A 72,089-nucleotide genomic window follows, 5' to 3' on the forward strand; every position below is an offset into this window, starting at 1 on the left:
ATCTGGGAGGGGCACTGTGTGCCCCTCGCCAGGTCGAAACCTAAAAAGTGATATGTGTGCAGGCTACAAAAGCATACAAAGTACAAGTAGAGGTATAATACTGCAATAAATGGCAGACACTCCAGCACAAGAACAAACGTTACTTAGGCAATGGTGGCACTTGTGCAAGTATCTAAAGCAAACAAAATGTGAGAGGTAGCAAACAGTGTGTTACAAGAGAAAAGTGACATGTGCAAGTTACAAAAGGGTACCATACACCGGTACAAGGATAATACTGGAAAAAATGGTAAACATTCAAACTACCAGAACACACTCGGAAGGAACTTCCATAGTCCAGGACAATAGACTTTTCGATAATGGGAGGTCTTCCTTCAGAAGATAGCGAGGGTGTGAATTAGATTTGGAGGTGTCTTTGGAGGAGCAGTCAGTCTTAAGTCAAAATCAAAATCAAATTAAGATCAAAATACGGCGGTCTATCCTCAACGCGGGTGGCCTTATTAGACTTAGTTTTTATACCCGTTTTACACCCCTTTTACAATAAAGGCCTGACGGATCTCTGTTATATGTGTTCATATGTATTTCCACCTGTAATAGAAGGGACCTTGCAGCTTTTCTGTGTTATTTACTGTCCCTTGGTTTCTCACGCTTACTAAGTGTTCCCGACAGGAATTGTTTTCGCCCACGGGCGGGATACTTGAAATGTTCCTTGACCGGTGGAGTTTTACCAATGTGCGCTTCTAGTTGCAATGCCTGTGCAATTTGCATTATAAGCTTCATGCCTCAACTGCCTAGACGATGTCTTTGTGTCATAACACGAAATGGTTAACACTTCCAGTCACGCAGCCTTAAGACGCTCACGTTGGTGTGGAGATGGCGTGCTCTCATGTTATAGATTGACTCTACATACGATGGCCCAACTGGACGCTAAATCCAGACGGGGCTGGGAGAGCTTGGCCCCGCTCTGGGGTTCCAGCGTTACTACTACACCACTGTCGGGTGATGGTAAGGTATCTTACTAATGCCAAGGGTTACGTATTCAGTGCAGGTAGGTACTATATATTGTCCCAAACTAGTACCTTCACAATGTACTTCCATGAGTACATCGGGGACTACTTCCTATCATGGCGCAGTTTCTCGCGTATCCGCGACAGGCCTTCCCAAGTGGCTGAGTGCGGATTAGAGACGATTACGAGCCGGGGGGCGTAACCCAATCAGGTTCCACTTATACCAGTTTGGATTACGCCCTTCGCTCGTGTTCCCAAATTGCTCCTAGGCTCCTAATGCTTCAAGTTCAGACGGAGCAATTTTTTGACTTACGCCTTACCGGCTGTAACAACAGGAGGGCCCTCGGAGTGCGCACACGCTCCTTATAACTAGACATGGCTCTTACGCCCTTGTGGGCTGCAATGATTTCGACTACAGCTCTGCTGAGGAGCCGGTTATATTATTAATTTCACTTCTGGTGTGCAAAGGGTTGGCTCCCCCTCTTACTCCTCCGTGATTGGTGCCTTGCACTACAATATTACATTCTGACACCCTTACACGGGCGTGATTGGTGCTTGGCACTACAATATTACATTCGGACACCCTTACAAGGCTGGGTGAGTTACAAGGAGGATGAAACGTACATTAAAGGAGCATTCGCCCCAGAATGCACTTGGTGCCAATCGGGATTTTTCCATCCCAGTGTCGGTCACCAGGGCCCCAGGTATACAGTCCTCAACACGGTGTGGTAAGCCCTATGACCGCCCATCATTATTATTTACGCATATCCTTTGGGCGTTGTTGTTTTGTCTTGTTTCTTATCCTTTTTCTTTTTTCCTATTTCATTTCTCCTACCGCCAAGGTCGGTCTTCTTCCTACCATTGACATCCACTCCCGCCTGATTCTAGATCTTAAATACGATGGATTTATCCAGCACTGTCGTACTAGATAGTTCGGTCTCTCTGGGGACTCCGCGGGTTGCAGGGTCCACGATACGGTTTTGGGTACATTTTTCACCCCTTCTCCTCCAAGAGATGTAAATCCCTTTTCTGGGAAATGGATGATTTATCCATGCCACATGGGGGGTCGTTCACCATTAACTTTGTGGCAAGGTATCTGGAGTTTTTGGGGCAAGTTTAGCCTTCCCCTAGACCCCCGGGGATACGTCATAATAACGGTCCTTTACGTTTGCACCTTCTTATCGCCATTTTCGCCTATAACCCCTTATGCTTCAGGGTTTCTGCTTCCGGTCCCTTTTCAGGAATACACAATATCAGGGCCGGTTCCAGCTGCACTTCCGTTCCCCTATGCCTCAGGGGGTTCATCCATTATCTCGTTCTCTGGCATTGTCTGAGGGTGCAATTTTTCACATACTTCCCCTTGAAGCTCACTCTGGAGCTCTCCGTGCAAGGGTTCCTTCAGGCGCTTTGGTGTGCTGGTATTATTACCTTCGTTCCCATTAGCCTCTTTGGCTCTTTCCAATATATTGTAAACGGAGCTACCGCCAACTTAGGAGGTTCCTGTTCCTCCTACTAAAGGAGGGGTTGACTCCTTTTCCCTTAGACACCCTTCTAAGGCCTTATATTGGAAAGGGGTGTGGCGTTAAGGCGACTGACGCTGGAATCTGGGGATCACGGTTCGATCCTCGGCGCCAGATTAGCCTGGCACCATGTGACTCTGGCAATAGCTTGCTTAATCTCCACTACGGCCCCTCGCGGCGGGATGCCTGGCTTTCACCTTGTGGATACCCGGCCGGGGTATCTCACAGGGGAATACCAGGACGGGTTCCCTAAGCAAGCGCCTTGAGGCCCCTGGGTTAAAGTGCGCTATATAAATCGAAACACATTTACATTTACATTTACAGCTCGAGACCCTTACGGGTGATCGTTTGTGCTTTGCCAATGTGAATTATTATTACACCTTCACTGTCAGCAGAAACAGATCCTATAATTTCTGATGTATGAAGACCTCCATGCCGACTTCAACACCCATGGCCAAGGGTTGTGTCCTGATTACCAAGGTTTCTTGCATGTCCGCCGTCAAGTAAGCAATCACCTTTTTTGGGTTCAGGGTTTCCGATAAAAACTGAAAATTGTCAGGCGCTTAACTGCGTGCTGGCGCTCCCCTATAACTCCAGGTTCTTCAGTCCCTTGCGATTCATTCAACGTGGGAGTGCCAGGTTAGCTGGTGGATATATGACACAGGACTCTGCTGTGGGGTTAATTTTCCCCACATGGCGGGCGCTCTTATACCAAATGTGTGCATATTGATTTTTCGCTCGGTTTTTCCAATGGACCGGGTTTTAGACTATTATTTTCCAACAGAGGGTGAATGGATAGGCTTGAGCCAATATTTCTCGTTAGGTATTCCGTTCACTCCCTCCCAAATCAGAATATTCCTCAGGGGAAGGGTTTTTCTCTACTTTCCCTTATTGATAATGGCCTTTTCATACATACTATCCAGTGATGATAGGCCTAATCTACTTTGCCAGTGTGCGTTGTGTACGGTTTGGCTGGTGTGGATGGGGAGCAGGTAGTATTTCTGCTCCCCGTGGTTTTGTGTACCCCCTAACTCAAAAGGGAGCTTATACAGGCCTAATCTACTTTGCCAGTGTGTGTTGTCTAGGGTTTGGCTGGCGTAGTATTTCTGCTCACTGTTGTTTCCTGTACCCCCTAACTCAAAAGGGAGCTTATACAGGCCTGTTCTAGTTTGCCAGTGTGCGTTGACTAGGGTTTTGCTGGCGTTGATGGGTAGCAGGTAGTATTTCTGCTCCCCGTTGTTTTGTGTACTCCCTAAGTCAAAAGGGAACTTATACAGGCCTAATCTTGGTTGACAGTGTGTTTTGACTAGGGTGATGGTGTTTGTATACCCTCTTTGCAGCTCCTTAATCATTCTAACATATAATTTCTGCACTATCTTTTCAGTTTTGGACAGAAGAGTGTTACCCCAGTGTCTTCTCATCAGGTACGATATCTTTTTCACCTTTTTAGGGCTTGCAAGCGAAGCGAGCGAAAAGCACTTTTACTAGGGTTTCAAAAATGGACCTTGAAATTCCACATAGGTCGTGCATGTGCATTTCAAGGTCCATTGTGATTGGGCTTTGCATGCGTGCTGTTATATAACAAAACACGCAATAGGCCATAGGCGGTCGCTTAACTCCGCCTACGGCCTATTGGTGTTTGTTATGCGCACCAAAGCCCATGTGTCTTCAATTATGGCAGCCAGACACGGCGCCACTCAGGAGCTTATTTTTTTTGTTTGGGATCCATTTCACTGTCGAAGCAACTAAACGCTGGATGGTGCCTGGTTGCCCAGGGTGGTCACTCCTTGGCCACAAGGGAGATTCTTCAGTCTTCAGCTCAGGTGAATGTCGAAGGGCAAGGGACTGTGGGAAGTAGTGCTGTCAGAACCATTCGGGAACATGAAATGCCCCGTGTAGATAATCCAACCCTCTACAGTGCGTGGGCACAAGATAACATTTTACCTGGTAGTACTCATGCCCACGCTCTGATACCCACAGATCAGCCTGATCCGTTTTCAATATCTTCTGCCTCACATAATCAGGAACTAACACAATCACAAGGCTCCTCTGTTGCGCAAGTGGTCACTCATCACGCTAAAATTAGGTCATTGGCCTCCAAATCTAAAACTCTACTCGTAATTTTGAAGGTTCTGTCCTGGAACGTTGCGGGCATTGCCAACAAAATATATACTGATGACTGGGATGTCCTAGTAGCTAATAGTGATGTTTGTCTCTTTCAAGAGACTTGGGCTATGGAACCCCTGTACAGAATGGGATATGCTACCTTTGAAATCAAGGCCAGTTGGAGTGGCAAGGGGAGACCCTCGGGCGGCTTGGCGGTGTGGGTAGCCAGCCACATTGGATGCACTGTGGAGAATGCAGTTACGTCCTCCCAGGACATACAGTGTGTCTTGCTCGAATGGCCCAATGCCCCTAAGTTAGCAATCATAAATGTGTACTTTCGTCCAGTTGGTCCCACCATGGAGTCACCTACACTTGATGATCTCTCGTCCTTTCTGGGCCAACTACCCAAAGACTGTAAGATACTGATGGGTGGAGACTTCAATAGTCACTTCGAACCACTGGAAGGGTTGAGGGAAGGCGCACTCACAGCAGAAGATGACTTTTGGGGTGTTCCGGTGTGTCAATCTCCACATCCCAAATCTTGGTCTCCTCTTGCAGTGCAAATTATGTCTTTGACACTTAATTTTGCTCTAAGGGCTTGCAATGGGCGAGCAATCTCAGACACCCCTTCAATATGTACTTTTAACAGGAAGGATCAGGAATCGCGGCTGGACTACATTTTCGTAGATATTAGCCTGTGGTCCAAGGTTAAAGATTTTAAAGTAGTTGCACGAACGGACAGTGACCACAATTCACTTTTATTAGACATGGTGTATCCTGTAGCTGCAGTGGGACCGCAGCCCGCTGAGACCAGGGAGGACCTAAGTAACCTGGTTCTCACCTTCAACAGGCGTAGGGTAAAATGGGAGAAACTGGTAAATTTGCAAGAAAGCATTAGGAAATTGTATGAGCTAGCACTCCCCAAGTTAGAGGACTTGGATAATTTAATTAACCAACCCAGACTTCAAAACTTTAATAATAAATTAGCTTTAATCCACGAAGAGTTAGTGGGCGTTCTGGGTGAGCTTATTTTCCCGGAAGTAGTGCAGCGCAAGCAAAAGACTCGAACCTCTACCTGGTATAACTCAGACTGTAAAAAGTCCAAGTCTGAGTTAATAACAGCAATAAAAGCTGGAACAGACAGGGGCAAGGTCGCTGAGCTTAGGCGGGAATATAAGGACATGATGGCGCAGGCAAGGTCAGAGTGGGACTGGGACAGATGGCAGGATCTCTCTCTCGCCCTAGAGACGAGGGATTCTAGGAGATTCTGGTCTTTGGTAAACATTGGTACCGGCGAACCAAAAACTGCAGTGGAGCCCAACATTGCAGCCTCTGTGTGGGAAGACCACTTTGGTAAGCTCTACGAAGATATCTTCGAAGGTTCCAATGATGTGGCTTCTGCCGTCCTATCCCAATCTGGCGACGGATTGGAATTTAGCCTTGGGGAGGTGGTCAGCGCAATAGAGAGACTGGCACTGGGTAAAGCACTGGGGCTGGATAGATTGCCTGGTGAACTCTTTAGGTCCCATCCTGAGATCTGGGCCCCGTATCTTTGGAGGGGTGTTTGTGGTGCTACAGCCCCCTAATAAATGCTTTTTCTGGTAAATAGTTGGGTACAGATGCTTTAAGTCGGGTATGGTGAGGTGTCGGTCGGATTTCACCAGGAATGTTTGCATACATGCAGACAAAAAATACACTGTCTCCTCTCTGTTTTAAAAGTCCTCATAAATGTTGGTTATTTTACAAAATATTGTGTTTTCTCTCACTTAGTACCGCTACCCATCCTCATTTGTCTCCCTTTCCACTGCCACTTTAGCCCCTCTCATGCACCCTGCTTGTTGTATAATGTATTATAACATTAAATGCCAGCGCAATTGTTGGGAAATCTGAAGCTCACACCCCCAATCTTACTGACCAAACTACACCTCTGTGACTGCAAACCCGTATCCCCTGTGCTTCAGCAGCATGCTGTCTCACAGCTTCAAGGAACTATAAACAGCCAGGTTTGAAGGCTTTCACAATTTGAGGTGGATGTCAATTCTTCTTGCAAGAATTGAGTTTCAGAGGTGCCGCCCTGGACTGAGGAGCTTGCAGCAGTGCAGGACATCCTGAAGGAAGTCATCCTGTGTGAAGTTTATACATTTGTGGGTGGGGGGGCGCGAACTAGACCTGAAGGCATCAGAGCGCTTTACATGAGCACCAGTTGTGTTAGAGACGAACACATTAATTGTTAGGTCTCGCTAAACCAATGCGTAAGCATTGTTCGGCGAGATTATAGTAAGGCTTCCGAAAAGTCTCCCCAAACTGCGGATTCAATTCAGTTCATGGGAGCCAGGCGCGTGCACATCGCCAGCCACATCCCACACCATGCCTCGGCATCAGACTTGAAAGGAAGCCGCTCCCCCGCCCCACTCCGCGCAATGCCAGAGCTAGTTTTTCTCGCTTTTTTTTGGTGCTTCATTCCACCTACCACTTTACACTGACTTGTTCACTTTCCTCCCATTTCTATCTCCTTCTCTCAGTCTCCTCCTTCATGTATTTCTCTGTCAATCTCCCTGTCTCCCATTCTTCATCTTCGATGCATCTTTTATTTTCTTACATGCTTTGGTGTACTTTCTCCTTTCTTCCCCTTCCTCCATATTTTCTACAACTTCATCACCTGTATTCTCATATCTTCTTTATTACTGCCTTCCTTATTTGATTTCCTCTTCTTCATTCCACCTTCCTTGTTCCCGCTCCGGTTTTCTCTTTCTTACCTCATTCCTCGTTCTTTCCAACATTGCCGCATCCTCTTCAGTCTCTTTCTCTGTCCGTCTGCCTTTCTCCGTCTCTACTTCTGCTCATTATTTCTTCTGTCCCCAATGTGCAGCTTCCAGTCTTTATTCCTTCCATTCTCTTCTTTCTATCCTGTTGATCTTTCCCCTCTACTCCTTCCACCCTGCATGCCCGCCTCTACTGCTTCCTTCGTTTTCGCGCTTTACTTCCGTAGTCTTTATTCTGTAATCCACTTCTGTTCTCCTCCCTCATAACCAATGTTCCCTCTAATTTTTTTCCTCTGTGTGCGGCAGTGGAGGGTCTCTGTGCGCTGCAACCATGGCTATGTGCGCCAGGAACCGAACCTCGCTTGTCTGCGGCGCCAAATGCCACTCATTTTTGGTGCTCTCCTGCCCTCTGTCCCACTCTTTTTTGGTGCCCTCCTGCCCTCTGCCCCACTCGTTTTTGGTGCCCTTCTGCCCTCTGTCCCACTCGTTTTTTGTGGCCTAATGCCCTCTGTCCCACTCGTTTTTTGTGCCCTTCTGCCCTCTGTCCCATCGTTTTTGGTGCCCTTCTGCCCTCTGCCCCACTCGTTTTTAGTGCCCTTCTGACCTCTGTCCCACTCGTTTTTGGTGCCCTTCTGCCCTCTGTCCCACTCGTTGTTGTGCCTTTATGACCTCTTGCCCTCTGTCCTATCGTTTTTGGTTCCCTTCTGCCCTCTGCCCCTCGTTTTTGGTGCCTTTCTGCTCCCTGCTCCCTGGTGTCCGTCCCTCCTCCCTAGTGTCCGTCCCTGCTCCACTGTGTCTGTCCCTGCTCCATGGTGTCTGTCCCTGCTCGCTGGTGTCTGTCCCTGCTCCCTGGTGTCTGTCCCTGCTCGCTGGTGTCTGTCCCTGCTCGCTGGTGTCTGTCCCTGCTCGCTGGTGTCTGTCCCTGCTCGCTGGTGTCTGTCCCTGCTCGCTGGTGTCTGTCCCTGCTCCCTGTTGTCTGTCCCTGCTCCCCGGTGTCTGTCCCTGCTCCCCGGTGTCTGTCCCTGCTCCCCGGTGTCTGTCCCTGCTCCCCGGTGTCTGTCCCTGCTCCCCGGTGTCTGTCCCTGCTTCCTGGTGTCTGTCCCTGTTCCCTGATATCTGTTCCTGCTCCCTGATGTCTGTTCCCGCCCTGGTGTCTCTCCCTGCTCCCTGGTGTCCGTCCCTGGTGTCTGTCCCTACTCCCCGGTGTCTGTCCCTGCTCCCTGGTGTCCGTCCCTGGTGTCTGTCCCTACTCCCTGGTGTCTGTCCCTGCTCCCTGGTGTCTGTCCCTGTCCCTGGTGTCTGTCCCTGCTCCCTGGTGTCTGTTCCTGTGTCTGGTGTCTGTCCCTGATCCCTGGTGTCTGTCCCTGCTCCACTGTGTCTGTCCCTGCTCCCTGGTGTCCGTCCCTCCTCCCTGGTGTCCGTCCCTGCTCCAGTGTGTCTGTCCCTGCTGCATGGTGTCTGTCCCTGCTCCAGGGTGTCCGTCCCTGCTCCCCGGTGTCTTTCCCTGCTCCCTGATGTCTGTCCCTGCTCGCTGGTGTCTGTCCCTGCTCCCTGGTGTCTGTTCCTGTGTCTGGTGTCTGTCCCTGCTCCCTGGTGTCTGTTCCTGTGTCTGGTGTCTGTCCCTGATCCCTGGTGTCTGTCCCTGCTCCACTGTGTCTGTCCCTGCTCCCTGGTGTCCGTCCCTCCTCCCTGGTGTCCGTCCCTGCTCCACTGTGTCTGTCCCTGCTCCATGGTGTCTGTCCCTGCTCCAGGGTGTCCGTCCCTGCTCCCCGGTGTCTTTCCCTGCTCCCTGATGTCTGTCCCTGCTCGCTGGTGTCTGTCCCTGCTCCCTGGTGTCTGTTCCTGTGTCTGGTGTCTGTCCCTGCTCCCTGGTGTCTGTCCCTGTCCCTGGTGTCTGTCCCTGCTCCCTGGTGTCTGTTCCTGTGTCTGGTGTCTGTCCCTGATCCCTGGTGTCTGTCCCTGCTCGCTGGTGTCTGTCCCTGCTCGCTGGTGTCTGTCCCTGCTCGCTGGTGTCTGTCCCTGCTCGCTGGTGTCTGTCCCTGCTCCCTGTTGTCTGTCCCTGCTCCCCGGTGTCTGTCCCTGCTCCCCGGTGTCTGTCCCTGCTCCCCGGTGTCTGTCCCTGCTCCCCGGTGTCTGTCCCTGCTCCCCGGTGTCTGTCCCTGCTTCCTGGTGTCTGTCCCTGTTCCCTGATATCTGTTCCTGCTCCCTGATGTCTGTTCCCGCCCTGGTGTCTCTCCCTGCTCCCTGGTGTCCGTCCCTGGTGTCTGTCCCTACTCCCCGGTGTCTGTCCCTGCTCCCTGGTGTCCGTCCCTGGTGTCTGTCCCTACTCCCTGGTGTCTGTCCCTGCTCCCTGGTGTCTGTCCCTGTCCCTGGTGTCTGTCCCTGCTCCCTGGTGTCTGTTCCTGTGTCTGGTGTCTGTCCCTGATCCCTGGTGTCTGTCCCTGCTCCACTGTGTCTGTCCCTGCTCCCTGGTGTCCGTCCCTCCTCCCTGGTGTCCGTCCCTGCTCCACTGTGTCTGTCCCTGCTGCATGGTGTCTGTCCCTGCTCCAGGGTGTCCGTCCCTGCTCCCCGGTGTCTTTCCCTGCTCCCTGATGTCTGTCCCTGCTCGCTGGTGTCTGTCCCTGCTCCCTGGTGTCTGTTCCTGTGTCTGGTGTCTGTCCCTGCTCCCTGGTGTCTGTTCCTGTGTCTGGTGTCTGTCCCTGATCCCTGGTGTCTGTCCCTGCTCCACTGTGTCTGTCCCTGCTCCCTGGTGTCCGTCCCTCCTCCCTGGTGTCCGTCCCTGCTCCACTGTGTCTGTCCCTGCTCCATGGTGTCTGTCCCTGCTCCAGGGTGTCCGTCCCTGCTCCCCGGTGTCTTTCCCTGCTCCCTGATGTCTGTCCCTGCTCGCTGGTGTCTGTCCCTGCTCCCTGGTGTCTGTTCCTGTGTCTGGTGTCTGTCCCTGCTCCCTGGTGTCTGTCCCTGTCCCTGGTGTCTGTCCCTGTGTCTGGTGTCTGTCCCTGATCCCTGGTGTCTGTCCCTGCTCGCTGGTGTCTGTCCCTGCTCGCTGGTGTCTGTCCCTGCTCGCTGGTGTCTGTCCCTGCTCGCTGGTGTCTGTCCCTGCTCGCTGGTGTCTGTCCCTGCTCGCTGGTGTCTGTCCCTGCTCCCTGTTGTCTGTCCCTGCTCCCCGGTGTCTGTCCCTGCTCCCCGGTGTCTGTCCCTGCTCCCCGGTGTCTGTCCCTGCTCCCCGGTGTCTGTCCCTGCTCCCCGGTGTCTGTCCCTGCTTCCTGGTGTCTGTCCCTGTTCCCTGATATCTGTTCCTGCTCCCTGATGTCTGTTCCCGCCCTGGTGTCTCTCCCTGCTCCCTGGTGTCCGTCCCTGGTGTCTGTCCCTACTCCCCGGTGTCTGTCCCTGCTCCCTGGTGTCCGTCCCTGGTGTCTGTCCCTACTCCCTGGTGTCTGTCCCTGCTCCCTGGTGTCTGTCCCTGTCCCTGGTGTCTGTCCCTGCTCCCTGGTGTCTGTTCCTGTGTCTGGTGTCTGTCCCTGATCCCTGGTGTCTGTCCCTGCTCCACTGTGTCTGTCCCTGCTCCCTGGTGTCCGTCCCTCCTCCCTGGTGTCCGTCCCTGCTCCACTGTGTCTGTCCCTGCTGCATGGTGTCTGTCCCTGCTCCAGGGTGTCCGTCCCTGCTCCCCGGTGTCTTTCCCTGCTCCCTGATGTCTGTCCCTGCTCGCTGGTGTCTGTCCCTGCTCCCTGGTGTCTGTTCCTGTGTCTGGTGTCTGTCCCTGCTCCCTGGTGTCTGTTCCTGTGTCTGGTGTCTGTCCCTGATCCCTGGTGTCTGTCCCTGCTCCACTGTGTCTGTCCCTGCTCCCTGGTGTCCGTCCCTCCTCCCTGGTGTCCGTCCCTGCTCCACTGTGTCTGTCCCTGCTCCATGGTGTCTGTCCCTGCTCCAGGGTGTCCGTCCCTGCTCCCTGGTGTCTTTCCCTGCTCCCTGATGTCTGTCCCTGCTCGCTGGTGTCTGTCCCTGCTCCCTGGTGTCTGTTCCTGTGTCTGGTGTCTGTCCCTGCTCCCTGGTGTCTGTCCCTGTCCCTGGTGTCTGTCCCTGCTCCCTGGTGTCTGTTCCTGTGTCTGGTGTCTGTCCCTGATCCCTGGTGTCTGTCCCTGCTCGCTGGTGTCTGTCCCTGCTCTCTGGTGTCTGTCCCTGCTCGCTGGTGTCTGTCCCTGCTCGCTGGTGTCTGTCCCTGCTCGCTGGTGTCTGTCCCTGCTCCCTGTTGTCTGTCCCTGCTCCCCGGTGTCTGTCCCTGCTCCCCGGTGTCTGTCCCTGCTCCCCGGTGTCTGTCCCTGCTCCCCGGTGTCTGTCCCTGCTCCCCGGTGTCTGTCCCTGCTCCCCGGTGTCTGTCCCTGCTTCCTGGTGTCTGTCCCTGTTCCCTGATATCTGTTCCTGCTCCCTGATGTCTGTTCCCGCCCTGGTGTCTCTCCCTGCTCCCTGGTGTCCGTCCCTGGTGTCTGTCCCTACTCCCCGGTGTCTGTCCCTGCTCCCTGGTGTCCGTCCCTGGTGTCTGTCCCTACTCCCTGGTGTCTGTTCCTGTGTCTGGTGTCTGTCCCTGCTCCCTGGTGTCTGTCCCTGTCCCTGGTGTCTGTCCCTGCTCCCTGGTGTCTGTTCCTGTGTCTGGTGTCTGTCCCTGATCCCTGGTGTCTGTCCCTGCTCCACTGTGTCTGTCCCTGCTCCCTGGTGTCCGTCCCTCCTCCCTGGTGTCCGTCCCTGCTCCACTGTGTCTGTCCCTGCTGCATGGTGTCTGTCCCTGCTCCAGGGTGTCCGTCCCTGCTCCCCGGTGTCTTTCCCTGCTCCCTGATGTCTGTCCCTGCTCGCTGGTGTCTGTCCCTGCTCCCTGGTGTCTGTCCCTGCTCCCCGGTGTCTGTCCCTGCTCCCCGGTGTCTGTCCCTGCTCCCCGGTGTCTGTCCCTGCTCCCCGGTGTCTGTCCCTGCTCCCTGGTGTCCGTCCCTGGTGTCCGTCCCTGCTCACTGGTGTCTGTCCCTGCTCCCTGATGTCTGTTCCTGCTCCCCGGTGTCTGTCCCTGCTCCCTGGTGTCTGTCCCTGCTCCCTGGTGTCTGTCCCTGTCCCTGGTGTCTGTCCCTGCTCCCTGGTGTCTGTTCCTGTGTCTGGTGTCTGTCCCTGCTCCCTGGTGTCTGTCCCTGGTTTTAGTTAGGTTGTTAACCGAGGCCTTTCCATTTTTACTAAAATGATATATATATATATATATATATATATATATATATATATATACTATTTTTATAAGGACTTTCAACCTGCTCTCTTCACAATGGCCTGTTATGTTTGTCATTCGCATTTTATTACGCACACTATCCTGTAAAACATGGATCAATGTGGGTCAGCACGTTTTACCATTTCAAAAATATTTTTGAAGGCCCAGGTGTTTCTCCAGCAATAACTTTTTCAAAAATCTTGTTAATTTTTACTGTCCGTGTGAGTTACATTCAGTCGTCTGTGTTTTCGTCTATACTAATGGTCTTGATGATCGTTCCTCTCCCTTACAGGACAGGAGAGCTGGAGGAAGGCAACGCAACAAAAAGGATCACAAACAGCCCCTCAGTAGTGCACAATGACGATTCTTACAAGGCACAGCTGCGGGGCTGATTGTAGGTCCTTTGCATTTGTATTCGTGTTAATTGCAGCGCACGGGGGGGGGGGCTACAATTAACATTAATACAAAAGGTTCACAATCAGCACGCAGCTGTGCAGTGTTAGAAAAGGAATGCAGAGGAATGGTGAGTGTCAAACACAGCGTGTGCTAAAGCACACGCTGTGTTTGAGACTGCTTTTTTTTTTTTCAAACTCCCGCAACGAGGAAATGGCACTTTTTCGCGCCGCTCGCATTTTAAAAGCGGCGCCGCTAACGGTGTTGCTGGAGTGCGCGGTAAATTCAGCAACCTGCGCGCTCAGGGTGACTTCTCTGCGCGCGCGCTCACCCGCGCAGCTTGTTGGGAACAGTGCTCATAACCCCCTCCTCCGTTTATCCCTGTCTTCGCCCCTCTTCCTTCTTCCTTATCATATTATTTTCTTCCTCCTCTCCTTTCCTCCCTCGTCTTCCCCGCTCTTTCTGGCTTCCTTGGTTCCTCCGTTCCTGTGTGTCCAGCCCCCTCTCCCTGGCACCTCTGACCTTTCCTGCTGCTTCCCGACCACCCTGACAGTCGGGAGCTGGTGCCTGTGGGTGCAGAGTCTGGCTCGGCGTGATTTATGCCATTGGTATAACAGCAGACACACTGCAGTCCATCACTGCAGTCCCCCCCTGATTAAAATTCAGCTCCGGCCCCGACTGCAGCACTCCACAAATGGAATATTCTACATAATTTCCGAAAATGCTTGTTTTTCTTGTTTAAAAAGTGACCTTGTGTGATGTAACTAGTGTTTATTTAAAGCGCTGCAATACCTTCCGATAGAGTTCGCGCTAAATAAAAGTGCAGAAAAAACACAAAACAAATCGAACGCTTTAAAGCAAGAAAGGAACACCTCGGTGGGTGAATCACCCAGCTGGTGTCACAAGGCCCCCATAGGCAGAGCGGATGTTTCTTTCCATCCTCACCTCTGCTGATTATGTAGAGGCTACCAGGCCTTACAGTGACACCTCGTCACCCAGAATACCCTCGGCACCCTCTCCAATCTCACACCTCAGCAAAGAGCCTTTGATCAGCATTAAACAGGCGAGTGCTCCCCCCTGGGGCGCTACCTCCGGGCATAAAACACCACCTTGAGTGTACCCCTTCTTTGAGGTAGACAGTACCACATAGGAGAGGTGCAAAATAAGTGTATAATCTTGTTGTAAGCCTTTATTACTGCAAGACATAATCAGGGTTTCTTTGCTACAACAGCTTGAATTATATACAACACTACATTGGGCGCTAAAAACTGGAAAAATTCACATTGGAATGTTTAGAACTCCAACTGCTCAAAATTACTCAAAACATAACCATGAACAAATCAATTTACACTGGAAGAATACTGAAGCATTTGCTGTGCGTAATATACTAAAAAAACAAAACATAAAACCGGTTTGCCCATAGGCAATTAAAACAGAAGTGGAATGCATGCAGGGTGAACGAACTGCTCAACTTTGCGGAAAATTGTTCTTTAAGTCCACCAATGCAGTGTGCTAAAGTGTTTGGTCTTTCAGGGCAGTTTCTCAACTAGTTTTCATCAGTGGTGGTTAAGTCCCCAGAGTAATCATTTGGGTCAGCAGCATCATCCGCATCTGCACTTTCTGCCTCCACATTATCTGCTCCTCATTTTCATCGTTTTCACCATCAATGTCCTCCTTTTCGTTTTGCTCATTGTCTTCATCATTCGCATCAGTTGTTTCCTCAACTACCGATTCTCCTGTTTGTTCAACGATTTCAAAGGGATTCTCACCCTAAAAGTAAACACAAGTTTTAAACCATCTTTAGCAAAATTTTGCAGAACAAATGCACACTAACTAGTACAAAAGTAACAGCAAAAGTCTTGTGTACAGTGCAAGTAAAGAACTCAGATTTCAGATCACAAAAAAGCAGAAAGAATGTATTATTAGAAAAGGCATCTTACAACGGGGAGAACATATGCAGGACTTCTAAATTTTAGAGTATGTCCAGACAGGCCATAGGATGGAAAAATCCATGCCATGTCTATGAACGCCCATGAGCTCTGAGGAGTCCTTGTACAGAGGGGGCGGTGACTGGAATATTGAGGGTGGGCATCACATTTCCAAGAAATTAATTTCCTGCGAAACTACAATTTTTTTTGGGTGAAACTCAGTACGGAAGAAGTGTTATTTGCAAAGCTGAGGAAGGAGTAAACAGATCTGAACATTCAATATGCAGTGTGAGCCCTGGAGGCAGGAAGGGTGGAAGTGCATCCACAGCATTACAGGCTGCAAGCTAATTGTTGATGGTCATTAACTTATCAGTTTGCAGCATGTGTACCTGTTTGATTTAATTAATGATTTTATTTAATTTGTATAGCTCTTGAATCACCCCCAGGGGGGTATCTCAGCGCTTGGAAGCACAGCATAGGTCATGGGTACTCACAAACGTTCTCTCAGGGGCCAAATTTACACTGTGGTTTGTGTCCGAGGGCCGCACCAGTGGGGGCGGGGTCAGTGGGGGAGGTGGCAGGGCTAGAGCAACAAAAAAATACACAACTGACCATGAGGTTGATCACTGGTCCCTGCAGCGGACACCTTCGTCCACTGAGCCACCAGACCCGGGATACACACATCTCTTGCTCTCTCTTTGTCTCCCTCCCTCACTCTCCCTACCTCTCCCATACTCTGTTCCCCTCCCTCTGTCTTCCTCCCCCTGTCTCCCTTTCCCTCTCTCACTCCCTCCCCCCTTTCCCTCTCACTCCCTCACTGTCCCTTTCCCTCTCTCACTCCCTCACTCGGTCTCCCTTTCCCTCACTCACTCCCTTTCCCTCCCTTCCTTTCCCTCTCACTGTCTCCCTTTCCCCCTGTCACTCCCTCACTCTGTCACTCCTTTTCCCTCCTTTCCCTCCCTTTCCCACTCTCACTCCCTCACTCTGTCAGGGCAGTTTTCAGGAGTCTTCTGAATTTAAGATGGTCCAAACACTGTCTTAGGGCCAGCTGTAGTTGATTCCAGATGAAGGGTGCGAGAAGGACTTGCCTCCGGGTCTAGCCTTTTTTATGTTGGGGCTTTTGAGGAGCGATTGGGAGCTGGCGCGCAGAGTCCGAGCCGGGTAATAGCGGCGAAGTTTCTCTACTACATCGGGAGGGCCATTGCCCCAGATAGCTTTGTGTGTGAGACAGCAGATCTAGAATTTCACGCGCTGTCGTATTGGCAGCCAGTGTAGCTGATGAGGGAGGGGAGAGGAAGCTGATCTGGGGGGAGCATTCAGAACCGTGCAGGCGGCTGTGTTCAGTATCATTTGCAATTGGTTTAAGGAGGACTCATTTGCTGCGATCAATAGGGCGTTGCAATAGTCCAGCTTGCTTGGTATCAGGGCCTGTGTTAGGGTTTTCCTTGTTGTGTCGGGGAGATAAGTAAAATCTTTCCTTAGTAAGCCATGGGTGTGGAAGCAGGATTAGACTGTGTGAGTAACGTGTTTCTTCATGTTTAGGGACTGTTGAAGGTGAACACAGAGGTTTTTGACTGTGGTTGCCGGGGTCGGGGTGTGCCTAGTTCTGGGGGCCACCAGGAAGGTGACCAGAGGAGGGGGCATCTCCAAAGAGCAGAACCTCAGTTTTTGCAGCGTTCAGCTGAAGGAAATTGCTTTCCATCCAGTGAGATTTCCAGCATTCCTAAAGAGAAGGTAGATTGGGCAGATTGAGAAGTTTTATTGAAAGAGAACGTAAGCTGTTGATGCTTTTATGCCTGTGGCTGAAGGGTTACCCATGTGTGGTGTGAAATTCGCTTTTAAGTAGAACTGCAGAATGGCCATATTTCTGGTTGAATACAAGACTGCAACAGAAATATACTTACTAGAAATACCAATAAAGAATTTGCTGGATTACATTTATATTTAAAGCAGACATCTCCAACGGATAGCTCTGAATCTACTGGCAGCTCACCAATACCCTGGAAGATTGGGGGTTTGACAGTGTGAAAACACGAGTCAGGATACAGGTATCCTGAACCTATAGGACACATGGGGGGACCCCCTCATGGGCAATTGCTTTTTTTAAAAAACCTATTAAAATTATAAGTGCTAACTTTTCTATGGTTGTGTGGGTAAAAATGAAACTAACGTCCCTGGAACCTTTGGCATTTTCAGTGGGTTGTAAAACGTTTTTTTTTTTTTTTTTTTTTTGGTGTAAGACATTTATTCTGTATTAAAGAGACAAATGATGTACACTGCGTCACGCCAACAACCCGGAGGCAGGCCGCTATCAGGTATACAATGCACAAGGGTCAGTAAAACAGTCCGAGGGCTATCGTCCAGCCGGAGCTGGCACTCCCAGTGATATATATAAAACAGTAGTAACGTGGTCGTGAGCAGTACAACACCTGCGCATAAGTGATCTTACTTTTCTCTCAGTGTCGCAGACATGCAGATGTATCAGGAAGCAACCAGGTCGCCTTGGAGCGAACAGCGGTCAATAACCCGCCGCGGCGGCCAGTAGGAAGGATACGTCCAGCAGCACTGTTTTCTCCCAACATACCCCCCCAACAGTCAAAAAAACTAAAACAGCAAACTGCGGTGCAAGTACATAGAATTGCTATGCAACATATCATCCGTCCTTAGGGCTGCGCGGACCTGTGCTGGAGTGTCATGAGTAAAGGCGAGTCGCGATAAGGGTGATGGTGTGGCGATTGCCACCTCCTCCACATATAGGCGAGAGAATAAAAAAAAGGGGGGAGGAAGGGGGGGAGGGGGGGGAGAGGAGGAGGATAAGTGGGGCTATTCGCCGAGGTCTGGGGCCGCAGGAGGGTCTGAGGGGATAGGGTCAGCGGCATATGCAGGGCCAATGGGGTTGCATGGCTAGGGCGTGTGACAATACAGGGCAGGTCCGCACTACCTCAGGGCTGACAAGCAACAAGCATTCAATCACGTAATGAACACAGTCAGCCCATATCATCTGAAACACCTGAATCCGGTGATCTCCCCAGGGTGTCCGAGCCCTCACGTTCTCTAGCCCACTGTATGAACGGGTACCAGATATCAATAGGTCTGGAAGCGGTGGGCATAGTCTCCCAGTAGTGTGTCAGTTGTGTATGGCCATATGTTACATCTCTAATCCACCCCGTGAATGAGGGGAGAGCCCTCCTACCCCAATGTAGCGCGATCTGTCGTTTGGCATAGAGAAGGAGTAGGGCATGTAGCTTCCTGTCGCAGGGTTCAGTGTCTTTAACATAACCTAGCAAACCCAGGAGAGGAGTTGGTGTATCATTCCTATGCGTAATTTGATTTATGGCTGTAAAAACCTCCGACCAGTATGAATCCAGTTTGGGGCAGCTCCACGCCACGTGGAGAAAGGACGCATCTTCCCCTCCGCATTTCCAGCAGGAGGCATCTGCGCGGATGCCCATTCGGTGTAACAATGTCGGCGTGCGGTAATAGCGGTGTAGGAACTTGAAATGTATGAGCCGCAGTCGATAGTTCGGAGACAGTGCCGTGAGTTGCTTACAGCAGTACTCCCAGATGTCATCCGTTAGCTGATCAGTCAGATCCGCGGCCCATGCCTGTTTGGCCATGGCCTCAGTGATCGGTGCCTGCTCCTGCATGCAGTTATATAGTCTCGATACCAGCTTTTTGGGGGAAGGCCGTGAAAGCAGATTCTGGAGGGCGTCTAGTGTGCATGGCTCCTCTGGGAAGTGGGGTCCTATCTTTTTGCAGGATTCACGGAGGGAATGGTACAGTAGCGTGTCCGCGAAAGATTCTGGCAGGACATCCTCGTTCGTGTCCATCTCGACGAAGGTACCATCCGGATATAAATCAGCGAATGTGTGCAGCCCTTTTCCCCGGATCGTGAGGACGTCTCCCCTGGCGGTGAGACAAGGCAGCATCGGGTTACCCCGAAGGGGGATGGCCGGAGCATAAAGCAAAGAGAGACCCGCTCTCTTCTGCAGTTCACGCCAAGCCCAGCGGATCATCTCCACGGTATCCACTTCTCGCGACGGGCAGGAGACCTTACCGTATAGAGCCACTCGCAGCGGCAAAGGGGCGACCACGGCCAGTTCAACCGCCACATGCGGTTGATAGGGAGTAGGGAAGGCCCAGAAGTGCAGAAATTGCGCTTGGGCGCAGAGGGAGTAAAGCCTCAGATCAGGAGCACCGAGACCTCCTTGTCGGAGCGGTAGTGTGAGTAGGTCCCAGGAGACTCTCGCTTGCCCACCAGCCCACACCAATTTCAGCAATAGTGAGCGAACACGAGCGTGAAAGTGTGCTGTCATTGGTAGCGGTACGTTCACAAACAAATATAAGAATTTGGGGAGAACCACCATTTTTGCTAAGGCTATCCTTGCGACTAGGGAAAGGGGCAGTTTGTTCCAGACCTCAATTTTCCCCTCCAGCCAGTCTACCGCCCTCCCGAAATTTAGTGTCCACAACTCCTGCACATCCCGACTGACCCAGACTCCCAAATACTTAACAGCGTCCGTCTCCCACCTCAAAGGGTAGTCCGGAGCCGGGCGATTAGTCTCGTCCGTCAAGGGGAAGGCAACCGATTTAGACCAGTTAATGGACACTCCTGCTAGGCCCTCAAATCTCACGAATTCCCGAAGTAGTGGATTCATGTTGTCCTTGGGATTGATGATGTATAGGGTGACATCATCCGCGTATAACGAGATTAGTAAGCTCCGAGAGCTAAATCCGATGCCCCTTGCAGTGTGGTGTTGTCTTATCCGAGCCGCAAGCGGCTCCATTGCAATGGCAAAGAGGAGGGGTGACAGAGGGCATCCCTGCCTTGTCCCCCTGGAGACTCGGAAGGGCTTAGACACGAGACCGTTGACACTCACCCTAGCTCTAGGTTCCGTGTACAGTAGTTTAATCAAGGTCATGAAGTTTTGGCTAAAGCCCATCCGTTCCAAAACTTTAAACAGATAAGGCCACTCTAAGGAGTCAAATGCCTTGGTGGCATCAAGGAACACCACCGCCGCCTGTACAGATGGATGCAAGTAGTGGAGAACAGAAAAAATGGTTCTGAGGTTATGTGATGTTGCGCGGCCCGGGATAAACCCCGACTGATCAGGGAGTGCAATCATAGGCAGCATAGGCTGCAATCGATCTGCAATTACCTTAGCGTAGATTTTAGCATCGACGTTTATCAGAGAAAGGGGCCTATAGGAATCTAGGTGTAGCTCGTCTTTATCAGGTTTAAGGAGTGTAATTATTAGGGCTTCCCGCATGGAGTCTGGTAGGGAATTCAATTTGAGGGCCTCAACAAACACTGTATGCAGTTTCGGCGCCAACTCATCCACATAGGTTTTATAGAAGGCTGTTGTCAGGCCATCTGGGCCAGGGGCTTTGTTGGCCGGCATGCTTTTTATCACCTGGGCTATGTCCTGGACCGTGACAGTGAGGTCCATGTATTGTCGGTGGTTATTGTTAAACCATACGAGAGCTATGGAATCCAAAAAGGCTTGCAAAGTGGGCGGTATCGTGGGCTGCCTGGAGGTGTAGAGGGAGGCATAGAAATCCGCGAAGGCGCCTAGTACTGCCTCTTGGCCCATCGCGAGGTTCCCGGCCTTGTCATATATGGTGTGGATGTAATTGGATTGTGTGCAAGGAGTTATCAACCTAGCTAGTGTTCTGCTCGGCCTGTCCCCCTCCCCATATCTGCGTGCTTCTGCCCGTTTTCCCAGGAACCGTACTTCCCTCTCCGCTTCCTCATTAAAAGCTAGCAGCTTGGTTTTCAGAGCCCCAGCTATCTCCAATGATGGGTCAGCACTAAAGGCAGCGTCTAGGTCTCTCAGTTCCCCCTCCAGCTTAGCTAACGTGTCCCTTATGGCACGCAGGACTCCCGCCTTCCATGCTATGCACTGACCTCTGATCACAGCCTTAAAGGCGTCCCATTCTATGGCCTCAGATGAGACTGATCCAGTATTTTCGGCAAAATAATGGACTATGTCGTCTCTAATTTCTTCTACAAATACTGGGTCCGTGAGCGCGTGTGGTGGGAGGCGCCATGTGAATGCCCTGTAAATAGCGTTTGGGGGTCGCAGCTCCAATCCGCATAGGGCGTGATCTGACAGCGACCTGGCCAGTATATCAACCTTTGTCACCCACGTTGCAACCTCCGGAGACACCAGCCAGAAGTCTAATCTGGACCAGGTAGCCTTGTGGCAAGTGTAGCAAGTACCCACTTTGGCATCTGGGTGCCTGGCTCTCCACACATCAGAAAGCATACCCTCCTTCATCACATCTAAGACTGCCTGTCGCGCTCTAATATGTGTCGGCCTGCTTACGCCTCTACGGTCCGTTTCATCGTGCAGTACAATATTGAAATCACCTCCCAACACAACTGACCCACAGTCCAGTAAAGCAATTTCCGCCCAAACCCCTCTGAAGAAATCTGGGTCGTCCACATTTGGACCATACACTGCAGATAGTACAATAGGCCGCCCCTGCAAGGAACCGTGTAATAAGACATATCTCCCCTCCACATCAAGCACGCGAGAATGTTCCCGCCAATCCAACCCCCTGCGTATGAGTACAGCAACACCCCTCGCATAATTTGAATAGATAGCAGAGTAAACATGAGCCCATCTGGAATTCTTCAACCTGGGCGAGGGGGTCGAGTTAAGATGAGTTTCCTGTAGGAAGCAAATGTCTACATTATGCCTTGACAATATGCCATGCATTAAACGAGCTTTCTTGTAATCTCCTAGGCCTCTAATGTTCCAAGTCCAAAGTTTAATCCCTCCCATCGAGCAGGTGTAGAAGAGACTGTTTTATCTCCGATCGCCCCCACCCCCCATAGCAGGAAGGTCGCCCACACATCATGACAATCAACACAATGCGCAAACAGGTAGTCCAAATTAGCCGTACATTGCACCAGATAATAACTAGAACTTGTAACGTCAAACCCCCCCCCCCACCACCCACCACCCTCATCAACCCCCCAATCAGGTCGTGAAAGAACCCAAAAGAAAGCACGCAGGGCGTGCGAAACCCCCAACATCAGCGATAGTGGGAAGCACCCCATGAGGCGTGGTGCGCCCAGCGTACACCCCCGTATGCACGGGGTGGCTACTAACAAATGTTTGACCTCCTGGTGACCAGCGGAACTCCCATCCCAGGGTCCACGAAACACGTCAGTTAACCACAGCCACAAAGAGAGCATGGAGCCAGCAGCCTCAGTTTGACGCCCAAGGGCGCCTCAGCGACTTACCACCATTTACTCAGTTCAGACGCAATACCTGCGCGCCCAAGGGAAACCAGGCGTCCCCTCGAGACTCGAAGGGGGGCGAAGGTGCAGCTGTGCAGTTCCACAGTATTGGCCCCTTCAGTCATTGTCACTCAGGTTTTCCGCAACATCCTCCAGTCTTGGCGATTTTCTCCTGGCCCCAGCGCAAATATGTTTAGCGAACTTTAGCGCAGATTTAGCGTCCGTGAAGAAATGCAAGGTGTTTTCGTGTTGTACCTTCAGCTTCGCCGGGTATAGTAGAGAGTATGGCACACCAGCCTGCAGCAGAACTTTCTTCGCCGGCAGAAATTCCTTACGGGCCGCTTGCACAAGAGGGGTGAAGTCCGGGTAGAAGGAGATGGTATTACCCTGGTGCGTGATCCTACCCTTCTCTCTCGCCAAGCGCAGGATGAGGTCCCTATCCTGGTAGTTGATCAATTTAGCAAGGATGGGTCGAGGTGTGGCTCCAGGCGGAGGTTTTTTCCCAAGCGATCTGTGCGCTCTCTCGACCGTGAAGACTGGGGACAAATGAGGATCAAATAGTTCATGTAGAAGGTCTGACACAAACGTCTCCATCTTGCCAATGTTTGTTGTCTCTGGAATACCCGTAATTCGGATATTGGACCTCCTGGAGCGCGCTTCCAAATCGTCTGTCTTGGCGCGTAAATTATCTATTTCCCGCTCCAGGGACGTGATATGTTGTTTGGCCTGAGTCTGGAACTCGCAGCATTCAGTCTGTCTGTTTTCTAGGCAGTCCAGTCTGGTCTCGTGGGCGTCCACTTTAGTTTTCACAGACTCCAGCTGCGAAGCCATGTTGTCGAGTTTAGCGTCAATGCTCTTCAAGCTGGACCTCACCTCCATAATAAGTGCCCCGAAGTCTATGTCCGGCGGTGGTCCCTGCGACGACGACGCGCCGCCCTCCAACTCCGACGTTTGTGTCTTTTGGGGCCTCTTGTTGTCAAAGCTAATTTTGGGTTGCTTTGCCTCGTTTTTTCCCATCTTCGAGGCTCGGAGGTGTCCGCTAGCGTCGCGAGGGAGCAGCGCCTTTCCGCGTCTTTCTTAGTAATGTGCGTGTGATGGAACCCTTGGCGTCAAGGTGCCCCCGCCCGGCCCAAATGATATCAAGTCTCCGGCCAAGTGTAGAGCTCAAATGGCGAGACTGCCCAGTTTTGCTGTGTAGCTGCAGCGTGAAAGGCAAGACAGCACCAAGGCACAAAATGGCGGGCACCGGAGTTCAAGTAGTGAGGCAGTGCGGTAGTGTGCCGACTAATTAGGCTGCAGGGCCAGTAGTGCAATGGAGACCCGGGGACCCGGGCAGCAGGGAGCAGCAGCGTTCAACCGGCACACAGTTCACAACAACGGTCGGCAGCCGATATGTCAGGAGTAATGGCTTTGCGGGCGGGTTCAGGTTCCTTGTAAGCCTGGAATTTTTTTTAGATAAATAAACGTTAATTTATACACATACTGCTAGTTCAACTACAATAACTTGGTTGGAACCTAGAAGAGAAGGCATTCAATGTGGACAGAAACCCTTTAGAAACTACTCTGCCACCAGGGTGTGAAATAGGGAGAAGAGGCCATCCAATTTCAAAGACATGCCCTTCACATTGACAAAGCCTTTATTTTGAGATACACATAATTAATATTATAACCACCACACTGCCCAATTATTTCAACTATCAAACCAATGCCAAGGTGTTGGCGATGTGAAGGTCTGTAATTGTTAATGACGTGATGGGTTGCACTGACATTCATATAGAGCCACTCTCACACAGACAGAGCCACCCACACACAGAGCCGACAAAAGAAGCTATCCACACAGAGCGCTACACACAGAGCGCTATGCGCCACACACAGACAGAGCGCCACACACACACAGACAGACAGAGCGCCACACACACACAGACAGACAGACAGAGCCACACACAGAGACAGAGCCACACAGAGACAGAGCCACACACACAGACAGAGCCACACACACAGACAGAGCCACACACACAGACAGAGCCACACACACAGACAGAGCCACACACACAGACAGAGCCACACACACAGACAGAGCCACACACAGACACATCTTCTCACCTGCACAAAGGAAAGGACAAAAATGCACACAGGCTTCGATCAAACACCTTCCAGATTAACTGCCAAGAATGCAGCAGCACGCACAGCTTCAGACCCAGCACTTACCCACCAAATACACTTCCGCCACAGAAGCAGCACTGGCTGGTGAGACTAGCCAGCCACCAGGGTAAAACCAGACAGAGCAGATGTTCTGAAGAGGCCGCTACCCACAAGACAAGGACGCCACCAATTTCCAGGACATGGCTCACCAAGACTAACTATTAGTCAGTCAAAGCTCTAGCCTGTAGAATGGGCAATCCAAAAACCACTTGTAACCCAACCATGTCCCCATCCTCCCTCGCCCCAAAAGAATGTACAGTTAAATGAGATTGATAGGACACTTTGTAAGCTGAAACAGGGCACATTAACTGTAATATCCAGACGCGGGTAGAAATCTAAGCTCGGAATCAGAAAGGGGGGCCCTGAATACTGCAGGGGGGCTGGGGAGTTCAGCAGTCAATTACTCTCTGCCTTGAAAATAGTACTGTGCCAAAATGGCCTCTTACCCAGAGTGACTAGTACATGTCGCAGCTCAGCGCCCATCACAGAGCCATTGGCTTCTTTGTCGCAGACCCTCAGCCCCTCCACAAAGTCATCGTAGGTACCCTGGTCCTTGTTCTTCGCAATTGTCTGCAGCATGGGCAAGAACTCGTCAAAGCCAAGCTTCTTGGTGTTAAGCTCTGGGAAGGAGAGAAGAGTTCAGAGGAGCAGTCACCGGCTGCAGCAGCGTGCCAGGCTGGAGAGTACACATTAACAGTGACAATGTGATCGTCCAAGTTCCCCAAAAACCCCCTACCACCTCCAGTCAGGTTTTTGTCCCATCCCAGACTGCCAATGAATATTACTGATATGGTCCATCTAGCAACTGTGAACGAGGCAGAGATCTCCAATTCAATGTGTGGCACAGGGCAGGGTCAGAGCTGAGGGCACAGGTGTAAGAGCTGAGGGCACAGGTGTAAGAGCTGAGGGCGAAGGGGTAAGAGCTGAGGGCAAAGGGGTAAGAGCTGAGGGCAAAGGGGTAAGAGCTGAGGGCAAAGGGGTAAGAGCTGAGGGCAAAGGGGTAAGAGCTGAGGGCACAGGTAAGAGCTGAGGGTGAAAGGTGAGTAGAAATCTGGCGTGTGGGGAATGAGTAGAGCACAGGATACAGATTGCTTAGTGGGTGGGTGTGTGTGTGTATTCAAAGGATAAGAAGTATGCGCGGACTTCTGTGAGCTCCCCATTCCTATCGCAATACATAATGCCTTACATACTAGAGTCACATTTTCTACAGCGTGTTCCTCCTGTCACAAATCAATATTTCAACTATTTATTAAACAATTATTGCTTGAAATAGCCTGGAGGTAGGACAGCAAACGCGCCTAATTTACGAGACGGTTTCCAGTTTCCCTTTGCTGCTGGGGGGAGAGTTGCATCATAAATACCAGAAATCATGTTTCCACAATTTAATCGCCAGTAACTCCTGAAATATTTACCAATGTTAATACCAGATCTGCCACGATTGTCACATTTTATGTAATATCCAAAATCAGATACAAGCAAGACGTCGCGTCCAAGTGAAAGAGGCCCATTAGACTCTAATGCAAGCCTAAGGTTTAGTAATAATAGCCAACGAGGATATAGTGAGCTTTTCTGACTTGCCCCCAAGGTTCAATGCACCACAGACATAATAAGCCCCTGGGTCTCATCGTAACAGACTGTGCACTCTGAAATACACCTTAAAATGTAGCTCCTTCAGATTCACCTAAGTTAATTTTTAACTGGGGGGTGCTCTGGTCCACGGATGAGTGGCGTGTGCTCAGATCCAGGGGTGAGTGGCGGGTGCTCTGGTCCAGGGGTGAGTAGCGGGTGCTCAGATCTAGGGGTGAGTAGGGGTACTCTGGTCCAGGGGGTGAGTGGCGGGTGCTCTGGTCCAGGGGTAAGTGGTGGGTGTTCTGGTCCAGGGGTGAGTGGCGGGTGCTCTGGTCCAGGGGTGAGTAGCAGGTGCTCAGATCTAGGGGTGAGTGGGGGTGTTCAGATTCAATGTTTAGTGGCGGGAGGCAGACATGGTGTAGTTGTGAGTGATTCCTGCAGAGGTCCTGTGGTGATGGCAATGTCCAGTGTAGGGGTGAATGACTGGTGCCGAGGACCAGTGCGGGGGTGAATAACATGTGCGGGGGTGCATAACGTGTGCGGGGGTGCATAACGTGTGCGGGGGTGAATGAGGGGTGATCGGGTCCAGTGTGAGTGACGGGTGCCGGGGTCCAGTGTGAGTGACGGGTGTGGAGGTCCAGTGCAGGGTGAGAGATTCAGGTTCATCCCAGCCACTCGTTCGTCTAAACCTCGCTCTCATCCAGCACCGACTCCGCATCTCACCCGCCCAGTATTACAAAATAATCCAGCGCCCACCTGTTCGTGAGCCGAAGGGGTGGCAGCGAGGGGGTGAGCTCTCTGTCCGCCATATCCCGGCTCAGGACGCCTCCGACAGACAAACACTCACTGAGTAACTACAACACCTGCCTGCTGCGCTCCATCACAGCAAACTTCGCCCAACCGGAAGTTGCATTCTGAAGGAATCCGAGCTCAGAGCTGGCCGGGTCTGGCTCCTCTGGAATGCGGCTCCACCGGCGCAGCCTCGGCCCAGGCCTCGGGGGGGGATGGATGCGGGCGGGCCACGGGCGCCTGCTCTGGGCACCAGGTTCAGGCAGAAAAGGGAAAGGCTGGTTCCGTCTGAACTCAACAGGAGGCAGTTCAGAGAGCAGCCGCTGGGCGGCGCGCCTGGCGTTTACAAGAGAGCGCCAACCTGCCAACCACTCCCAAAAGACAATGAGGCATTGCCCTGGCTGCCGTAGCCTGCCAGGGAGAAGAGCGCAGAAGAGCATGGCAGGCAGGGGGTGCACAATAATCGAGTGAAAGCCACAGACGTATGCCAGCTGCACCCTGGCCATCAGACCCCATCTCTGCCCGCCAGCGACATAATCTTCGAACTTCGCCCTCTGGTAGCAGCGCACACACCCAGTCTACCCAGCCCGTCATCATCCCAGGCTGTGCGCCTCACCCATCGGTGCCAGCTAAACGAAAACTGTTTAACCGGACCCCACATACCCTGTCGTCGGACCTACCCTCTGGTGCCAGCCACACAGCGGCGGCTGAATGGCACCGGCTAGACTTGGAACCGCATTCTCCCTTACGAGCCAATCTCTAGAGATAGATAGAGGTAGGGCGATAGATAGAGGGAGGGAGGGCGATAGATAGATAGGAGGGCGATAGATAGAAGGAGGGCAATAACAGACAGATGTCCCTTCCAATGGCTAGCCTCCATTTATGGAGCTAGCCAATGGAAGAGCAGGCGGGACAAAGCACCCATACTGCTAAACAAAAGGTTTCGCCTGCGCGATCGCTGCTGCGCAGCAGATCGCCAGGCGAAACCTAAAAACCAGAAGCTGTCTATCTAGAAACATACCTTTTTTTGACCGCATTGCCATTTGATCCAGGTTTTCTCAATTTAGGTTTTTTGCCGACAAACGCCCCTCCAACAGGTTTATTAAGCGATTGCATCATCTTTCTTTTCATCCATCTTCCAGCAGGCCCACCAAATACCGCCATAATCCTGCAAATTGATAACATAAAATTAGCAGAGAGTATGCAGATAAGGCAAGTTACATGGTGTGCAAAAATGTGTTAACAGTTTTATAATAATGGCAGGCATAATCCAAGAACCAATGTTGGGTGGTCAAGGAATTCGTAGGCTAAGCAGCAGTTGTTGCCATTCTGGTAGGTGTAGATACTTCTTGGCTACAATTATGAAAACTGCAGTAAGGACACTGCTGTACAGGTTTTCATTTGCATTAGTGAGTTGAGAAATAAAGAAGATAAAATGCTTATAAACATGTGTGTGGTTGGGTCTGGTAGCGCGTGTGGTTTGGTTGTGTGTGGTGTGGTTGTATGTGAGAGAACAGGGAGTTAGAGAAGAAGGCGGGGTGAAAGAACAGCAGATCAGCACAGTAAAAGAACAGGGAGTTAAAGAAGGAGGTGGGGTGGAAGAGAGCAGCAGTTCAGCACGTGAGAAGACAAGAGAACAGGGAGTTAGAGAAGGAGGCAGGGTGGAAGAGAGCAGCAGATCAGTACGTGAGAAGAGAAGAGAACAGGGCGATAGAGGGAGGGCGATAGATAAGAAAGAGAAGGAGGGCGTTAAAGTAAGGGAGGGCGATAGAGAGGAAGGGAGGGCGATGGAGAGGAAGGGGAGGCGATAGATAGAGTGAGGGCGATAGATAGAGAGGGAGGGAGGGCAATAGAGTAAGGGAGGGCAATAGAGTAAGGGAGGGCAATAGATTGATAGATAGATAGAGGGAGGGCGATAGATAGAGAGGGAGGGCGATAGAGAGGGAGGGCGATAGAGAGGGAGTGCGATAGATAGAGGGAGTGCGATAGATAGATAGAGGGAGTGCGATAGATAGATAGAGGGAGTGCGACAGATAGATAGAGGGAGTGCGAGAGATTGATCGAGGGAGGGCGATAGATAGAGGGAGGGCGATAGATAGATAGAGGGAGGGCGATAGATAGATAGATAGATAGATAGAGGGAGGGCGATAGATAGATAGAGGGAGGGCGATAGATAGAGGGAGGGCGATAGATAGATAGAGGGAGGGCGATAGATAGATAGATAGATAGAGGGAGGGCGATAGATGGATAGAGGGAGGGCAATAACAGACAGATGTCCCTTCCAATGGCTAGCCTCCATTTATGGAGCTAGCCAATGGAAGAGCAGGTGGGACAAAGCACCCATACTGCTAAACAAAAGTTTTCGCCTGCGCGAACGCTGCTGTGCAGCGGATCGCCAGGCGAAACCTCTATCCAGAAACATACCTTTTTTGACTGCATTGCCATTTGATCCAGGTTTTCTCAATTTAGGTTTTTTGCCGACAAACGCCCCTCCAATGGGTTTATTAAGCGATTGCATCATCTTTCTTTTCATCCACCTTCCAGCAGTCCCACCAAATACCAGATTTGTCTGGTAGTCGACAACAATTCCAGGTCTCTGCATACCGCCATAATCCTGCAAATTGATAACATAAAATTAGCAGAGAGTATGCAGATAAGGCAAGTTACATGGTGTAGATAGATAGAGAGAGGGAGGGCGATAGATAGATAGAGGGCGATAGACAGATAGAGAGGGAGGGCGATAGACAGAGGGAGTGCGATAGATAGAGGGATTGAGGGAGTGCGATAGATAGAGGGATTGAGGGAGTGCGAGAGATAGAGGGATTGAGGGAGTGCGAGAGATAGATTGAGGGAGGGCGATAGATAGAGGGAGGGCGACAGATAGATAGAGGGAGGGCGACAGATAGAGAGAGGGAGGGCGACAGATAGAGAGAGGGAGGGCGACAGATAGAGAGAGGGAGGGCGACAGATAGAGAGAGGGAGGGCGACAGATAGAGAGAGGGAGGGCGACAGATAGAGAGAGGGAGGGCGACAGATAGAGAGAGGGAGGGCGACAGATAGAAAGAGGGAGGGCGATAGAGAGAGGGAGGGTGATAGATAGAGAGAGGGAGGGCGATAGATAGAGAGGGAGGGCGATAGATAGAGAGGGAGGGCGATAGCTAGAGAGGGAGGGCGATATCTAGAGAGGGAGGGCTATAGCTAAGAGGGAGGGCTATAGCTAAGAGGGAGGGCGATAGCTAGAGAGGGAGGGCGATCGCTAGAGAGGGAGGGCGATCGCTAGAGAGGGAGGGCGATAGATAGAGGGAGGGCGATAGATAGAGGGAGGGCGATAGATAGATAGAGGGAGGGCGATAGATAGATAGAGAGGGAGGGCGATAGAGAGGGAGGGCGATAAATAGAGGGAGGGCGATAGATAGAGGGAGGGCGATAGATAGATAGAGGGAGGGCGATAGATAGAGAGGGAGGGCGATAGATAGAGAGGGAGGGCGATAGATAGAGAGGGAGGGCGATAGAGTAAGGGAGGGCGATAGATAGATAGAGAGGGAGGGCGATAGAGTAAGGGAGGGCGATAGATAGAGGGAGGGCGATAGATAGAGGGAGGGCGATAGATAGAGGGAGGGCGATAGATAGATAGAGGGAGGGCGATAGATAGATAGAGGGAGGGCGATAGATAGATAGAGGGAGGGCGATAGATAGAGGGAGGGAGGGCGATAGAGGGAGGGAGGGAGGGCTATAGATAGAGGGAGGGCGATAGATAGAGGGAGGGCGATAGATAGAGGGAGGGCGATAGATAGAGAGGGAGGGCGATAGATAGATAGAGAGGGAGGGCGATAGATAGATAGAGAGGGAGGGCGATAGATAGAGGGAGGGCGATAGATAGAGGGAGGGCGATAGATAGAGGGCGATAGATAGAGGGAGGGGGAGGGCGATAGATAGAGAGGGAGGGCGATAGATAGGGAGGGAGGGCGATAGATAGGGAGGGAGGGCGATAGATAGGGAGGGAGGGCGATAGATAGAGAGGGAGGGCGATAGATAGAGAGGGAGGGCGATAGAGTAAGGGAGGGCGATTGATAGAGAGGGAGGGCGATAGAGTAAGGGAGGGCGATTGATAGAGAGGGAGGGCGATAGATAGATAGAGAGGGAGGGCGATAGATAGAGAGGGAGGGCGATAGATAGGGAGGGAGGGCGATAGATAGGGAGGGAGGGCGATAGATAGAGAGGGAGGGCGATAGATAGAGAGGGAGGGCGATAGAGTAAGGGAGGGCGATTGATAGAGAGGGAGGGCGATAGAGTAAGGGAGGGCGATTGATAGAGAGGGAGGGCGATAGATAGATAGAGAGGGAGGGCGATAGATAGAGAGGGAGGGCGATAGAGTAAGGGAGGGCGATAGATAGATAGAGAGGGAGGGCGATAGAGTAAGGGAGGGCGATAGATAGATAGAGAGGGAGGGCGATAGAGTAAGGGAGGGCGATTGATAGAGAGGGAGGGCGATAGAGGGAGAGGGAGGGCGATAGATAGAGAGGGAGGGCGATAGATAGAGAGGGAGGGCGATAGATAGAGAGGGAGGGCAATAGATAGATAACGGGAGGGCGATAGATAGATAGATAGAGGGAGGGCGATTGATAGATAGAGGGAGGGCGATAGATAGATAGATAGATAGAGGGAGGGCGATAGATAGATAGAGGGCGATAGACAGATAGAGAGGGAGGGCGATAGACAGAGGGAGTGCGATAGATAGAGGGATTGAGGGAGTGCGATAGATAGAGGGATTGAGGGAGTGCGAGAGATAGAGGGATTGAGGGAGTGCGAGAGATAGATTGAGGGAGGGCGATAGATAGAGGGAGGGCGATAGATAGATAGAGGGAGGGCGATAGATAGATAGAGAGGGAGGGCGATAGATAGATAGAGAGGGAGGGCGATAGATAGAGGGAGGGGGAGGGCGATAGATAGATAGAGGGAGGGCGATAGATAGATAGAGGGAGGGCGATAGATAGAGGGAGGGCGATAGATAGAGGGAGGGCGATAGATAGAGAGGGAGGGCGATAGATAGAGAGGGAGGGCGATCGATAGAGAGGGAGGGCGATAGATAGAGAGGGAGGGCGATAGAGTAAGGGAGGGCGATAGATAGATAGAGAGGGAGGGCGATAGAGTAAGGGAGGGCTATAGATAGAGAGGGAGGGCGATAGAGTAAGGGAGGGCGATTGATAGAGAGGGAGGGCGATAGAGTAAGGGAGGGATTGAGGGAGTGCGATAGATAGAGGGATTGAGGGAGTGCGAGAGATAGAGGGATTGAGGGAGTGCGAGAGATAGATTGAGGGAGTGCGAGAGATAGATTGAGGGAGGGCGATAGAGGGAGGGCGATAGATAGAGGGAGGGCGATAGATAGAGGGAGGGCGACAGATAGAGGGAGGGAGGGCGACAGATAGAGAGTGGGAGGGCGACAGATAGAGAGAGGGAGGGCGACAGATAGAGAGAGGGAGGGCGACAGATAGAGAGAGGGAGGGCGACAGATAGAGAGAGGGAGGGCGAAAGATAGAGAGAGGGAGGGCGACAGATAGAGAGAGGGAGGGCGACAGATAGAGAGAGGGAGGGTGACAGATTGAGAGGGAGGGCGACAGATTGAGAGGGAGGGCGATAGAGAGAGAGGGAGGGCGATAGAGAGAGGGAGGGTGATAGATAGAGAGGGAGGGCGATAGCTAGAGAGGGAGGGCGATATCTAGAGAGGGAGGGCTATAGCTAGAGAGGGAGGGCTATAGCTAGAGAGGGAGGGCTATAGCTAAGAGAGGGAGGGCGATAGATAGAGGGAGGGCGATAGATAGAGGGAGGGCGATAGATAGAGGGAGGGCGATAGATAGAGGGAGGGAGGGCGATAGATAGAGGGAGGGCGATAGAGGGAGGGCGATAGAGGGAGGGCGATAGATAGAGGGAGGGCGATAGATAGAGGGAGGGCGATAGATAGAGAGGGAGGGCGATAGATAGAGAGGGAGGGCGATAGATAGAGAGGGAGGGCGATAGATCGATAGATAGAGAGGGAGGGCGATAGATAGAGGGAGGGCGATAGATAGAGGGAGGGCGATAGATAGAGGGAGGGGGAGGGCGATAGATAGAGGGAGGGCGATAGAGGGAGAGGGAGGGCGATAGATAGAGAGGGAGGGCGATAGATAGGGAGGGAGGGCGATAGATAGAGAGGGAGGGCGATAGATAGAGAGGGAGGGCGATAGAGTAAGGGAGGGCGATAGATAGAGAGGGAGGGCGATAAATAGATAGAGGGAGGGCGATAGATAGATAGAGGGAGGGCGATAGATAGATAGAGGGAGGGCGATAGATAGAGGGAGGGCGATAGATAGAGGGAGGGCGATAGATAGAGAGGGAGGGCAATAGATAGATAACGGGAGGGCGATAGATAGAGGGAGGGCGATAGATGGATAGAGGGAGGGCGATAGATAGAGGGAGGGCGATTGATAGATAGAGGGAGGGCGATAGATAGAGAGGGAGGGCGATAGAGAGGGCGGGAGGGCGATAGATAGATAGAGAGGGAGGGCGATTGATAGAGAGGGAGGGGATAGATAGAGGGAGGGGGATAGATAGATAGAGGGAGGGCGATAGATAAATAGAGGGAGGGCGATAGATAGAGAGGGAGGGCGATAGAGTAAGGGAGGACGATTGATAGAGAGGGAGGGCGATAGATAGAGGGAGCGGGATAGATAAATAGAGGGAGGGCGATAGAGAGAGGACACTTATGGGACGTTTGCACACATGGTAGACGTGTGCACACATGATGGAAAGCATCGGGTGGCGGTGTGCACTGTCAAATCTTTCCATGTTGGACCTGTCCTGAGGGGTAGTGTTCGTGTGCAGGATGACGGTATGTCGAAAGTATTACAACTTGCATGTGCGTAAGTGCATGGTTTTAACTGTCCCGCATAGACAGCTGTAGTATTGTTGAGGGATGACTAGTGTTTAGTGTGCTACGAGGCTGGAATCTGGCATGACATACCAGGTGTACACACACAGTGTGCAAGCCCTCACCTACTTCGCAGAACCAGTGGCAGGCGCCTCTCGTTAGAATGTTATTATGCACATGTACACACCGTGTGTGAAATACTTAAAGTGTGCAACACCTAAAGTGTGCAAGGAGTGACTGGGATGATACATGCTGTTGGAGTTGGTGTTCCTGGTGCAGGAGGTTAGTGAGTACCACGGCATGCCACATGTACACACGCCACACACTGCCCCTTACCTAACTCGCAGGATTAGTGGCAGGGGTGTAGTGTGCAGGGGCGGCTGAGGTGCTGCGTGCCGCTGGTGTTAGCGCCCCGTGTGCAGAAGGCGAGTGTTGCATACGCCGCACGCTGCCTCTTACCTAGCTCGCAGAACTAGTGGCAATGTGCAGTGTGTGCAAGGGGCGGCTGAGGTGGTAGTGCCCAGTGAGCAGAAGGCGCAGCCCCTTGCCTAAACAGGACCACCTTCCTTGAACTGCGATGCTTCTTTACACATGCACGAAAGCCCAGTACTAAAAAGATTGTGTCTTCGTGACATAGTCACTTGCCAACCATATGTATTACCAAACTCATAAGGAGGAAAAACAGAGCCAGCCCTAGGAGGATACCTCTGTAGGTGGCATTCGTTTTGTTGAGTTATCTTATTTGATACTTTTGTGGAATACACGCAAGGAGCCTTACTGTTTCTATCCTTTAATCCAAAAGGCAGCAATGGGGCCTTTGCATTAAAGGGTTATACATGCCTTAGGTGCTGGGAGGGAGGAGGGCTCAAGAACGGTTATAGGTGCAGAGGACACGCTTCAGAACACCTTAGCCTCCCGAGGGGGCAGAGAGTAACTTCTATTTGACATGTGTAAGCATGAACTCTGTGGTGTGGCTGCGCTGCTCATACCTGATAGGAGACCCCTTTGAGATTTTTGGACGGAGGCAGCGGCTGACACTTGACATGGAGCAACTAGAGCACTCTGTACTGGGTGGCATCAAAGCCGTTTAAATAGCATGAAGAGAGCCATGTGACCTAGAAATCTGGCCCAGGGGATGAAGGAGGAATTGGTCGTCAGGTGGTTAGATCCAGCCCACTTCTTTTGATCTTCCCTGTCTTCGTCGCATAATTACTTCTAGGTCTCCTGCTCTGCTCATGACACGTAGATTACTTGCGTTTTGTATCCTTCATGCAGGACACACATCCGGGTTTCTTCATACAACACTCCCTGCTAATTGGGCCTTTTTCTGAATTCTATAAATGTAAAGAAAAATCGAGTGAACTCATTATGCTCGAGGCCTCTGAAATGAATGAGCTACACAGGCCTGACCTCGGGCAGTCTGAGATCAAGTTGGTGTGAGCTTCTCACACTTGACAAGAGCTGGCTTGATGTCTGGCCTGGTATGGACTGCTCATACATACCTTGAACAGCTTCAGATAAGCTCCAGGCTCTTTAAACTACTCACGTCTGACCCAGGCTAAATTACGATTTCTGGCTTCTGTGGGCTACTTCCCCCAGATATGGGCAGCTAGAGATGTCGAAGTGTGGAGACATTTCCCTGTCTTACGCACTCCATTATCTCCTCGTTTCATGTGCTCTTGACTTTTCCTTGTTGTGGCCTTAATGCACCTTTTTGTATATTAAACCTGGGCTGCCCAGGCCTACCTGTGTCTTGAAAGCACCCTCCTTATTGCGTAATATTAGTATTCCTTGGGTGATTAGTATTCTGCAGAGAGATGCTCTGTTTGGGCCAGTGCCACGGATAGGACTGGCCAGGCCCCTGCCCGGAAGAACACACTCGTAATTGAGGTGTCTTCAATAATATATAAAAACCCTGCTGGGTTGTCCACATGTTATCGACCTTGGAAAGCTAAAAGCATGATTTGGCTCTCAAGGTTTGCAAACAATTAGCAGACTGGTTCCTCCTTGGTGTCTCAGCCTACCGTGCTATAGCTAAAACGACAAAATAAAAAAAAAGTCACTGGTTTGGCGCCCCTTGTGACCTGGTTACACCTAAACAGTGCCTTCCCCTAGTATTCCACTTTAAAGACACTCGCGCTTCTCTTGAAGCTGACACGCCTCAAGATGGCGTCTTTACATCTTGTATGCAGAGTTGTTAGGCGTGGTAGCTCTGTGCACGCTGCAAAAAGAATATAATATGCACGTACTGCCTAAGTAGCCTTCCATCATTGTGCTGACTAGACCCGTTGATCAACTTTCCCATCTATGTTTTAGTCTGCATACTTATTGTATGGCACTCAAGGGTGGACGGGGTGATTGCTTGTTATTCTACCTCAAAACCTGGCCTTAATATATGAGACACAGTAAGCATCCTTGTCTTTTTAATAAAGTTTGTCGAACCTGACCAAATGCGTGTTTTGTATTAATTTCATCGACCTAGGTGGGAAGTGGTGCCTTGCAGGGACCCCTCATGTGTCCTGCAGGGTACACGCTGATCTATATAGCCAGCGCCTATGGATCCCGAATTATCTTACCCAGGTCTAACCTTGTAATCTTCTTGGTGGAGACTGATCTCTGCGGTAGATGCATTAACCCGCTGAGTAATAAAATAAACAAAATGTGTGGATTCTAAAGTGAGGGGCCTAGGTCGCACGATTTGTGGCAGGGGTGTAGAGTGTGCAGGGGCGGCGGGAGTGGTGCACGGCGCTAGGCGCAGTCCGCAGATAGAACGACGGCGGCATCCCCCGAGTAGGAGACACAGGTCGGGGGATGCCGTTTGGGGCACACTGGAGCCTTCTCCCCGGCGTGAGGATAGGGACGCCAGCGCCACCCCAGGCCACACGCTCAGGGCAGCCGCCGCTGCGCTGCATATTGGGGCGACACTGGAGCCTTCTCCCCGGCGGACCAATTTATTAGAAAGAGGATAGGGACGCCCGCGCCACCCCAGGCCACACGCTGCCACTGGTGATTCGGTCTCTTAGCTGCCTTAGCCCGGTGCCCAGGTACCCGAGGTGTGAGGCGCAGTATCCTGGAGTGCCAGCACCTTCGCTCGCGCGCGCGGCGCCTCGCTCACAGCTCCAACCCTTACAAGTTCGGCGTCTAAAGAGAGCGCGCTGACTAGAAGCTGATGAGCCAATGAATGAAGTGTTTACACATGGCAACGTAGAACAACTGATGGACTGTCAGTAAGACGACTTGTGATTTGTCTGCGACAAACTGCGCAGAAAAGCGGGAGGCAGCCAATTATGGCTACGTAGTGCACACGTCATGAAAATGGAACTGCGCATGCGTAAAGGTTGTGCGCGTGCGCAAAATGACAGGGGGGGCGCTCACTCACGGGACCAGCGGTTCATGGAACATGACATGCGGTTCATGAGACAGACAACTCCCGACAATTTTGTTCTGCCAAAAACAAGGAAGCTGCTAACATTTAACACAGAAATGCATGTTTAGCACATCAACCCTCGTATCTAAGAAAGACCCTTCCAGGGAGCTTTTTTTTAGTTGAAAATGGTCAGGTCGGGATTCCAACGCCCCCAAGCTGCCTGGTTTTATTGTATTTCACATTTTTCATATATTTAAATAGCACAATTGTTAGCCACACACAGCGAAGTATATATAGCAGTGCCAGTCGTAAATAAGAGGTAGGGGTGCAAATGGAGAATGGGGGTGGTAGGAAGAAAATTGTCCAAATGTAAATAATGCCATGCACCATCGTTCCAGCGTGAACGTGGCCCGGTTGCTATCTTTGCTCTCATTGATTTCGGATGTACCGGGAAAGGTTGGAGGTTAAACGGTAGGTTAGTGCCTGGCAGCAGAACTTCAGAAGTCCTGGAGCCCATGTGAACGAGAAGCAACGCCCGTCTTAGCGCAGTGAGCAAGCGGACATGCCATTAAGTATGATAAACCTGCCCCTGCTTTTCCGCCTGCAGGGTCATACAAGGACAGCGCATAGTTTACGTAACTCTGTCATTTTTCCATGATTGCCCGTTGTTACTATTGTGCGGGCCACGGGGTTTTCATGTCTCCCGCTGCCTGCCCCTGTGCAGGACAGACAGGGCAGTGACAGTACATTCTCTGCCTCAACATGGTTCATAGCATCCTCCACGCCATTGTACTGAGGGCCACCTGCGCCCCCACCCATGTAATCGGACTGCGAGGGCTCATTGCATGCGAATGTCTGGCAGCCTGTTGTAGTGTTCCACCTGGTTTCAACTCATGTATAAATATATATAATACAGAAACTGATTTGCAGAGTGCAGTGTGTTAGTGCATAGGTCGGAGACCCGGGATTCCCTCCCGGATCTTGCAGTCTGCGTTGCACAAACACGAAACGGGCATTATTCTCAGGTTATCTTGCAGTACTTTTATTAGTCTAGGCATCGTATACAGATAACCTTTCTCGGCCGTCTTTGGCATTTGTATGCTAATTTCGCGGTGTGCGCACAAGAAGAACCAGTGAAGCTGTTTTATTATCGTCAAGCGCTATTGTGTGCGTATTGGACTATAACGTGACAGACAGATCCAAAAAAGAATAGCGCTGCTGCATTGCACAAGGACGTGTCCTGCAGTCTAGGGGAAGCGTTGTCTAAACAAATGCAAATGCAAATAGCTTTATGTTGATGTGTCCTTGTCTGCAGAGTTCAACAGTGTGAGCGCCACCCCAGGCCACACGCTCAGGGCAGCCGCCGCTGCGCTGCACATTGGGGCGACACTGGAGCCTTCTCTCCGGCGGACCAATTTATTAGAAAGAGGATAGGGACGCCCGCGCCACCCCAGGCACACGCTGCCACTGGTGATTCGGTCTCTTAGCTGCCTTAGCCCGGTGCCCAGGTACCCGAGGTGTGAGGCGCGGCGGTATCCTGGAGTGCCAGCACCTTCGCTCGCGCGCGGCGCCTCACTCACAGCTCCAACCCTTACAAGTTCGGCGTCTAAAGAGAGCGCGCTGACTAGAAGCTGATGACCAATGAATGAAGTGTTTACACATGGCAACGTAGAACAACTGATGGACTGTCAGTAAGACGACTTGTGATTTGTCTGCGACAAACTGCGCAGAAAAGCGGGAGGCAGCCAATTATGGCTACGTAGTGCACACGTCATGAAAATGGAACTGCGCATGCGTAAAGGTTGTGCGCATGCGCAAAATGACAGGGGGGGCGCTCAATCATGGGAGCAGCGGATTATAGAACACCGGCATTGTAACATTGTATCAGCTGGGAGCCCTGTTCACGGGCGCTTGCCGGCATTGTAACATTGTATCAGCTGGGAGCCCTGTTCACGGGCGCTTGCCAGCATTGTGAGAATTGCTACTTTGTTTCCTTGGCTAAGGAAAGCACCGTCTTGTGTGTGCCATTTCCAAACCCGGCTCTACTGGGTTTTCTGTTCCCGGAGCTTGGCGGCGGCTGCTGCAAGTTACCGTGGAAGGATCATTTCTTGTCCTGCAATGTCCGGAGTAGAGTGGTATTCCACTACCTACTGCCGGCTAGTTGTTTTTGTTTGATCTGAATCAGATTCTAATAGCGGAGCGTGGTGGTGGTCGCAACCACACACTGCCGTTATATGGCTTAAAAGACTCTTGTTACTACATAAGTGTACACCAACGTATCGCATCTTTTGGGCTTAAAGATATCATATGCGAATGCAAGGGACAGTACTGTGCTTAATGGAGTGACAACGTGGGGGATTATACCACAAACTCTTTTAGAATAAATCCGGATGATAGACTTGTGCATTATCTCAAAGACTAATTTAGAGGAACAAGTCATTTTTACCCGGGGGGGGTCTATTACAAAGGTTCTTTCTCCGCATAATACGGTGTGTATTACAAAGGATACACTGCTGCTAGATTTTACACCTGTGTGTTATATGTTATGATAACCATTGTGTTTCCTTTCAGGAAGTTGAACTGATATCTCATTTAAACTTGTTGGAGGAAAGTGCACAGCCCTGCAAGGTATTCAGAGTTTGAGAGAGTATTACTGAGAGTAGCCTTGATATTTGATTGGTGTTATAAACGTATGCTCTGTCGTTTCAGATCCCTTGTCCCTGCTGACCCCTTCCCGTCCCCGGTCTCTTTTCATTATTTATCCCTCGCCTGATGGTTCGAACCCCCTGTGTACACATTCAGGGTGTTGGTAACATCAGGAGGTGGACCCCTTTGTTCATCAATCGGATTCTGCGGAGCAGGCCCTGACAGAATTACGAGCCCACGATATATGCTCCGCCTGATACGATTGGTGAACAAACATGGCTACCCTAGAGGAAGTGTTGCAAGCGCTTGTTATAGTCCAACAAGAGTTAGTGGCCTCTAGAGCTGAGGCTACGGCTTCTAGAGCAGAGGCTACCGCCTTGAGAGAAAGGGTGGATAGGTTAGTTGGTAACCCTTTTGATGCTGCTACGCTCAATCCCCGTATCCAAGTAACGGTACCCCCCCCTATACCGTTGGCAAGTCCTGAGAGGTATCCGGGGGATTCATCCAAGACGCAGATATTCCTTACACAAATCATGATGCACTTTTCTTGCAAACCCGCGTCCTTTCCCAACCACCATTCTAGAGTAGCGTTCGCCATCTCCTACATGATAGGGGATGCAGCAAGCTGGGCTGTCCCACTGGTAAGGAGAGATGATGCTATTCTTTCAGATTGGGGGGCCTTTAGGACCGAGTTTGAGAGGGTGTTCGATAGACGGGCCACCACATTCAGGGCTGACAGGGAATTGATGGAGTTAAGACAGGGACGTAATGAATTGATTACATACTTAACGTCATTTAACAGATTGGTGGCAGAGTCTTCCTGGCCTGAAGAGAAACAGATGTCCATTTATTATCAAGGGCTACGGGATGGGATGAAAGATGTCATAGCGCAAATAGATCCCCAACCGACTACCTGTGCCGGTATGATCAATCTTTCCTTACGACTCGATGGTAGAATGTCAGAAAGATCAGGGGACAGGAGAAAATGGGACAGAGGTTCCCCTAGCCCAGAGTATTTCAGCAAGAAGGGGCCATCATCAATAGGGGAGAGCCATGAACCCATGGAGATAGGAGCAGTGAGAGCTCCCTTAACTAGAGAAGAAAAGGAAACCCGTAGAACTCAGGGGCTGTGCATGTATTGCGGAAGAAAGGGACATTATGTGAGAGAATGTCCCTCCAAGCCAAAGACTACAGGGAGTTGGGTTAAGAAAAGGTTAGCCATATCTAGCACCGAGTCATATGACAAAGATAATGAAGGAAGGGGTGATCAGACTCCCTTAAAGCTACCTTCTTTGGTTTGTGAGGTTCTTCAGGATTCGGTATCCCACATCGTGTTGTCCATGTGTCTGGTGAGTCAGTTAGGGGGTCATCAAGTTCTGGTGATGATTGACTCTGGGGCCACGGGCAACTTCATAGACAGTGGACTAGTAACATCTTTGAACTTGAGACGCATACCCCGGATGCACCCAGAAGAAGTGTGGGCGGTGGATGGGAAACCCTTAAAGTCTGGGAAGATCACTGAACAAACAGAAGAAGTGTTGTTGGTGATAGACTTACCCGAAGGGGAACACCAGGACAGGTTAACCCTCAACATAATCGAGGCTCCACAATATGAGGTGATTCTGGGCATGCCCTGGCTATCCTACCATAACCCAGATATTGATTGGAAAGAGAAGAAATTGAGGTTTCTTTCACCTGTATGTCAGGAACATATGTCAGCACATCCGGTTACTCAGGCTAGAGAGCTGTCTATTCCTTTTCAGGTGGCTACTGCGGCCGAAAAGGAGGTTTCATTACCTAGTGCATATCAGTCGTTTGCGGATGTATTCAGCGAACAGTTGGCTAATGAACTACCACCCCATCGTTCATACGACTGTTGCATTGATATGGTGGAAGGAGCCCTGATGCCCTCCTGTCGTGTGTATGCTTTATCTGTGCCCGAAACTACTCACCTCAAAGAGTATCTAACTCATTATCAAGCTATAGGTTTCATCCGCCCTTCCAAGTCCCCTGCAGCCTCTCCTTTATTTTTCATAGCGAAAGCTAATGGTGAATTGAGGGCTTGTGTTGATTACAGAATGCTGAACAAAAACACTGTCCGTAACCGGTACCCTCTTCCCCTTATTCCGGTGCTGTTAGATCAAGTAAGGAAGGCCTGCATTTACACAAAGTTAGATCTTCGGGGGGCGTATCACCTTGTGAGAATGAGGGAGGGCGATGAATGGAAGACGGCCTTTAAAACATGCTATGGGTTGTTCGAATATACTGTTATGCCATTTGGATTGTGTAACGCCCCGGCCGCTTTCCAATACTTCCTGAATGATGTTTTGAGGGATCTGGTAGACATCAGTGTGGTTGTTTACATTGATGATATCTTGATATATTCTTGTAATGTAGGGATTCATCACGACCATGTGTCACAGGTCCTACAGAGATTGAGAGAGAACAATCTGTTCTGCAAGCTTAGTAAATGTGAGTTTGGAGTAACCACTGTGGAGTTCCTGGGGGTCATGCTATGTCCAGAGGGGTTGCAAATGGCAGAGAGAAAGGTGCAAGCAGTACAATCCTGGCCCACACCGAAAACAGTGAAAGAAGTCCAATGTTTCCTGGGTTTTGCGAACTATTACAGGAGGTTTATTGATGGCTTTTCGCGCATTGCTGCGCCTCTTTCTCGATTACTAAGAAAAGGGGTGGTGTACGGTTGGTCGCAAGAAGCAGAGCATGCTTTCACTCATCTCAAGAGGGCGTTTGTCACCGCGCCCATTTTGGCTCATCCACAACCTGAATTGCCGTATATTGTGGAGGCTGATGCCTCGGATGAGGCAGTTGGGGCTATTTTGTCTCAGAGACATGTGCAAACAGGTCAACTCCATCCAGTAGCGTACCTCTCCAAAAAACTGAGCCAAGCCGAGAAAAACTACACCATAGCAGAAAAAGAACTACTTGCTATTAAAAAGGCCTTCCAGGAGTGGCGACAGTATTTATGGGGGGCCATACATCCAGTGACTGTGTTCTCGGACCACCGTAATCTGCAATACATGCGAACAGCTAGACATCTGTCGCAGAGACAGATGCGGTGGATGCTGTTTTTTGCGGAGTACAATTTTTTGATAACCTTCCGCCCAGGTGCCGAAAACAGGAAGGCGGATACTCTGTCACGCTTGGGTGATACATTGGAGGTAAAGGCCGATCCTCCAATGGATGCCATCATTGAACCTAGTAAAGTGATCTGTGTTCTTAATGCTGATGTCTTCCTAGAGACAATCAAGGGACAAAAGACCGAGGCTGCCTGGAGGTCATGGAGTAGCAAAGACACCAGACGATCCCTCGTCCGTGGTCTGCCCTTCGTAGAAAACAAACTATTTTTGCCTACCATGGAAAGCAGGAAAAAGGCTTTTGAGTGGTGTCACTCTTCACCAATGTCAGGTCATCAAGGCATAAAGAAATCAGTGCTCTTGGTTCAAAGACAGTTCTGGTGGGATACCTTGTCCAGAGACGTAACACTTTGGGTGGGTCAGTGTGAGGAGTGTGCACGGGCCAAGACATTGCAGAGTCAGAGCAAGGGAAAACTTATGCCATTGCCCACCCCAAAGAAACCATGGCAGAGTATCAGTATGGACTTTATCACAGGGTTGCCTTCTGATCATGGACATACAGCTGTGCTAGTGGTGGTAGACAGCCTCACAAAAATGGGACATTTTATACCATGTAGGAACCTCCCCACGGCTGGTCAAACAGCACAGCTGCTTTTGTCTAATGTCTTCCGTTTCCATGGGATTCCTGAAGTCATCATTTCAGACAGGGGACCTCAGTTCATTGCGAGCTTTTGGAAGTCGTGGTGTTTGGCGTTGAAGATCAAAGCCTCTTTGTCAACCAGTTTCCATCCCCAGACAGATGGTCAGACTGAAAGGCTCAATCAGACATTGAAGAAATATCTACGATGCTATGCTACTGAGGCTCATGATTCCTGGGTGTCCCTGTTGTGGCTAGCTGAATTTGCCTATAATAATGCCTGGCGTAGTTCGTTGGGGGTGTCCCCTTTCTATGCTAATTACGGATTCGATGCCCGGGCCTTGCCTATCACCATTCCTGAAGAAGTGGGTAATCAACCTTCGGTGTTGGGTTCGGTCCAACGTTTGCATGCGGTCCAAAAGAAAGTGTCCAAACATTTGGTTCGAGCCAAACAAGAGTACAAGACATGGGCTGATAAGCATCGAGGTGTGGGTCCTGTTTACCAGGTGGGGGACAGGGTGTGGTTGTCCACCAAAAACATCAGGTTCAAACTCCGTTCGGTGTTCCATCCTAAATATATTGGTCCGTACGTTGTTGTGAAACAGGTGAACCCTGTGGCGTATAAACTGAAACTTCCTGCCTCGCTTCGAATCCACCCGGTTTTTCACTGTAGTTTGTTGAAACCGGCCTTGTCTGCTCGACGGAGGGCTCCTCCTCCAGTGCTGTGCAACGATGGACTGGAGTATGTGGTACGCTGCATAAAAGACTCTAAACGTCGCAGAGGCACATTGTGGTACTTGGTGGCCTGGAAGGGTTACTCGGCTGAGGACGACTCCTGGGAGCCATCTACGAATGTGCATGCTCCTGTTGCTGTTAGGTCATTTCACCGAAGACATCCTGCCAAGCCGGGGCCTAGGAGGCGCTAGGAGGGAGGGCATACTGTCAGGTTCCTGCAGCACCGCGCCTACCCAATCTTTAGGGAACTACATCTACCATGATCCTTGTAGGGAGGAAGTATAAGGGAGGTGTTTCCAGGAAGAGAGTTGCTCGTAATTTTGTGTCCTTTCTTTGTGTTTTCGAGTTCCTGGGAGAAGACAGCGTCTATCGAGCTGCTTCAGAGTTTTGTGAAGTGAGAGAGCTGATCAAGATTTCCCGGCATTGAGGTATTGCAACATTGTATCAGCTGGGAGCCCTGTCCGGGCGCTTGCCGGCTGTGCAACATTGTATCAGCTGGGAGCCCTGTCCGGGCGCTTGCCGGCATTGTAACATTGTATCAGCTGGGAGCCCTGTTCACGGGCGCTTGCCGGCATTGTAACATTGTATCAGCTGGGAGCCCTGTTCACGGGCGCTTGCCAGCATTGTGAGAATTGCTACTTTGTTTCCTTGGCTAAGGAAAGCACCGTCTTGTGTGTGCCATTTCCAAACCCGGCTCTACTGGGTTTTCTGTTCCCGGAGCTTGGCGGCGGCTGCTGCAAGTTACCGTGGAAGGATCATTTCTTGTCCTGCAATGTCCGGAGTAGAGTGGTATTCCACTACCTACTGCCGGCTAGTTGTTTTTGTTTGATCTGAATCAGATTCTAATAGCGGAGCGTGGTGGTGGTCGCAACCACACACTGCCGTTATATGGCTTAAAAGACTCTTGTTACTACATAAGTGTACACCAACGTATCGCATCTTTTGGGCTTAAAGATATCATATGCGAATGCAAGGGACAGTACTGTGCTTAATGGAGTGACAACGTGGGGGATTATACCACAAACTCTTTTAGAATAAATCCGGATGATAGACTTGTGCATTATCTCAAAGACTAATTTAGAGGAACAAGTCATTTTTACCCGGGGGGGGGTCTATTACAAAGGTTCTTTCTCCGCATAATACGGTGTGTATTACAAAGGATACACTGCTGCTAGATCTTACACCTGTGTGTTATATGTTATGATAACCATTGTGTTTCCTTTCAGGAAGTTGAACTGGTATCTCATTTAAACTTGTTGGAGGAAAGTGCACAGCCCTGCAAGGTATTCAGAGTTTGAGAGAGTATTACTGAGAGTAGCCTTGATATTTGATTGGTGTTATAAACGTATGCTCTGTCGTTTCAGATCCCTTGTCCCTGCTGACCCCTTCCCGTCCCCGGTCTCTTTTCATTATTTATCCCTCGCCTGATGGTTCGAACCCCCTGTGTACACATTCAGGGTGTTGGTAACATCAGGAGGTGGACCCCTTTGTTCATCAATCGGATTCTGCGGAGCAGGCCCTGACAATCTCATTGCCGTCAAGGTTGTTATGTAGGAAAAAAAAGTCTTGAACTATTTCTGTCAAACTATGAATGCTGTGTATTTTTATGAGCTGATCAATGTGTTTTGTTCTGGAAGCAATGTATATATATGTTGGTATAATGAATTGGAAACATTACGTTCTTTAAAGATTGTGATTTTTAGATTTCTGTATGTCTTAAGTAAGTAAGCCTAAGATTGGTTTTATTTAAATTTCAGAATCTATTTGGGAAACTTTATTGTTTTACTGTCCTGATGAAGGCGGATTAAAATGAATACACCGCCGAAACGCGTCGACGCCTAAGGAGCGAATCTGGGAATATAAACTAAGGAGGAATTCAAAATTGTTGTCTTGTGATTGGGTTCTATCCTTTTTCCCTGTATACTCCTTTTTATTTGAATGTTGTTTTTATTGATTACTGTACCGTCCTTCTATGTTTCCCAAATTTCTGTTTTTATCTAATGTAATGTATCCTTAATAAATTGTTTTTATAATTTGAAATGTCCTTAGAGTGTTTTCACATATATTGGCACATTTTATTTATCTACATTGCTTCCTTGTGATATGTGGGTGTCTTAAATTGTCGTCTGTATGCTTGTGAGTACTTATGTACTGTTGCTACTTTACCCAAAGGGAATTTCTTTCTGACTAGCGTCAACTGTGGAACCCTATCCCTTTGGTTTTGGGGTCCCTCTCTCTTTTATTAGAGGTCTTGCTGCTAATGCCAGATGAAGTGGAGGATGTGGATTGCCGTAATTTAGTACGTTGTGCACTTTCACCACCACTAATTGAGGTCGAGGTGGATGGAGGTCCCTTCTGGCGAGGAAGAAATATGGAAGCGGTACGTCTTGGTGTACTAGTTAACTCCAATGATTGTTGTGTTTCCATTGCCTCCTCGTCGACATATCATCACGCTCAGCAGCTTCTCGGGCTAGCGTCAAAATGTCTCTTTGCTGCATGCCCGCTGGGGCTGCAGTGACCTTTATGATGACTGGCTCGTCGTCGTGAGAGGCTTTATCAGCAGCAGTATCCGCCACTTCTTGTTGAGCCTCATCACACTCCATAACTATGAGTTTTTCGACAATCTTCCTTTTACGCTTAAGTACCTTTGTCAGATCATGGTGTGCCTCACTCTCAGATGGCTGTGGTGGTTCCCAATTTTCATCTAGTTCATCAGAAGGAGGTGAGCTTGAAGAAGATGTAGACACCCCCCTTGATCTTTTCCTTGCTAGGGATGTAGAAGACAATGAATGATCATTAGGAGGAGTGGCTTCCTCAAATGATACCTCGGCTTGATTGTCGATTTCCTGATGTGCCCCTACTTCGGGAGGAACAACTATTGTGGGCACTTGTGACCCTCCATGCACCTCTGCTTGCGCATCTCCTTGCGCTGCCTCTCCTTCCACATGTACTTGGGCTTGTACTTGCACATGTGGTTGTTGTTGCGGCTGTGGTTGTTCAACACTTGTCAGATGAGTCACAACAACCTGTGTTGATTCAGGGACATTGCTGCTACTTTCTTGCGATGAGCCAACCTCACTGGTCGATGGTGATTGAAGAAGTACACTGACTGCCTCTGCAGCACTCAAGGGCTTGGACTTAAGTTGGCGTGGTGGTGGTGGTGGAGGCACTGAGCCCAATGGAGCGGGGGTGCTGCTCCCAGCTTGGTCCCCAGCAGATCCCGCTGCTGCTGCAGGCGTACTTTTTTTTTACTCCCAAAAAACGCGGCGGCCGGCACACCAGCCTCCTTGGTAACTTGCTTCTTCTGCTCCTTACTGGCAACTTTCTTGCTAGAGGAGCTACGGAGAACTTTTTGGGGGGCAATCTTCTTCAGAGCAGGTTAGAACAGCAGACCGCAGTTGCACGAGTTGCAGAGTTGTCTGTGGCCAGACGTGACGTCGCGTGACGTTATGCTGCACACACACACCGCTGCAGGACTTCTTCCAGGCACTGGTGGTTCTCTTGAGTCTTGTGCACCTAAAAGCAATGGAAGACAGAGGAACATCAGTTCAGCTATACACCCCAAATAAAACGAAAAAACACAGAAAAATCAGCACAATCCCATGCCCTCCATGATGTTTAAATTCAGGAAACCCCACAGAAAGACTAGGCCCATGCAACACTCACTAGTCACTACCCCTGGTGAAAAGGCCACAACAAAAGGCCAAAAAAACAAAAATCACAGAAAAATCAGCACAATCCCAAACCATCCAGGCCCTCCATGATGTTTAAATTCAAGACACCCCACGGAAAGACTAGGCCCATGCAACACTCACTACCCCTGGTGAAAAGGCCACAACAACAGGCCAAAAAAACGAAAATCACAGAAAAATCAGCACAATCCCAAACCATCCAGGCCCTCCATGATGTTTAAATTCAAGACACCCCACAGAAAGACTAGGCCCATGCAACACTCACTACCCTTGGGCATAAAGGTTGAAAACTAGGCAAAATGGCTGCAGGCCTAACAACACTGCCTGCATTCAAAATGGCCCCCTCCCTCCCAGCACATGGCCAGGGCCTGTAGCAGCACTCAAAATGGCCCCCACCCACATGGCCTGTCCCCATGAACACCCCAAAAAATCGAGAAACACAGAAAAATCAGCACAATCCCAAACCATCCAGGCCCTGCATGATGTTTAAATTCAAGACACCCCACAGAAAGACTAGGCCCATGCAACACTCACTACCCCTGGTGAAAAGGCCACAACAACAGGCCAAAAAACGAAAATCACAGAAAAATCAGCACAATCCCAAGCCATCCAGCCCCTCCATGATGTTTAAATTCAAGACAACACACAGAAAGACTAGGCCCATGCAACACTCACTACCCCTGGTGAAAAGGCCACAACAACAGACCAAAAAAACGAAAACGCAGAAAAATCAGCACAATCCCAAGCCATCCAGCCCCTCCATGATGTTTAAATTCAAGACAACCCACAGAAAGACTAGGCCCATGCAACACTCACTACCCCTGGGCATAAAGGTTGAAAACAAGGCAAAATGGTTGCAGGCCTAACAACACTGCCTGCATTCAAAATGGTGCCCTCCCTCCCAGCACATGGCCAGGGCCTGTAGCAGCACTCAAAATGGCCCCCACCCACTTGGCCTGTCCCCATGAACACCCCAAAAAATCAAAAAACACAGAAAAATCAGCACAATCCCAAACCATCCAGGCCCTCCATGATGTTTAAATTCAAGACACCCCACAGAAAGACTAGGCCCATGCAACACTCACTACCCCTGGTGAAAAGGCCAAAACAACAGGCCACAAAAAACGAAAATCACAGAAAAATCAGCACAATCCCAAACCATCCAGGCCCTCCATGATGTTTAAATTCAAGACACCCCACAGAAAGACTAGGCCCATGCAACACTCACTACCCCTGGTGAAAAGGCCACAACAACAGGCCAAAAAAACGAAAATCACAGAAACATCAGCACAATCCCAAGCCATTTAGCCCCTCCATGATGTTTAAATTCAAGACAACCCACAGAAAGACTAGGCCCATGCAACACTCAATACCCTAGGTGAAAAGGCCACAACAACAGACCAAAAAAACGAAAATCACAGAAAAATCAGCACAATCCCAAACCATCCAGGCACTCCATGATGTTTATATTCAAGACACCCCACAGAAAGACTAGGCCCGTGCAACACTCACTACCCCTGGGCATAAAGGTTGAAAACCAGGCAAAATGGTTGCAGGCCTAACAACACTGCCTGCATTCAAAATGGCCCCCTCCCTCCCAGCACATGGCCAGGGCCTGTAGCAGCACTCAAAATGGCCCCCACCCACATGGCCTGTCCCCATGAACACCCCAAAAAATCGAAAAACACTGAAAAATCAGCACAATCCCAAACCACCCAGGCCCTCCATGATGCTTAAATTCAAGACACCCCACAGAAAGACTAGGCCCATGCAACACTCACTACCCCTGATGAAAAGGCCACAACTACAGGCCAAAAAAACGAAAATCACAGAAAAATCAGCACAATCCCAAACCATCCAGGCCCTCCGTGATGTTTAAATTCAAGACACCCCACAGAAAGACTAGGCCCATGCAACACTCACTACCCCTGGTGAAAAGGCCACAACAACAGGCCAAAAAACGAAAATCACAGAAAAATCAGCACAATCCCAAGCCATCCAGCCCCTCCATGATGTTTAAATTCAAGACAACACACAGAAAGACTAGGCCCATGCAACACTCACTACCCCTGGTGAAAAGGCCACAACAACAGACCAAAAAAACGAAAATCGCAGAAAAATCAGCACAATCCCAAGCCATCCAGCCCCTCCATGATGTTTAAATTCAAGACAACCCACAGAAAGACTAGGCCCATGCAACACTCACTACCCCTGGGCATAAAGGATGAAAACAAGGCAAAATGGTTACAGGCCTAACAACACTGCCTGCATTCAAAATGGCCCCCTCCCTCCCAGCACATGGCCAGGGCCTGTAGCAGCACTCAAAATGGCCCCCACCCACTTGGCCTGTCCCCATGAACACCCCAAAAAATAAAAAAACACAGAAAAATCTGCACAATCCCAAACCATCCAGGCCCTCCATGATGTTTAAATTCAAGACCCCCACAGAAAGACTAGGCCCATGCAACACTCACTACCCCTGGTGAAAAGGCCACAACAACAGGCCACAAAATACGAAAATCACAGAAAAATCAGCACAATCCCAAACCATCCAGGCCCTCCATGATGTTTAAATTCAAGACACCCCACAGAAAGACTAGGCCTATGCAACACTCACTACCCCTGGTGAAAAGGCCACAACAACAGGCCAAAAAAACGAAAATCACAGAAACATCAGCACAATCCCAAGCCATCCAGCCCCTCCATGATGTTTAAATTCAAGACAACCCACAGAAAGACTAGGCCCATGCAACACTCAATACCCCAGGTGAAAAGGCCACAACAACAGGCCAAAAAAACGAAAATCACAGAAAAATCAGCACAATCCCAAACCATCCAGGCCCTCCATGATGTTTAAATTCAAGACACCCCACAGAAAGACTAGGCCCATGCAACACTCACTACCCCTGGTGAAAAGGCCACAACAACAGGCCACAAAATACGAAAATCACAGAAAAATCAGCACAATCCCAAACCATCCAGGCCCTCCATGATGTTTAAATTCAAGACACCCCACAGAAAGACTAGGCCCATGCAACACTCACTACCCCTGGTGAAAAGGCCACAACAACAGGCCAAAAAAAAGAAAATCACAGAAACATCAGCACAATCCCAAGCCATCCAGCCCCTCCATGATGTTTAAATTCAAGACAACCCACAAAAAGACTAGGCCCATGCAACACTCAATACCCCAGGTGAAAAGGCCACAACAACAGGCCAAAAAAACGAAAATCACAGAAAAATCAGCACAATCCCAAACCATCCTGGCCCTCCATGATGTTTAAATTCAAGACACCCCACAGAAAGACTAGGCCCATGCAACACTCACTACCCCTGGTGAAAAGGCCACAACAACAGGCCACAAAATACGAAAATCACAGAAAAATCAGCACAATCCCAAACCATCCAGGCCCTCCATGATGTTTAAATTCAAGACACCCCACAGAAAGACTAGGCCCATGCAACACTCACTACCCCTGGTGAAAAGGCCACAACAACAGGCCAAAAAAACAAAAATCACAGAAACATCAGCACAATCCCAAGCCATCCAGCCCCTCCATGATGTTTAAATTCAAGACAACCCACAGAAAGACTAGGCCCATGCAACACTCAATACCCCAGGTGAAAAGGCCACAACAACAGGCCAAAAAAACGAAAATCACAGAAAAATCAGCACAATCCCAAACCATCCAGGCCCTCCATGATGTTTAAATTCAAGACACCCCACAGAAAGACTAGGCCCATGCAACACTCACTACCCCTGATGAAAAGGCCACACCAACAGGCCAAAAAAACGAAAATCACAGAAAAATCAACATAATCCCAAGCCATCCAGCCCCTCCATGATGTTTAAATTCAAGACAACCCACAGAAAGACTAGGCCCATGCAACACTCACTACCCCTGGTGAAAAGGCCACAACAACAGGCCAAGAAAACAAAAATCACAGAAAAATCAACACAATCCCAAACTATCCAGGCCCTCCATGATGTTTAAATTCAAGACACCCCACAGAAAGACTAGGCCCATGCATCACTCACTACCCCTGGGCATAAAGGTTGAAAACTAGGCAAAATGGTTGCAGGCCTAACAACACTGCCTGCATTCAAAATGGCCCCCTCCCTCCCAGCACATGGCCGGGGCCTGTAGCAGCACTCAAAATGGCCCCCACCCACATGGCCTGTCCCCATGAACACCCCAAAAAATCGAAAAACACAGAAAAATCAGCACAATCCCAAACCATCCAGGCCCTCCATGATGTTTAAAATCAAGACACCCCACAGAAAGACTAGGCCCATGCAACACTCACTACCCCTGGTGAAAAGGCCACAACAACAGGCCAAAAAAACGAAAATCATAGAAAAATCAGCACAATCCAGAACCATCCAGGCCCTCCATGATGTTTAAATTCAAGACATCCCACAGAAAGACTAGGCCAATGCAACACTCACTACCCCTGGTGAAAAGGCCACAACAACAGGCCAAAAAAAACGAAAATCACAGAACAAATCAGCACAATCCCAAGCCATCCAGCCCCTCCATGATGTTTAAATTCAAGACAACCCACAGAAAGACTAGGCCCATGCAACACTCACTACCCCTCGGCATAAAGGTTGAAAACTAGGCAAAATGGTTGCAGGCCTAACAACACTGCCTGCATTCAAAATGGCCCCCTGCCTCCCAGCACATGGCCAGGGCCTGTATCAGGACTCAAAATGACCCCCACCCACATGGCCTGTCCCCATGAACACCCCAAAAAATCGAAAAACACAGAAAAATCAGCACAATCCCAAACCATACAGGTCCCCCATGATGTTTAAATTCAAGACACCCCACAGAAATACTAGGCCCATGCAACACTCACTACCCCTGGTGAAAAGGCCACAACAACAGGCCAAAAAAACGAAAATCACAGCAAAATCAGCACAATCCCAAGCCATCCAGCCCCTCCATGATGTTTAAATTCAAAACACCCCACAGAAAGACTAGGCCCATGCAACACTCACTACCCCTGGTGAAAAGGCCACAACAACAGGCCAAAAAAACGAAAATCACAGAAACATCAGCACAATCCCAAGCCATCCAGCCCCTCCATGATGTTTAAATTCAAGACAACCCACAGAAAGACTAGGCCCATGCAACACTCAATACCCCAGGTGAAAAGGCCACAACAACAGACCAAAAAAACGAAAATCACAGAAAAATCAGCACAATCCCAAACCATCCAGGCACTCCATGATGTTTAAATTCAAGACACCCCACAGAAAGACTAGGCCCGTGCAACACTCACTACCCCTGGGCATAAAGGTTGAAAACCAGGCAAAATGGTTGCAGGCCTAACAACACTGCCTGTATTCAAAATGGCCCCCTCCCTCCCAGCACATTGCCAAGGCCTGTAGCAGCACTCAAAATGGCCCCCACCCACATGGCCTGTCCCCATGAACACCCCAAAAAATCGAAAAACACTGAAAAATCAGCACAATCCCAAACCATCCAGGCACTCCATGATGTTTAAATTCAAGACACCCCACAGAAAGACTAGGCCCATGCAACACTCACTACCCCTGATGAAAAGGCCACAACAACAGGCCAAAAAAACGAAAATCACAGAAAAATCAGCACAATCCCAAACCATCCAGGCCCTCCGTGATGTTTAAATTCAAGACACCCCACAGAAAGACTAGGCCCATGCAACACTCACTACCCCTGGTGAAAAGGCCACAACAACAGGCCAAAAAACGAAAATCACAGAAAAATCAGCACAATCCCAAGCCATCCAGCCCCTCCATGATGTTTAAATTCAAGCCAACACACAGAAAGACTAGGCCCATGCAACACTCACTACCCCTGGTGAAAAGGCCACAACAACAGACCAAAAAAACGAAAATCGCAGAAAAATACGCACAATCCCAAGCCATCCAGCCCCTCCATGATGTTTAAATTCAAGACAACCCACAGAAAGACTAGGCTCATGCAACACTCACTACCCCTGGGCATAAAGGTTGAAAACAAGGCAAAATGGTTACAGGCCTAACAACACTGCCTGCATTCAAAATGGCCCCCTCCCTCCCAGCACATGGCCAGGGCCTGTAGCAGCACTCAAAATGGCCCCCACCCACTTGGCCTGTCCCCATGAACACCCCAAAAAATCAAAAAACACCGAAAAATCTGCACAATCCCAAACCATCCAGGCCCTCCATGATGTTTAAATTCAAGACCCCCACAGAAAGACTAGGCCCATGCAACACTCACTACCCCTGGTGAAAAGGCCACAACAACAGGCCACAAAATACGAAAATCACAGAAAAATCAGCACAATCCCAAACCATCCAGGCCCTCCATGATGTTTAAATTCAAGACACCCCACAGAAAGACTAGGCCTATGCAACACTCACTACCCCTGGTGAAAAGGCCACAACAACAGGCCAAAAAAACGAAAATCACAGAAACATCAGCACAATCCCAAGCCATCCAGCCCCTCCATGATGTTTAAATTCAAGACAACCCACAGAAAGACTAGGCCCATGCAACACTCAATACCCCAGGTGAAAAGGCCACAACAACAGGCCAAAAAAACGAAAATCACAGAAAAATCAGCACAATCCCAAACCATCCAGGCCCTCCATGATGTTTAAATTCAAGACACCCCACAGAAAGACTAGGCCCATGCAACACTCACTACCCCTGGTGAAAAGGCCACAACAACAGGCCACAAAATACGAAAATCACAGAAAAATCAGCACAATCCCAAACCATCCAGGCCCTCCATGATGTTTAAATTCAAGACACCCCACAGAAAGACTAGGCCCATGCAACACTCACTACCCCTGGTGAAAAGGCCACAACAACAGGCCAAAAAAAAGAAAATCACAGAAACATCAGCACAATCCCAAGCCATCCAGCCCCTCCATGATGTTTAAATTCAAGACAACACACAGAAAGACTAGGCCCATGCAACACTCACTACCCCTGGTGAAAAGGCCACAACAACAGACCAAAAAAACGAAAATCGCAGAAAAATCAGCACAATCCCAAGCCATCCAGCCCCTCCATGATGTTTAAATTCAAGACAACCCACAGAAAGACTAGGCCCATGCAACACTCACTACCCCTGGGCATAAAGGATGAAAACAAGGCAAAATGGTTACAGGCCTAACAACACTGCCTGCATTCAAAATGGCCCCCTCCCTCCCAGCACATGGCCAGGGCCTGTAGCAGCACTCAAAATGGCCCCCACCCACTTGGCCTGTCCCCATGAACACCCCAAAAAATCAAAAAACACAGAAAAATCTGCACAATCCCAAACCATCCAGGCCCTCCATGATGTTTAAATTCAAGACCCCCACAGAAAGACTAGGCCCATGCAACACTCACTACCCCTGGTGAAAAGGCCACAACAACAGGCCACAAAATACGAAAATCACAGAAAAATCAGCACAATCCCAAACCATCCAGGCCCTCCATGATGTTTAAATTCAAGACACCCCACAGAAAGACTAGGCCTATGCAACACTCACTACCCCTGGTGAAAAGGCCACAACAACAGGCCAAAAAAACGAAAATCACAGAAACATCAGCACAATCCCAAGCCATCCAGCCCCTCCATGATGTTTAAATTCAAGACAACCCACAGAAAGACTAGGCCCATGCAACACTCAATACCCCAGGTGAAAAGGCCACAACAACAGGCCAAAAAAACGAAAATCACAGAAAAATCAGCACAATCCCAAACCATCCAGGCCCTCCATGATGTTTAAATTCAAGACACCCCACAGAAAGACTAGGCCCATGCAACACTCACTACCCCTGGTGAAAAGGCCACAACAACAGGCCACAAAATACGAAAATCACAGAAAAATCAGCACAATCCCAAACCATCCAGGCCCTCCATGATGTTTAAATTCAAGACACCCCACAGAAAGACTAGGCCCATGCAACACTCACTACCCCTGGTGAAAAGGCCACAACAACAGGCCAAAAAAAAGAAAATCACAGAAACATCAGCACAATCCCAAGCCATCCAGCCCCTCCATGATGTTTAAATTCAAGACAACCCACAAAAAGACTAGGCCCATGCAACACTCAATACCCCAGGTGAAAAGGCCACAACAACAGGCCAAAAAAACGAAAATCACAGAAAAATCAGCACAATCCCAAACCATCCTGGCCCTCCATGATGTTTAAATTCAAGACACCCCACAGAAAGACTAGGCCCATGCAACACTCACTACCCCTGGTGAAAAGGCCACAACAACAGGCCACAAAATACGAAAATCACAGAAAAATCAGCACAATCCCAAACCATCCAGGCCCTCCATGATGTTTAAATTCAAGACACCCCACAGAAAGACTAGGCCCATGCAACACTCACTACCCCTGGTGAAAAGGCCACAACAACAGGCCAAAAAAACAAAAATCACAGAAACATCAGCACAATCCCAAGCCATCCAGCCCCTCCATGATGTTTAAATTCAAGACAACCCACAGAAAGACTAGGCCCATGCAACACTCAATACCCCCGGTGAAAAGGCCACAACAACAGGCCAAAAAAACGAAAATCACAGAAAAATCAGCACAATCCCAAACCATCCAGGCCCTCCATGATGTTTAAATTCAAGACACCCCACAGAAAGACTAGGCCCATGCAACACTCACTACCCCTGATGAAAAGGCCACACCAACAGGCCAAAAAAACGAAAATCACAGAAAAATCAACATAATTTCAAGCCATCCAGCCCCTCCATGATGTTTAAATTCAAGACAACCCACAGAAAGACTAGGCCAATGCAACACTCACTACCCCTGGTGAAAAGGCCACAACAACAGGCCAAAAAAACAAAAATCACAGAAAAATCAACACAATCCCAAACTATCCAGGCCCTCCATGATGTTTAAATTCAAGACACCCCACAGAAAGACTAGGCCCATGCATCACTCACTACCCCTGGGCATAAAGGTTGAAAACTAGGCAAAATGGTTGCAGGCCTAACAACACTGCCTGCATTCAAAATGGCCCCCTCCCTCCCAGCACATGGCCGGGGCTTGTAGCAGCACTCAAAATGGCCCCCACCCACATGGCCTGTCCCCATGAACACCCCAAAAAATCGAAAAACACAGAAAAATCAGCACAATCCCAAACCATCCAGGCCCTCCATGATGTTTAAAATCAAGACACCCCACAGAAAGACTAGGCCCATGCAACACTCACTACCCCTGGTGAAAAGGCCACAACAACAGGCCAAAAAAACGAAAATCATAGAAAAATCAGCACAATCCCAAACCATCCAGGCCCTCCATGATGTTTAAATTCAAGACATCCCACAGAAAGACTAGGCCAATGCAACACTCACTACCCCTGGTGAAAAGGCCACAACAACAGGCCAAAAAAAACGAAAATTACAGAACAAATCAGCACAATCCCAAGCCATCCAGCCCCTCCATGATGTTTAAATTCAAGACAACCCACAGAAAGACTAGGCCCATGCAACACTCACTACCCCTCGGCATAAAGGTTGAAAACTAGGCAAAATGGTTGCAGGCCTAACAACACTGCCTGCATTCAAAATGGCCCCCTCCCTCCCAGCACATGGCCAGGGCCTGTATCAGGACTCAAAATGGCCCCCACCCACATGGCCTGTCCCCATGAACACCCCAAAAAATCGAAAAACACAGAAAAATCAGCACAATCCCAAACCATACAGGTCCCCCATGATGTTTAAATTCAAGACACCCCACAGAAATACTAGGCCCATGCAACACTCACTACCCCTGGTGAAAAGGCCACAACAACAGGCCAAAAAAACGAAAATCACAGAAAAATCAGCACAATCCCAAGCCATCCAGCCCCTCCATGATGTTTAAATTCAAGACACCCCACAGAAAGACTAGGCCCATGCAACACTCACTACCCCTGGTGAAAAGGCCACAACAACAGGCCAAAAAAACAAAAATCACAGAAACATCAGCACAATCCCAAGCCATCCAGCCCCTCCATGATGTTTAAATTCAAGACAACCCACAGAAAGACTAGGCCCATGCAACACTCAATACCCCCGGTGAAAAGGCCACAACAACAGGCCAAAAAAACGAAAATCACAGAAAAATCAGCACAATCCCAAACCATCCAGGCCCTCCATGATGTTTAAATTCAAGACACCCCACAGAAAGACTAGGCCCATGCAACACTCACTACCCCTGATAAAAAGGCCACACCAACAGGCCAAAAAAACGAAAATCACAGAAAAATCAACATAATCCCAAGCCATCCAGCCCCTCCATGATGTTTAAATTCAAGACAACCCACAGAAAGACTAGGCCAATGCAACACTCACTACCCCTGGTGAAAAGGCCACAACAACAGGCCAAAAAAACAAAAATCACAGAAAAATCAACACAATCCCAAACTATCCAGGCCCTCCATGATGTTTAAATTCAAGACACCCCACAGAAAGACTAGGCCCATGCATCACTCACTACCCCTGGGCATAAAGGTTGAAAACTAGGCAAAATGGTTGCAGGCCTAACAACACTGCCTGCATTCAAAATGGCCCCCTCCCTCCCAGCACATGGCCGGGGCCTGTAGCAGCACTCAAAATGGCCCCCACCCACATGGCCTGTCCCCATGAACACCCCAAAAAATCGAAAAACACAGAAAAATCAGCACAATCCCAAACCATCCAGGCCCTCCATGATGTTTAAAATCAAGACACCCCACAGAAAGACTAGGCCCATGCAACACTCACTACCCCTGGTGAAAAGGCCACAACAACAGGCCAAAAAAACGAAAATCATAGAAAAATCAGCACAATCCCAAACCATCCAGGCCCTCCATGATGTTTAAATTCAAGACATCCCACAGAAAGACTAGGCCAATGCAACACTCACTACCCCTGGTGAAAAGGCCACAACTACAGGCCAAAAAAAACGAAAATCACAGAACAAATCAGCACAATCCCAAGCCATCCAGCCCCTCCATGATGTTTAAATTCAAGACAACCCACAGAAAGACTAGGCCCATGCAACACTCACTACCCCTCGGCATAAAGGTTGAAAACTAGGCAAAATGGTTGCAGGCCTAACAACACTGCCTGCATTCAAAATGGCCCCCTCCCTCCCAGCACATGGCCAGGGCCTGTATCAGGACTCAAAATGGCCCCCACCCACATGGCCTGTCCCCATGAACACCCCAAAAAATCGAAAAACACAGAAAAATCAGCACAATCCCAAACCATACAGGTCCCCCATGATGTTTAAATTCAAGACACCCCACAGAAATACTAGGCCCATGCAACACTCACTACCCCTGGTGAAAAGGCCACAACAACAGGCCAAAAAAACGAAAATCACAGAAAAATCAGCACAATCCCAAGCCATCCAGCCCCTCCATGATGTTTAAATTCAAAACACCCCACAGAAAGACTAGGCCCATGCAACACTCACTACCCCTGGTGAAAAGGCCACAACAACAGGCCAAAAAAACGAAAATCACAGAAACATCAGCACAATCCCAAGCCATCCAGCCCCTCCATGATGTTTAAATTCAAGACAACACACAGAAAGACTAGGCCCATGCAACACTCACTACCCCTGGTGAAAAGGCCACAACAACAGACCAAAAAAACGAAAATCGCAGAAAAATCAGCACAATCCCAAGCCATCCAGCCCCTCCATGATGTTTAAATTCAAGACAACCCACAGAAAGACTAGGCTCATGCAACACTCACTACCCCTGGGCATAAGGTTGAAAACAAGGCAAAATGGTTACAGGTCTAACAACACTGCCTGCATTCAAAATGGCCCCCTCCCTCCCAGCACATGGCCAGGGCCTGTAGCAGCACTCAAAATGGCGCCCACCCACTTGGCCTGTCCCCATGAACACCCCAAAAAATCAAAAAACACCAAAAAATCTGCACAATCCCAAACCATCCAGGCCCTCCATGATGTTTAAATTCAAGACCCCCACAGAAAGACTAGGCCCATGCAACACTCACTACCCCTGGTGAAAAGGCCACAACAACAGGCCAAAAAATACGAAAATCACAGAAAAATCAGCACAATCCCAAACCATCCAGGCCCTCCATGATGTTTAAATTCAAGACACCCCACAGAAAGACTAGGCCTATGCAACACTCACTACCCCTGGTGAAAAGGCCACAACAACAGGCCAAAAAAACGAAAATCACAGAAACATCAGCACAATCCCAAGCCATCCAGCCCCTCCATGATGTTTAAATTCAAGACAACCCACAGAAAGACTAGGCCCATGCAACACTCAATACCCCAGGTGAAAAGGCCACAACAACAGGCCAAAAAAACGAAAATCACAGAAAAATCAGCACAATCCCAAACCATCCAGGCCCTCCATGATGTTTAAATTCAAGACACCCCACAGAAAGACTAGGCCCATGCAACACTCACTACCCCTGGTGAAAAGGCCACAACAACAGGCCACAAAATACGAAAATCACAGAAAAATCAGCACAATCCCAAACCATCCAGGCCCTCCATGATGTTTAAATTCAAGACACCCCACAGAAAGACTAGGCCCATGCAACACTCACTACCCCTGGTGAAAAGGCCACAACAACAGGCCAAAAAAAAGAAAATCACAGAAACATCAGCACAATCCCAAGCCATCCAGCCCCTCCATGATGTTTAAATTCAAGACAACCCACAAAAAGACTAGGCCCATGCAACACTCAATACCCCAGGTGAAAAGGCCACAACAACAGGCCAAAAAAACGAAAATCACAGAAAAATCAGCACAATCCCAAACCATCCTGGCCCTCCATGATGTTTAAATTCAAGACACCCCACAGAAAGACTAGGCCCATGCATCACTCACTACCCCTGGTGAAAAGGCCACAACAACAGGCCACAAAATACGAAAATCACAGAAAAATCAGCACAATCCCAAACCATCCAGGCCCTCCATGATGTTTAAATTCAAGACACCCCACAGAAAGACTAGGCCCATGCAACACTCACTACCCCTGGTGAAAAGGCCACAACAACAGGCCAAAAAAACAAAAATCACAGAAACATCAGCACAATCCCAAGCCATCCAGCCCCTCCATGATGTTTAAATTCAAGACAACCCACAGAAAGACTAGGCCCATGCAACACTCAATACCCCAGGTGAAAAGGCCACAACAACAGGCCAAAAAAACGAAAATCACAGAAAAATCAGCACAATCCCAAACCATCCAGGCCCTCCATGATGTTTAAATTCAAGACACCCCACAGAAAGACTAGGCCCATGCAACACTCACTACCCCTGATGAAAAGGCCACACCAACAGGCCAAAAAAACGAAAATCACAGAAAAATCAACATAATCCCAAGCCATCCAGCCCCTCCATGATGTTTAAATTCAAGACAACCCACAGAAAGACTAGGCCCATGCAACACTCACTACCCCTGGTGAAAAGGCCACAACAACAGGCCAAAAAAACAAAAATCACAGAAAAATCAACACAATCCCAAACTATCCAGGCCCTCCATGATGTTTAAATTCAAGACACCCCACAGAAAGACTAGGCCCATGCATCACTCACTACCCCTGGGCATAAAGGTTGAAAACTAGGCAAAATGGTTGCAGGCCTAACAACACTGCCTGCATTCAAAATGGCCCCCTCCCTCCCAGCACATGGCCGGGGCCTGTAGCAGCACTCAAAATGGCCCCCACCCACATGGCCTGTCCCCATGAACACCCCAAAAAATCGAAAAACACAGAAAAATCAGCACAATCCCAAACCATCCAGGCCCTCCATGATGTTTAAATTCAAGACACCCCACAGAAAGAGTAGGCCCAAGCAACACTCACTACCCCTGGTGAAAAGGCCACAACAACAGGCCAAAAAAACGAAAATCATAGAAAAATCAGCACAATCCCAAACCATCCAGGCCCTCCATGATGTTTAAATTTAAGACATCCCACAGAAAGACTAGGCCAATGCAACACTCACTACCCCTGGTGAAAAGGCCACAACAACAGGCCAAAAAAAACGAAAATCACAGAAAAATCAGCACAATCCCAAACCATCCAGGCCCTCCATGATGTTTAAATTCAAGACACCCCACAGAAAGACTAGGCCCATGCAACACTCACTACCCCTGGTGAAAAGGCCACAACAACAGGCCAAAAAAAAGAAAATCACAGAAACATCAGCACAATCCCAAGCCATCCAGCCCCTCCATGATGTTTAAATTCAAGACAACCCACAAAAAGACTAGGCCCATGCAACACTCAATACCCCAGGTGAAAAGGCCACAACAACAGGCCAAAAAAACGAAAATCACAGAAAAATCAGCACAATCCCAAACCATCCTGGCCCTCCATGATGTTTAAATTCAAGACACCCCACAGAAAGACTAGGCCCATGCAACACTCACTACCCCTGGTGAAAAGGCCACAACAACAGGCCACAAAATACGAAAATCACAGAAAAATCTGCACAATCCCAAACCATCCAGGCCCTCCATGATGTTTAAATTCAAGACACCCCACAGAAAGACTAGGCCCATGCAACACTCACTACCCCTGGTGAAAAGGCCACAACAACAGGCCAAAAAAACAAAAATCACAGAAACATCAGCACAATCCCAAGCCATCCAGCCCCTCCATGATGTTTAAATTCAAGACAACCCACAGAAAGACTAGGCCCATGCAACACTCAATACCCCAGGTGAAAAGGCCACAACAACAGGCCAAAAAAACGAAAATCACAGAAAAATCAGCACAATCCCAAACCATCCAGGCCCTCCATGATGTTTAAATTCAAGACACCCCACAGAAAGACTAGGCCCATGCAACACTCACTACCCCTGATGAAAAGGCCACACCAACAGGCCAAAAAAACGAAAATCACAGAAAAATCAACATAATCCCAAGCCATCCAGCCCCTCCATGATGTTTAAATTCAAGACAACCCACAGAAAGACTAGGCCCATGCAACACTCACTACCCCTGGTGAAAAGGCCACAACAACAGGCCAAAAAAACAAAAATCACAGAAAAATCAACACAATCCCAAACTATCCAGGCCCTCCATGATGTTTAAATTCAAGACACCCCACAGAAAGACTAGGCCCATGCATCACTCACTACCCCTGGGCATAAAGGTTGAAAACTAGGCAAAATGGTTGCAGGCCTAACAACACTGCCTGCATTCAAAATGGCCCCCTCCCTCCCAGCACATGGCCGGGGCCTGTAGCAGCACTCAAAATGGCCCCCACCCACATGGGCTGTCCCCATGAACACCCCAAAAAATCGAAAAACACAGAAAAATCAGCACAATCCCAAACCATCCAGGCCCTCCATGATGTTTAAATTCAAGACACCCCACAGAAAGACTAGGCCCATGCAACACTCACTACCCCTGGTGAAAAGGCCAAAACAACAGGCCAAAAAAACGAAAATCATAGAAAAATCAGCACAATCCCAAACCATCCAGGCCCTCCATGATGTTTAAATTCAAGACACCCCACAGAAAGACTAGGCCCATGCAACACTCACTACCCCTGGTGAAAAGGCCAAAACAACAGGCCAAAAAAACAAAAATCACAGAACAAATCAGCACAATCCCAAGCCATCCAGCCCCTCCATGATGTTTAAATTCAAGACAACCCACAGAAAGACTAGGCCCATGCAACACTCACTACCCCTCGGCATAAAGGTTGAAAACTAGGCAAAATGGTTGCAGGCCTAACAACACTGCCTGCATTCAAAATGGCCCCCTCCCTCCCAGCACATGGCCAGGGCTTGTAGCAGGACTCAAAATGGCCCCCACCCACATGGCCTGTCCCCATGAACACCCCAAAAAATCGAAAAACACAGAAAAATCAGCACAATCCCAAACCATACAGGTCCCCCATGATGTTTCAATTCAAGACACCCCACAGAAATACTAGGCCCATGCAACACTCACTACCCCTGGTGAAAAGGCCACAACAACAGGCCAAAAAAACGAAAATCACAGAAAAATCAGCACAATCCCAAGCCATCCAGCCCCTCCATGATGTTTAAATTCAAAACACCCCACAGAAAGACTAGGCCCATGCAACACTCACTACCCCTGGTGAAAAGGCCACAACAACAGGCCAAAAAAACGAAAATCACAGAAACATCAGCACAATCCCAAGCCATCCAGCCCCTCCATGATGTTTAAATTCAAGACAACCCACAGAAAGACTAGGCCCATGCAACACTCAATACCCCAGGTGAAAAGGCCACAACAACAGACCAAAAAAACGAAAATCACAGAAAAATCAGCACAATCCCAAACCATCCAGGCACTCCATGATGTTTAAATTCAAGACACCCCACAGAAAGACTAGGCCCGTGCAACACTCACTACCCCTGGGCATAAAGGTTGAAAACCAGGCAAAATGGTTGCAGGCCTAACAACACTGCCTGTATTCAAAATGGCCCCCTCCCTCCCAGCACATGGCCAGGGCCTGTAGCAGCACTCAAAATGGCCCCCACCCACATGGCCTGTCCCCATGAACACCCCAAAAAATCGAAAAACACTGAAAAATCAGCACAATCCCAAACCACTCAGGCCCTCCATGATGTTTAAATTCAAGACACCCCACAGAAAGACTAGGCCCATGCAACACTCACTACCCCTGATGAAAAGGCCACAACAACAGGCCAAAAAAACGAAAATCACAGAAAAATCAGCACAATCCCAAACCATCCAGGCCCTCCGTGATGTTTAAATTCAAGATACCCCACAGAAAGACTAGGCCCATGCAACACTCACTACCCCTGGTGAAAAGGCCACAACAACAGGCCAAAAAAACAAAAATCACAGAAACATCAGCACAATCCCAAGCCATCCAGCCCCTCCATGATGTTTAAATTCAAGACAACCCACAGAAAGACTAGGCCCATGCAACACTCAATACCCCAGGTGAAAAGGCCACAACAACAGGCCAAAAAAACGAAAATCACAGAAAAATCAGCACAATCCCAAACCATCCAGGCCCTCCATGATGTTTAAATTCAAGACACCCCACAGAAAGACTAGGCCCATGCAACACTCACTACCCCTGATGAAAAGGCCACACCAACAGGCCAAAAAAACGAAAATCACAGAAAAATCAACATAATCCCAAGCCATCCAGCCCCTCCATGATGTTTAAATTCAAGACAACCCACAGAAAGACTAGGCCCATGCAACACTCACTACCCCTGGTGAAAAGGCCACAACAACAGGCCAAAAAAACAAAAATCACAGAAAAATCAACACAATCCCAAACTATCCAGGCCCTCCATGATGTTTAAATTCAAGACACCCCACAGAAAGACTAGGCCCATGCATCACTCACTACCCCTGGGCATAAAGGTTGAAAACTAGGCAAAATGGTTGCAGGCCTAACAACACTGCCTGCATTCAAAATGGCCCCCTCCCTCCCAGCACATGGCCGGGGCCTGTAGCAGCACTCAAAATGGCCCCCACCCACATGGGCTGTCCCCATGAACACCCCAAAAAATCGAAAAACACAGAAAAATCAGCACAATCCCAAACCATCCAGGCCCTCCATGATGTTTAAATTCAAGACACCCCACAGAAAGACTAGGCCCATGCAACACTCACTACCCCTGGTGAAAAGGCCAAAACAACAGGCCAAAAAAACGAAAATCATAGAAAAATCAGCACAATCCCAAACCATCCAGGCCCTCCATGATGTTTAAATTCAAGACACCCCACAGAAAGACTAGGCCCATGCAACACTCACTACCCCTGGTGAAAAGGCCAAAACAACAGGCCAAAAAAACAAAAATCACAGAACAAATCAGCACAATCCCAAGCCATCCAGCCCCTCCATGATGTTTAAATTCAAGACAACCCACAGAAAGACTAGGCCCATGCAACACTCACTACCCCTCGGCATAAAGGTTGAAAACTAGGCAAAATGGTTGCAGGCCTAACAACACTGCCTGCATTCAAAATGGCCCCCTCCCTCCCAGCACATGGCCAGGGCTTGTAGCAGGACTCAAAATGGCCCCCACCCACATGGCCTGTCCCCATGAACACCCCAAAAAATCGAAAAACACAGAAAAATCAGCACAATCCCAAACCATACAGGTCCCCCATGATGTTTCAATTCAAGACACCCCACAGAAATACTAGGCCCATGCAACACTCACTACCCCTGGTGAAAAGGCCACAACAACAGGCCAAAAAAACGAAAATCACAGAAAAATCAGCACAATCCCAAGCCATCCAGCCCCTCCATGATGTTTAAATTCAAAACACCCCACAGAAAGACTAGGCCCATGCAACACTCACTACCCCTGGTGAAAAGGCCACAACAACAGGCCAAAAAAACGAAAATCACAGAAACATCAGCACAATCCCAAGCCATCCAGCCCCTCCATGATGTTTAAATTCAAGACAACCCACAGAAAGACTAGGCCCATGCAACACTCAATACCCCAGGTGAAAAGGCCACAACAACAGACCAAAAAAACGAAAATCACAGAAAAATCAGCACAATCCCAAACCATCCAGGCACTCCATGATGTTTAAATTCAAGACACCCCACAGAAAGACTAGGCCCGTGCAACACTCACTACCCCTGGGCATAAAGGTTGAAAACCAGGCAAAATGGTTGCAGGCCTAACAACACTGCCTGTATTCAAAATGGCCCCCTCCCTCCCAGCACATGGCCAGGGCCTGTAGCAGCACTCAAAATGGCCCCCACCCACATGGCCTGTCCCCATGAACACCCCAAAAAATCGAAAAACACTGAAAAATCAGCACAATCCCAAACCACTCAGGCCCTCCATGATGTTTAAATTCAAGACACCCCACAGAAAGACTAGGCCCATGCAACACTCACTACCCCTGATGAAAAGGCCACAACAACAGGCCAAAAAAACGAAAATCACAGAAAAATCAGCACAATCCCAAACCATCCAGGCCCTCCGTGATGTTTAAATTCAAGATACCCCACAGAAAGACTAGGCCCATGCAACACTCACTACCCCTGGTGAAAAGGCCACAACAACAGGCCAAAAAACGAAAATCACAGAAAAATCAGCACAATCCCAAGCCATCCAGCCCCTCCATGATGTTTAAATTCAAGACAACCCACAGAAAGACTAGGCCCATGCAACACTCAATACCCCAGGTGAAAAGGCCACAACAACAGGCCAAAAAAACGAAAATCACAGAAAAATCAGCACAATCCCAAACCATCCAGGCCCTCCATGATGTTTAAATTCAAGACACCCCACAGAAAGACTAGGCCCATGCAACACTCACTACCCCTGATGAAAAGGCCACACCAACAGGCCAAAAAAACGAAAATCACAGAAAAATCAACATAATCCCAAGCCATCCAGCCCCTCCATGATGTTTAAATTCAAGACAACCCACAGAAAGACTAGGCCCATGCAACACTCACTACCCCTGGTGAAAAGGCCACAACAACAGGCCAAAAAAACAAAAATCACAGAAAAATCAACACAATCCCAAACTATCCAGGCCCTCCATGATGTTTAAATTCAAGACACCCCACAGAAAGACTAGGCCCATGCATCACTCACTACCCCTGGGCATAAAGGTTGAAAACTAGGCAAAATGGTTGCAGGCCTAACAACACTGCCTGCATTCAAAATGGCCCCCTCCCTCCCAGCACATGGCCGGGGCCTGTAGCAGCACTCAAAATGGCCCCCACCCACATGGCCTGTCCCCATGAACACCCCAAAAAATCGAAAAACACAGAAAAATCAGCACAATCCCAAACCATCCAGGCCCTCCATGATGTTTAAATTCAAGACACCCCACAGAAAGACTAGGCCCAAGCAACACTCACTACCCCTGGTGAAAAGGCCACAACAACAGGCCAAAAAAACGAAAATCATAGAAAAATCAGCACAATCCCAAACCATCCAGGCCCTCCATGATGTTTAAATTTAAGACATCCCACAGAAAGACTAGGCCAATGCAACACTCACTACCCCTGGTGAAAAGGCCACAACAACAGGCCAAAAAAAACGAAAATCACAGAAAAATCAGCACAATCCCAAACCATCCAGGCCCTCCATGATGTTTAAATTCAAGACACCCCACAGAAAGACTAGGCCCATGCAACACTCACTACCCCTGGTGAAAAGGCCACAACAACAGGCCAAAAAAAAGAAAATCACAGAAACATCAGCACAATCCCAAGCCATCCAGCCCCTCCATGATGTTTAAATTCAAGACAACCCACAAAAAGACTAGGCCCATGCAACACTCAATACCCCAGGTGAAAAGGCCACAACAACAGGCCAAAAAAACGAAAATCACAGAAAAATCAGCACAATCCCAAACCATCCTGGCCCTCCATGATGTTTAAATTCAAGACACCCCACAGAAAGACTAGGCCCATGCAACACTCACGACCCCTGGTGAAAAGGCCACAACAACAGGCCACAAAATACGAAAATCACAGAAAAATCTGCACAATCCCAAACCATCCAGCCCCTCCATGATGTTTAAATTCAAGACAACCCACAGAAAGACTAGGCCCATGCAACACTCAATACCCCAGGTGAAAAGGCCACAACAACAGGCCAAAAAAACGAAAATCACAGAAAAATCAGCACAATCCCAAACCATCCAGGCCCTCCATGATGTTTAAATTCAAGACACCCCACAGAAAGACTAGGCCCATGCAACACTCACTACCCCTGATGAAAAGGCCACACCAACAGGCCAAAAAAACGAAAATCACAGAAAAATCAACATAATCCCAAGCCATCCAGCCCCTCCATGATGTTTAAATTCAAGACAACCCACAGAAAGACTAGGCCCATGCAACACTCACTACCCCTGGTGAAAAGGCCACAACAACAGGCCAAAAAAACAAAAATCACAGAAAAATCAACACAATCCCAAACTCTCCAGGCCCTCCATGATGTTTAAATTCAAGACACCCCACAGAAAGACTAGGCCCATGCATCACTCACTACCCCTGGGCATAAAGCTTGAAAACTAGGCAAAATGGTTGCAGGCCTAACAACACTGCCTGCATTCAAAATGGCCCCCTCCCTCGCAGCACATGGCCGGGGCCTGTAGCAGCACTCAAAATGGCCCCCACCCACATGGCCTGTCCCCATGAACACCCCAAAAAATCGAAAAACACAGAAAAATCAGCACAATCCCAAACCATCCAGGCCCTCCATGATGTTTAAATTCAAGACACCCCACAGAAAGACTAGGCCCATGCAACACTCACTACCCCTGGTGAAAAGGCCAAAACAACAGGCCAAAAAAACGAAAATCATAGAAAAATCAGCACAATCCCAAACCATCCAGGCCCTCCATGATGTTTAAATTCAAGACACCCCACAGAAAGACTAGGCCCATGCAACACTCACTACCCCTGGTGAAAAGGCCAAAACAACAGGCCAAAAAAAACAAAAATCACAGAACAAATCAGCACAATCCCAAGCCATCCAGCCCCTCCATGATGTTTAAATTCAAGACAACCCACAGAAAGACTAGGCCCATGCAACACTCACTACCCCTCGGCATAAAGGTTGAAAACTAGGCAAAATGGTTGCAGGCCTAACAACACTGCCTGCATTCAAAATGGCCCCCTCCCTCCCAGCACATGGCCAGGGCTTGTAGCAGGACTCAAAATGGCCCCCACCCACATGGCCTGTCCCCATGAACACCCCAAAAAATCGAAAAACACAGAAAAATCAGCACAATCCCAAACCATACAGGTCCCCCATGATGTTTAAATTCAAGACACCCCACAGAAATACTAGGCCCATGCAACACTCACTACCCCTGGTGAAAAGGCCACAACAACAGGCCAAAAAAACGAAAATCACAGAAAAATCAGCACAATCCCAAGCCATCCAGCCCCTCCATGATGTTTAAATTCAAAACACCCCACAGAAAGACTAGGCCCATGCAACACTCACTACCCCTGGTGAAAAGGCCACAACAACAGGCCAAAAAAACGAAAATCACAGAAACATCAGCACAATCCCAAGCCATCCAGCCCCTCCATGATGTTTAAATTCAAGACAACCCACAGAAAGACTAGGCCCATGCAACACTCAATACCCCAGGTGAAAAGGCCACAACAACAGACCAAAAAAACGAAAATCACAGAAAAATCAGCACAATCCCAAACCATCCAGGCACTCCATGATGTTTAAATTCAAGACACCCCACAGAAAGACTAGGCCCGTGCAACTCTCACTACCCCTGGGCATAAAGGTTGAAAACCAGGCAAAATGGTTGCAGGCCTAACAACACTGCCTGTATTCAAAATGGCCCCCTCCCTCCCAGCACATGGCCAGGGCCTGTAGCAGCACTCAAAATGGCCCCCACCCACATGGCCTGTCCCCATGAACACCCCAAAAAATCGAAAAACACTGAAAAATCAGCACAATCCCAAACCACTCAGGCCCTCCATGATGTTTAAATTCAAGACACCCCACAGAAAGACTAGGCCCATGCAACACTCACTACCCCTGATGAAAAGGCCACAACAACAGGCCAAAAAAACGAAAATCACAGAAAAATCAGCACAATCCCAAACCATCCAGGCCCTCCGTGATGTTTAAATTCAAGATACCCCACAGAAAGACTAGGCCCATGCAACACTCACTACCCCTGGTGAAAAGGCCACAACAACAGGCCAAAAAACGAAAATCACAGAAAAATCAGCACAATCCCAAGCCATCCAGCCCCTCCATGATGTTTAAATTCAAGACAACACACAGAAAGACTAGGCCCATGCAACACTCACTACCCCTGGTGAAAAGGCCACAACAACAGACCAAAAAAACGAAAATCGCAGAAAAATCAGCACAATCCCAAGCCATCCAGCCCCTCCATGATGTTTAAATTCAAGACAACCCACAGAAAGACTAGGCCCATGCAACACTCACTACCCCTGGGCATAAAGGTTGAAAACAAGGCAAAATGGTTACAGGCCTAACAACACTGCCTGCATTCAAAATGGCCCCCTCCCTCCCAGCACATGGCCAGGGCCTGTAGCAGCACTCAAAATGGCCCCCACCCACTTGGCCTGTCCCCATGAACACCCCAAAAAATCAAAAAACACAGAAAAATCTGCACAATCCCAAACCATCCAGGCCCTCCATGATGTTTAAATTCAAGACCCCCACAGAAAGACTAGGCCCATGCAACACTCACTACCCCTGGTGAAAAGGCCACAACAACAGGCCACAAAATACGAAAATCACAGAAAAATCAGCACAATCCCAAACCATCCAGGCCCTCCATGATGTTTAAATTCAAGACACCCCACAGAAAGACTAGGCCTATGCAACACTCACTACCCCTGGTGAAAAGGCCACAACAACAGGCCAAAAAAACGAAAATCACAGAAACATCAGCACAATCCCAAGCCATCCAGCCCCTCCATGATGTTTAAATTCAAGACAACCCACAGAAAGACTAGGCCCATGCAACACTCAATACCCCAGGTGAAAAGGCCACAACAACAGGCCAAAAAAATGAAAATCACAGAAAAATCAGCACAATCCCAAACCATCCAGGCCCTCCATGATGTTTAAATTCAAGACACCCCACAGAAAGACTAGGCCCATGCAACACTCACTACCCCTGGTGAAAAGGCCACAACAACAGGCCACAAAATACGAAAATCACAGAAAAATCAGCACAATCCCAAACCATCCAGGCCCTCCATGATGTTTAAATTCAAGACACCCCACAGAAAGACTAGGCCCATGCAACACTCACTACCCCTGGCGAAAAGGCCACAACAACAGGCCAAAAAAAAGAAAATCACAGAAACATCAGCACAATCCCAAGCCATCCAGCCCCTCCATGATGTTTAAATTCAAGACAACCCACAAAAAGACTAGGCCCATGCAACACTCAATACCCCAGGTGAAAAGGCCACAACAACAGGCCAAAAAAACGAAAATCACAGAAAAATCAGCACAATCTCAAACCATCCTGGCCCTCCATGATGTTTAAATTCAAGACACCCCACAGAAAGACTAGGCCCATGCAACACTCACTACCCCTGGTGAAAAGGCCACAACAACAGGCCACAAAATACGAAAATCACAGAAAAATCAGCACAATCCCAAACCATCCAGGCCCTCCATGATGTTTAAATTCAAGACACCCCACAGAAAGACTAGGCCCATGCAACACTCACTACCCCTGGTGAAAAGGCCACAACAACAGGCCAAAAAAACAAAAATCACAGAAACATCAGCACAATCCCAAGCCATCC

The 72,089-nt window shown here is 49.4% G+C and overlaps 1 protein-coding gene across 1 annotated transcript; it reads right to left on the bottom strand.

The window, feature by feature from the left end:
• Positions 1-14,541: 14,541 nt before the first annotated feature.
• On the bottom strand, positions 14,542-36,768 carry LOC147664934 (myosin light polypeptide 6-like). Its single transcript, XM_086949879.1, has 4 exons — positions 36,714-36,768; positions 29,186-29,375; positions 24,850-25,023; positions 14,542-14,791 (listed from the first exon to the last, which is right to left on the bottom strand). The coding sequence occupies exons 2-4, from the start codon at positions 29,361-29,363 to the stop codon at positions 14,787-14,789; spliced, it is 357 nt and encodes a 118-aa protein (XP_086806005.1). The 5' UTR covers positions 29,364-29,375; positions 36,714-36,768; the 3' UTR covers positions 14,542-14,786.
• Between the last annotated feature and the right edge of the window lie 35,321 nt (positions 36,769-72,089).

Source organism: Lissotriton vulgaris, unplaced genomic scaffold (genome assembly GCF_964263255.1).
Source record: "Lissotriton vulgaris unplaced genomic scaffold, aLisVul1.2 SCAFFOLD_4020, whole genome shotgun sequence".
Classification (NCBI taxonomy): domain Eukaryota; kingdom Metazoa; phylum Chordata; class Amphibia; order Caudata; family Salamandridae; genus Lissotriton; species Lissotriton vulgaris.

What these genes read in the sequence shown, in the direction of transcription:
- LOC147664934 (XM_086949879.1), bottom strand. Translation starts at nt 29,363, where the DNA reads ATGCAGAGACCTGGAATTGTTGTCGACTACCAGACAAATCTGGTATTT. An exon ending in TGGCAATGCAGTCAAAAAAG is followed by an intron (nt 25,024 to 29,185) that starts GTATGTTTCTGG and finishes TCTCCTTCCCAG; the next exon opens with AGCTTAACACCAAGAAGCTT.